General features: G+C 39.2%; 3 protein-coding genes across 6 annotated transcripts; all 3 read right to left on the bottom strand.

The window, feature by feature from the left end:
- Nucleotides 1–11,187: 11,187 nt before the first annotated feature.
- On the bottom strand, nt 11,188–12,560 carry LOC112846664 (lymphocyte antigen 75-like). The gene is made up of 3 exons (XM_025906551.1): nt 12,275–12,560; nt 11,634–11,917; nt 11,188–11,546 (listed from the first exon to the last, which is right to left on the bottom strand). The coding sequence occupies exons 1-3, from the start codon at nt 12,552–12,554 to the stop codon at nt 11,358–11,360; spliced, it is 753 nt and encodes a 250-aa protein (XP_025762336.1). The 5' UTR covers nt 12,555–12,560; the 3' UTR covers nt 11,188–11,357.
- Nucleotides 12,561–17,296: 4,736 nt separating this feature from the next.
- LOC100694946 (beta-1,4 N-acetylgalactosaminyltransferase 2) lies at nt 17,297–60,703 on the bottom strand. Of its 2 annotated transcripts, XM_025906700.1 has the most exons (13): nt 60,593–60,703; nt 56,664–56,776; nt 54,831–54,974; nt 40,664–40,770; nt 40,332–40,369; nt 39,332–39,398; nt 38,891–39,004; nt 38,711–38,797; nt 34,339–34,520; nt 33,334–33,477; nt 30,788–31,016; nt 19,708–20,015; nt 17,297–17,559 (listed from the first exon to the last, which is right to left on the bottom strand). In XM_025906700.1, the coding sequence occupies exons 1-12, from the start codon at nt 60,608–60,610 to the stop codon at nt 19,834–19,836; spliced, it is 1,425 nt and encodes a 474-aa protein (XP_025762485.1). In that variant the 5' UTR covers nt 60,611–60,703; the 3' UTR covers nt 17,297–17,559; nt 19,708–19,833. The 2 variants fall into 2 exon arrangements, with proteins under 2 accessions (XP_025762485.1, XP_019213825.1); XM_019358280.2 differs by lacking the exons at nt 17,297–17,559; nt 19,708–20,015 and adding an exon at nt 29,865–30,662.
- Nucleotides 45,885–52,798, bottom strand: LOC106098316 (uncharacterized). 3 transcript variants are annotated; one of them, XM_019358276.2, is made up of 7 exons: nt 51,817–52,798; nt 51,017–51,076; nt 50,144–50,276; nt 48,687–48,922; nt 47,505–48,581; nt 47,222–47,390; nt 45,885–46,721 (listed from the first exon to the last, which is right to left on the bottom strand). In XM_019358276.2, the coding sequence occupies exons 4-7, from the start codon at nt 48,895–48,897 to the stop codon at nt 46,589–46,591; spliced, it is 1,590 nt and encodes a 529-aa protein (XP_019213821.1). In that variant the 5' UTR covers nt 48,898–48,922; nt 50,144–50,276; nt 51,017–51,076; nt 51,817–52,798; the 3' UTR covers nt 45,885–46,588. The 3 variants fall into 3 exon arrangements, with proteins under 3 accessions (XP_019213821.1, XP_025762484.1, XP_025762483.1); XM_025906699.1 differs by having other exon boundaries at nt 47,505–47,814; nt 47,944–48,581; nt 51,017–52,798; XM_025906698.1 differs by having other exon boundaries at nt 51,017–52,798.
- Nucleotides 60,704–64,341: the final 3,638 nt, after the last annotated feature.

Below are 64,341 nucleotides of genomic sequence, written 5' to 3' on the forward strand. Positions count from 1 at the left end.
TTTGCTCACCACTTCTCTCTGACGGGTAACTCCGCAGATATCTGTAGAGTAACCTCACCCTCTTGTATGTGGGTCATTCCATCTCAAATCAGGTATTTTTATGCTCACCTATTTCAAATTTGCATAAAAATTAATATATATTGAAAATATGTATTGAATGATATGATTTTTTCCCACTGTGAACAACCATCTTTGAAGAGAGGCTGTCTGCCATCTATATTCCAGTTATGAAATCCCTTCCCATTAGTGGTGTGCGATACTGCATATTTTGGTATCGATCCGATACCAAGTAAATATGGGCCGGTATCACCAATACGAATACCGATACCGATACTTTTTGATAAATAAGGTGGATGCGTCATTGAATTGCTAAATCTCAATTAATTTTCATGTCCTTAAGTGTTTTTGTGATGTTTCCTTTTTTATCATTAAATAGTTAAAACTATGCTTTATTATTGTGACGGGGCATGGTCTGCCGGTGAGATGGACTCACGGGCATCTAAAATCATGCCTTGCCGGCTTAAAACCTGTGCTCTGCTTGTGCTGTTGTTGTTTTTGGTTGTGATGTGCACGGCTGACAGCGGGAGAGCTGCAGCCATTGAATGTACTGTTACAGCAACCGTGTGATTACTGTAAGGGTGGACAGCGGATCGGGGTGAGCCGGAGGCTGGCGCGGGCGCTGGAGGTGCGGGCGGGCCCCTGAACCACCTTGTCACTGGTGCTGCTAGATGCACGGGTGACCGCCAGAGTGGACACTTGATCATCGCTGGGCCAGGGCGATGGCACCGATGGGCCGGGCCGATTCCCTCGCCTGCTCGCGGGGTGGGGAATAGGTTCGGCCGGATGGCTCCTGAGGTGGGCGATGCAGGTGGTGGTGTTGATGTGTACGGCTGGCAGCGGGAGAGCTGCAGCAGTTGAATGTACTGTTACAGCAACCATGTCATTATTGTAAGAATAAATGATGCTGCGAAGCATGGTTAAGATGGTTATGGTGGTTATCTTTTTTTTCTTGTTTGAAAAATCTTAAGTGCACGAAAACCAGTAAACAATTTAAAACAAATACTGTTGCGAAACTATAATACAAAAATTACAATTAAACTTCTCAACAACAAAAACAACGGGTCAAAATATAATTAATATGTAAACGTGGTGGTAATGGACAAGTTAACTGGGTTTTTTGATCTTGCATGAGTTGCTGTTTTTTATTATTTTTAATATTTTAATATTGTACAGTGTTTTATTCTTATTTTATTGTGTTCTTTGTGCGAAATAAATTATATTTTTAAAAACATAATTTCAACATTTCCTATTGTTTCTGGCTCTGCTACTGCTCTTCCCGTTTAAGAAGGGTTCTCCTTAAAGTAGAACCTGTACTAAACCGTGCTTTTTTTTTTTTTTACATAAACAACTTAACAACCCCCAAAGTGTCTAAATCACGTCACGTGACAGCGCAACACAGAAACACAAGGAGGGGGGTGCTCTGCTCTGCTCTGCTCTGCGCTGACCTGGCTGTTTCGTCTATGCTGAATCACAGCATTGCAAACGAGCAGAACTTAAAGTAAAGAATCGATCTCACTAGGCTAGTATCGATTCGATACCGATGCCGACTTGGTATCGATACAATCGATATTTGGATCGATCCGCCCACCATCCGCCCATCTTAAATCTGGGACTCTCCACCATTTGACCTTAGAACTGAAGAAGCTTCTCGCATGACAGGTGAAGCATCTTCAAGCAACTTAAACAAGTCCAGACGCTTTTCTTTCCAAGCTCCTTAGACTTTCTCTTAAACCTTCTCTGATTTGACTAAAATTTTTATGATTCAATATTTGGACATATATAATGATTGCTATGAAATTTTAGCTTTATATATCAAAATACCTTATATCTATATCAAATACCTTTCAAGAACAGTCTCCACTGGCGTGCCTTCCTTCTGTAGAGTATTGTGGTGCCAGTTGTTCTCCAGGAAAGTGATGCCCACTTGGGCATGTGATGCAAAAGAAACATAATTCATCAGACCTAAACACCTTCTTCTACTGCCCCGTGGTCCAGTTCTTGTTCTTACGTGCTCATTTTTAGCACTTTTGGTGGTGGACATAGCATATGTACCCAAATGGTCTGCAGCTATGCAGCCTCATATGAAACTTATGCTATATTCTGACACCTTTCTGTCATACCCAGTATTAATTTCTTTGACAATTTGAGCTACAGTAACTTTTGTGTTGGATCAGACCACACAGGTCAGCGTTCGCTAGGTGCATCAATTAGGCTTGGCTCCCGTGACCGTGTCACTGGTTCACCACCGTTATTTCCTTAGAACACTTTTGACAGATACTGACCACTCCAGAAAGGAAGTACCTCACAAGAGACCCAGCCTATTTGGACCTCACTCAAATCCTTATTGTTGCCCATTTCACTATCCCTGCTTGGCTGTACTTGAATCCAAGGTTTCGGCATCAGACTGAATTGAAATTGAAAAAAAAATTGGATTTCTGTATTCCTAGTATAGACCCTCCTGTTTTTAAAAGTCCAAGCCTGTAGTACAGTGGTTGAGGCTGTTGTCTTTTTGATGTGCTGCAGTGTTATGTTCCTGGATAGTCCCAAAACTATAGGTTTTTATGTGTATTATCCATTTGAAGCAGTCCATTAAGCTAAGCTTTGGACTGCTTTGCCTTACAATCAAACAATTATAAGTTAATGGTGCTAGTTTCAGTCATTATACAAATGTACTGTTCATATGTCAGCTGAGAGAAGAAGTCGTTTAAGAGGATGAAAAACTGTTCTTCTAGATTATGTCCAGATGAACAGAATCAACTTTCCAGAATTTCCTTTCATGGACGCATGTATCAAGGATAAGGAAAACCGCTTAATGTGTTCATCATACAATCACACAACAATTAGGACATCGCAGCCAGACTTACAGATCAAATCTTGCAAGAAACACAAATTTGACGCAACAATACAGGAACTAAACATCAAACCAGAATAGCATGCAGCTCTGTAACATCGAATATTATTATTTCATTCTTATTAGAATTTTGCGACACATTTTCTTTAAAAGCCAATGTTCTTTCCACAATACAGACACACAATACTAAAAAGGTTGTAACAGTTACAGTTTTTGAGAGAGTCATTTCTGAATATTGCCTCCAACTTCAGTGTGTCCTGCAACTGTGTCATTTGAACTTTTCACAATAAATGTTTTATGCAAATCTCACAGCTTGCATAAAGATAGAGAAGCAAGAAATATTAAAAAAATTGGTAATATGTAGCGCTTTTCTATTTTACCTAAGCACTTTATACAACATGCCTCATTGTACGCAAGCTGGAACAATGAATCTTTTAATTGTTCATCAGGCTCAGTAGCTAGAATCCCTGATAAGCATAAGCGAAAGAGAATCGATGGTTGGATGTTCCGGCTCGTTACTTGTCTCTTACCAAACATTTTCTTAATAAATCCATCGACCACAGGTTCTGGTAACGTTGCTAACTTGTCATAGGCAACTATAGCTCTTTCGTTAAGAGACAGAATGTGCTGCACACACTTTATACAGTAGTATCAACAGAACTACAAAGGAGATTCAATTCCAGAAGCTGCTCCAGCTAGTGCTCACATCCAGCCACCAGCTGGAAAAGGAAAAACAGAATGGCATTGTCATAGTAGCTCATCAAGAAAGTTTAAAAATTTTTACTCTTTCTGGTTGGCTGCATTGCACAAAGAAATGAGGATTAAAATCCACTAAGAAGTCAAGGAGGATTGGAGAGATATCAGGGAAAAATAAATATTTAGCTGTGCAGAAACCTAGGCTGCTCCTGTTCTGGAGGACCTGTGTGTAAAATTTGTGATGTTGCTATATTAGTGATACTAGTGTGCCTTTATTGGCAAGATTTAATTGCATAAAATTGCACTTAAATACTACTTTTAATATTTTAGGCACAGAAACAGAGCATAGTGAATAGGAGCAATAGTAAGTATTCCTGAAGGCTACTTGCAGAAACTATAAGAAAGCTTGACAAACAGAGCTCGGGTTGTTTTTGAAGATAAAAAATAAAAACTAAAAATAATTTTTAGGTTTGAAAGAAGTGTACAAACTCTTTTTTGTCTTCTATACTGAATTTCCTGATTTTTTTGCACAGTTCAGGAAATTGCTGCATCTATTCCCCTTTTCATGCAAATTATAAAGAAAGAGGGGTGACATTTAAAAACAACAAATAGCCCCGTGAGTCAACAGACGTACAAATTTAAGACATAATACTAATATAGCAATTTAATTAGAAATATTGTCACTCCAATGTGCAGTGGTACAATACACAGTGAAATGAGACAAAGTTCCTCCAAGACCATGGTGCGACATGTAACATATAACAGACAATCAACACAGGACTACATAAAGTTATTAAACAAAATAGCGATTTCAAAAAGTGACTCCTTACTTCCAGATATGGTTTTGCTTCCTCAAATTAACTTTCATGATTCACTTGTGCAGCAGCTCTTACGTTTGTCAGTGGTAGGCAGTGTTGGGGAGTAACGGAATACATGTACCGCCGTTACGTATTCAGAATACAAAATATGAGTAACTGTATTCCGTTACAGTTACCGTTTAAAAAGGTGGTATTCAGAATACAGTTACTTTGGTGAAATAAATGGAATACACGGCGGTACTTCCCTGTTTCATATTGTCGCGGGTCAGGATTGTTTGGGTTTGTTTGACAGCTACGTTCTGTTGTTCCAGGCGGCAGCGTTACGGTTGCCATGGTTACAGGGTGACGCTCTCTCTCTGCGTGTTTCCTGGGTGAGAGAGCGCCTTTGTGTTGTTGTTGTTGTGCTAAGCTAATAGGCAGACTGCTACAGGCATAGCTCTAAAGAATGTAGCATCATGGGCAGTGTAGTCCGTGCTGCAGGGAGAATGGACTGCCATACACGTTATGTGTCTGTGAGCGAGGGAGGGAGAGAAAGGAAAAGTCCGAGCTGTCACGGAGCAAAAACGGGAGCTGGAAGCATGTAAATATAATAATAACCACAGCAGCCAAGAAGAGAGCCTGAGGAGCCCATTTGTAAGTAAGCTATTAAGACTCAACTGTACACTGTGTTCGTGTTTTCCTCCGGGAAAAATAAGTTCCGTTGGAGCAGCCTTTCAACGCCTCTCTCTGTCTCCCGCAAGCAAAGTTGACCCAGACAACAAAGTAAAGCTAGTTTTCGGCTACCAGCCCGACACGAACCCGACGTATTAGCCCGAGGTCCCTTTACTACGTTTCGGACCTTCAGTAACAGTAATAAATCACAGCAATAGTACATTCACGTAGTTGTAAACAGCATGATAATATATTAAGTATTCCAAAGTATTCAGAATACGTTACTGTCATTGAGTAACGTAACGGAATACGTTACAGAATACATTTTGGGGCATGTATTCAGTATTCTGTAGTGGAATACATTTTAAAAGTAACCTTCCCAACACTGGTGGTAGGGAACCTTCAAAACTCTGGAGAGGTGATGATACTTCTCTGTCAAATCTGTAAACTAACCATGTAAAACCTCTCCATTGGTATCATTTACTGAACTTGTGGATAGTTGTGCTCTTTACCCCGACATGATTTAAATGTTTCCAAAGGAAGCACCAGCATTCAAATTTAATTTTCAGATATCAGAGTCTCAGTGTTTGTGTGCATCATCATCAGAAATAATACGCCCCATGACCCAAATGCACCATTGCAAATAAGTATTTGCATTCAGTAAACCTGACAACAGAACCATGCCACTGCAAACACTGGGCATCTATGCTGGGTAAAGAAAAAAAAATTTAGGCTGTGTTTACTTTTTTGAGTGAGAAAATCACATAAATTTGTTTATCCAAGTCAACATTTAAGATCTAAAAACTGGACTGACTCTCTCTCTCTGTGTTGTTAATCGAAAAATCATTAAAGTTATACAACACTCTTTACAGTAAGGAGCACAATAATTGTAATAATAATAGTAAATTTTATTTATAGGCACCTTTAAAGGCCCTCGATGTCACCTTACATTAGTACAACAAAATAAAGACATAAGAAAAACAAATTTACAAACAATTATAAAAGCTAATGAAGGTAAAAACAGACTAAGACTGAGTCATGATGAAGAATATCCAATTCTGAATGGATGGGTTTTAACACCTGATATACCTGAAGTAGAGAGAGAGTTTGTAGTTTGAAGATCTGGTTGAAGTGGATTCCAAAGTCTTGGGGCAGAACAACTACAGGCTCTGAGTCTCATGGTAGTCAGGTGAGCAGGTGGAACAGACAGAAGGGAAGCTGAAGAAGAACAAAGTGTACGAGGGGGTAAGTACGTATGGAGAGGATCAGATAAATATGGAGGAGCAAGGTTATGAAGGGCTTTGAAAGTAAGAAGTCGGACCTTGAAATGAACACATAGGTGAACTGGAAACCAATGGAGCTGTTTAAGAACAGGAGTTATATGCTCAGTGGATCTAATACTGGATAAAATACGAACAGCTGTATTTTGAACTAACTGCAGTTTATGGAGAGATTTAAGATCTGTCTTTCTCTCAGCCCTTGTTGTAGCTCCTCTGTTATCCTAAGCACAGTTAGAATCAGTTAGAATCAAGTACACCATATATGTGAAGTATGAATGTGTGTGAATTGTAGATAGACACCACTTAGATCAGAAAAGCATATGAAAAAGTGCTTGAGTGAATGGGTGAATGAGCCAAGTTTTGTAAAGCACTTTGAGTACTTAAATAGAGAACCATTTACCATTTACATATGTGTTCCCAAGATAAGAGGGGAATTAGGCATGTTAAATCAATTCAGGACTGAGTTCTCTGGTAGAGTAGAAAACCATATAACCATATATATAGTAGATAGCTATATAACAACAAGTCCATTTACCATTTAGTCTGCTTTAATGCTCAGGGACATTACCTTGCTGTAGTAAAGCGATCCCTCTGCAGTATGCAATAAGTATGGATTTTGTACATAGCAAAATGTTTACAGTTTTCTTTCTGTGATCATAAGGAGAAAAAGATATTTCTGAAAAGTTATGTGCAACACATAATACAGACAACAAAAAAATTTAACTGTGAAAAATGTCCTATGCTGTATACACAAGGGAGAGCAAGTGGTAAATTACACTAAACCACTAAGGGAAAGATGACGGAGAGGGCTGGCTCCCAATTTAAAGTCAGTGAGGCTTAACCACCAGAAAAAATGGAATATTTCAGAAAAGATACGAAATTTTGACCATCTGAAAATAATGTTCGCTCTCTCACTCTCCCTCTCATGTGCTCGCTCTTGCAGATTCTCTCTAGAGCATCAGTACTGGTCGCTAGAGTGGGAGCAGCTAAGCAACAATGGCTAGCCTAGCCTTTTAGAGCAACCAAGCAACCGCAGCATACACCTGTCCCAGAGGACCTGCAGCCTGAACCTGCACCTGTGGGGCCCAGGGGGGCTTTTCTTTACTTTGCATTGTCTTCTTTCCTTTTTGGTTTTTTACTGTGTTGTCACTTTTATTCTCTATTATTTGGTTTCAGTGATAACAAAGCAAGCCTTTCAAAACATTTCTTCAAAATATTCAAATTCTTTTATACAACCATTCGCATTTATACAACATCACAGATTCTTATTATGGGGTCCAGGGCCACATTATGGACGGGTCTGGATTCTACTCATCGGTTCAAAGCAGTTTTATCCTTCTGTAGCAAAGAGGTCATTCATAGGCTGCTGCAGGCAGATATTGTTAAAGAAAGATGTTAAAGCTTTACTTACTTAGATTACTATGTCAGTATAAAAAAAAATGTATCCTCTTGTAAACCTATCCATATCATATCCCATCCATCCATTATCAAGGGTGAGGTCAAAAACCCGTCAACTGGGCAGAGAGTAGTGCCAGCCAAGGAAGCAGTAAAAACTTCTTGTTACATTGCTAAAATAATTTATTTACAGAAACAGATGTAAAATCATATATAGAAAATTCAGCAGTGGGTTGACAAAACAGGCATAAATCCTTATAAGCCCATAACCCACTTTTATTAGATTTTTAGCAACACTAAAAATCTAATAAAAGTGTACTTAAAAGTTGCAGGAGAAGCTAGATTCACACTTGAAGCGACGTTCTTTTACACCCTCAGGACGCTGATCTTCTAAAGTGGGGTGTATAGTCCTGTAAATGCGTCCCTCTGCTTTGGTCAGGAAAAGGGGAGTGAGGGGATTTCATTCACACAAGCCATGCTGAAAGCGGATGATGTATGCAACTGTTGACTGTTGATTGGTTGACAAGGGGGCCATAGATGATTATAGTGGTATAATCATTACCTTGTCCTGATCCCTTCCACTAGAGCCACCTAGTGGACTTTGGTAAGGCTAACCCTGATTGGTTATTGGTGGAGTCTTTTAGGGGCATGAACTAATGCAGGGGTAAATAATTTTACCGTCAGGATGTGCTGTCCATTGGAAAAAACTAAAAACACAAGTCTTACGATAAAAAATATGCAATATAGCACAACTACAAAAGACTAAAAACCATAAAAGATTAACAAACCGCCCACTACCAGGATGGCATACAGTGGTGTGAAAAAGTGTTTGCTCTCTTCCTGATTTCCTGTTTTTTTTTCTATGTTTGTCACACTTAAATGTTTCAGATCATCAAACAAATTGGTAACACCTTTATAACACAACCCGCGAATAAGGCACAATTACCCTGTACTTATGTCCATTTTGAGGGCAACAAGTCAGGTTTTTGCAAGAAACAATGAAACATGTACACTGTACATACCCTGTATTTTCTGGAGCACGGGTCATGTTATGGAGTAACTAAGGTGCAAGTACCCTACTTGCAGTTTGCAGGCAACAAGTCAGTTTTTTGCAAGAAACAGTAAAACAAGTACACTGGACTTTCTGGAATGTGAGTGATATTATAGAGTCACCTGCAAGATCCGCAAAACAATAAAACAATAACACTGCAGCACCCATGAATAAGGCACAAATAGTGTGTAATTACGTGTAATTTCATGTACCAAGTCGGGTTTTTGCAGAAAACACTAAAACATTAAAATAATTACACAGTTAGTACCCTGTAATTACATGTAATTATGTGTAACAAGTTTTGTACAGGAAACAAACTCAGTATGTGTAAGTTACTTTGCTCACAAAGTAAAAGACATTTTCCAAACTGAAAAATTCCATGGTGGTTCTGAGTGTAAGAATTGTTTTGTATGGTAATGTATTGTTAGAGCTATTTTTTAAGAGTTTCATGTTTCATGTTTTTCTTTTTTAAAGTTTAATGAAAATAGCTGCTTTCCAGTTAATGCAAATGCTTGACTGCAGTTGTTGCTGCTAAGGGTGGCCCAACCACTTATTAGGTTTAGTGGGTCTTTTTTTAGTGTCCCTTTCAGGGTTTTGCCGGTTCAGTGTGCCTTCAATTTTGAATAAATCAATCAAATCTCTTTGACTGAGAGACTAAATTCTCTTTCACATTTTACATTCTGTTAAATGTATAAATCATGTTTGTAGTGACTGTCCTGAGAGGACTACATATTTATAAAAAAATCAGTTGTTCGTAAGCGCAGAAGCAAAGGCCTACATATTGACTTTTTTACACAGTATCTTAAAATATTAAAAATAAAAACCAGCTGAAGTAAAAGGCTTGATCAGTGTATGACATGGTTAACTGTCACTAGCTACAAGGAGAATTAAAATGTAAATGAAAAAATGAAGGGCGAGTGTTGACAAAATAACTCGTTGAACTTACTGTTTACAGACATTCTCACAGATCCTAATCTGAAAGTGCTTTTGAGCTTGCACCTGAACAGTTTGCCTTATTTATGGAGATGGTCAGAGCTCCCATCCCCTCTTACAACTCTCCTTGCTAATGTATTAAATGAATTCTGAACAATTTTGAACAAACACCATCTTCTCTACATCACATTGTTAGTCAAGGTGGTTAGCAAGAGGGAACTCATCTCTTACGATGCAAAATCACTGAAGCTTGGTTATTTACTGATGTATTTCCATATGAACCACAGGTCATAATTGAGCCTAAAACAGTAAAAGCAAGCCAGCAGTTACTTGCCTTGCACGTTCAAGTTTACATCAGTTTACAGTCAAAGACCTGTGATTTATCCACAAATCGCCGGCACACATCGCCAGAAAAAAGGTGCTGGACTGCTGGCTCCAGTAAGTGTTAGTCAGTAAGTGACCTCGGACCTCAGGCAAAAGACATACTTGTTTTTGAGTTTGCATTGTGTGCATCTTTATGGTTTTATCTTTAAACACACTGTAGAGTTATAAGACTAGGGAGTAAAGCTTTAACTGAAGTTGCAAATTTGCAGGTGTGCCTGGGGCAACTGTGCCGTTCTGCATGACCCAGTTTCAGCCTACCTTTAGCTGTCTGACAGATGGCATTAACATTTGCCTCTAGAATATTTCGGTATACAGAAGAGTTCATAGCTGACTCAAAATCTTTTATGGAGGTTGTTACATTTACTGATTAGTGTGCTTTTGAGGCTTTACCCTCCTAATTCCTGCGGCAGTAGTAATGGTGTAGTTAGTTTTTCACAAGGGTATATAGAGTTATGTGAAAACATTATTTACACAAGGCATACAAGACTGAGAGCCCCTATTTTAGGATGTGGAAAACCTCATAGCACCCTCTGGTGGCCGCAAAGTTACCATGTGGTTCAGGTAGAGCTGCTCATAAAGACAGAAATAACTGCAAAGTAATCTTTATTCAGTGATATCTTTGTTGCATTTGAACTATTTCACCTATTCATAGTCCAGCATTTACTTCATATATCATAAGATCACACAACTAATAACACAGTAGACACTATGCGATTATTTTTTATATGAGATTCTACTTGCTTACATTTGTATGTAAGAATAAAACCTAACACCACAAACACATCCATCACCATTTCTTGACTAGTAGTGTGCAGTATGTGTCATTTCCTCATTGTCTTTCTGTTTTTCTCATTTTGTTTGATTGGAGTTCTTCGATTTTGTGAACTTCCTGGCCTTCCCCAGTGTTCTCATTAGATTTAGGAAAGTTACTGTGCATATATGTATATGTTGGCTGGTGTGTTTCTTTTTTCCTTTTTCAGTAATAGCTATCTTGTGTCTGGGTCTATGTCCCTCTTTTCTCTTATTGTCTGATTCTGTTTACCTGTGTTTCATTTGTTTCCCCTTCCCCTGATGTCTATGTTTGTGCATAGATAGCTTCTGTCATGGCATCTTTCATCCCCATCTTTTCCTTGCCTGTGTTTGGATTATTGTAGATTTAATTTGCCTTTTTTTGCCTGTCTGTGAAGTCTGCTTTGGTAATAATATTTATTTTAAGTACAATACTTAATTAAATGTGTTTAAGGGCTTCTGTAACAGAGAAAGTTCCTTTTCTGCTGGCAGTTTCTTATGCCGAAGGATGCGGTACCGTTCTTCTCGAGGACACCACAGAAGCCGTCAGTCGGGCAGTTTGGGAGGTCCTCATACTGCACTTGTTCTCCACCCACCCACAGCCACTGACCAGCCAGATTACACAGGCCTGTCCACACCTGCCAACCGTAAAAAAAGAGATACATATAATTACAGTATAAATACAGTCTCTCACCAACACAAATGTGTGCATGAAACTGTCCAACCTCATCAGTGGTAGCCTCTTGTGCGCTCTTTTGTCCAGCGGTGTGGTCATCTGGAGTGATGAGGGAGGCCAGGTCATAGCTGTGGTTCCAGTATGAAGAGGGTGGATCATCTGTGTCCATTGCATCCAGAGACCTACAGTGTTCTAATGCCTCCTCCCAAGTCTTATTCTCCTTCACCAGAATCAGCTTTTCATCGTAGCATAGGAAAGCACGATTATCATCACAATTCTTGTTTCCCCATTTTCCATTGTTTGTGTACACACAGTTTCCATTTTGATCTGGTTCTGCAAGAAGTAAGAGAAGGAAACAGAGAAAAAAAGACTGGGATGGATTTCAGGGAAATGTTAAAGGTAAATAAAACTAGATTCAGTGTCAAATCATTTAGCCAGTACAGTGTTTATGTGTCTAACAAAAAACCTCTTTGCTGAAGTTGCAGCTGGTTTGGGCCATTATGAAACTCTAGTATAGTCAACACTGTGGTGAAAAATACTGCTGCATACCGTAAATCTGACCCTCTGTCAGCACTAATGTCTCTAATGGATTTCAGGTCAAAGTGCAAAAGAGATTTGCATAATAATAAGTCTGATCTTGTAACATCTAAGGAGTCAAAAATATAGTGTCAGACTTTCACTATATGTTACCATTGTGATCCCACATGGTGAAGATGGCTATTTCACCTCCTCTGGACCATTTCCATGGACTTGATGCATCCTCTCGGTACAAACCAATCCATCCAGAGAATTCAAAAACTTCACTCTCTTCTGCATTTCTGATTTGGACCAAGTCAGTGTGGTGCTCCCTGCAGAACTCTTGTGCACTTGCCCAGTTTCTCTTGTAAGGGTCATTATAAAAAGTGACGTCTAGCAGATGTCCACACACAGGGAAAAGAATGAGCAGGAGAGCAACGTTCTTCTTCCTCATTGTGTTTTTCACAAGAGAAAACTGGAACAAAAAGCCTGCACAGCCAGGACACAGAGGACAAACTTTATAGTGAGAAAGAGCACGGTCACTGAGTCCACATAATGCTCTACTGATAAATGCTGAGAGCAATTTAGGTCAATAAACTCTTCAGTAGATACAATTAGAGTGCACAGATTTTGTGTCTGTTTATAGAAATCAATACAACATTTATAATTTCAGAAACATAACTTAAATTATACAAATAAAATGTTTTAATATTTAAAACAGAAAAAAGAAAAGAAGACAAATAGAAATGCTAATTTAAATGAATCGTTGTAATGACATTTACAAAAAACACAGTTCCAGTGAGATAACTTTTCTTTTTTGGGGAAGCAGCTATTTCCATTCATTCACTTCTGCTTATCCTTTTTCAGGGTCGCGGGGGGCACTGGAGCCTATCCCAGCGAGAAGCAGGGTACACCCTGGACAGGTCGCCAGTCTGTCGTAGGACTAACACATAGACAGAGACAGAGACAACCATTCACACTCACATTCATTCCCACATTCACACCTATGGCCAATTTAGTGTTTCCAGTTGACATATCCTCACTAACTGCATATCTTTGGACTGTGGGAGGAAGCCGGAGTAGCCGGAGAGAACTCACCCAAACATGGGGAGAACATGCAAACTCCACACAGAAAGACCCAGGAGTGACGGTGAAATTGAAGTCAGGACCTTCTTACAGTGCTAACCACTGTGCTGCCTCCTCTGTAAACCGCTGTTTGAAAAATCTAGATTTAAGAACTTCAGCAATCAAGCCGTTTCAGAGACTACAGCGACTGTGGTCCAGTTTATGCAGGAATACTTTGTTAATGAGCTACCTTTTTTAAATCTATTTCTTTCCTATATCTATGTGGCAGTTTAATTAATCATAGTTTTCAATCACTGATATGAAAACAGGAGTTAATCCAGTTCATCTCTGTCACTTGAGCTGTGTTTATTATCACTAACTGGTTGTTACATATTTTCCTCAAGGCATCTTCAGCTATATATCTTACTACTGCTAGCTGTGGGTTAGTGCAAAGCATTACAACAGCATAAAATGTTAAAAACAAACAAACAAACAAAGAAAAACATTTATATCACTGGATTAAAAAAAATGTAAACAACCTGCCTTTTCAAAAGGTTTGAATATCTGTATCTGCCATGAGAGACTTGACTGTTTATATTGCTTGTACAGTTTGAGGTAGAACAGGGGAAGCAGTGTGGACTTCGTCTTCGTACAGAAGATTCCACTGAAACATTTTGCTGAGCGTTCCACAGCAGCAGAAGGGAAATGTTACTGTAAATTACAGTGATTTACAGTAACATTATCAAAGTACTTTTTTAGTCGATGCGATGGCAAACCATTGCTCAATATTTTAAACAAGTAAGAAGTATACTTACCCCACAATAATCATTTCAAGAAAGTGCTGTTAATGACTAAAAAAATTAAGAGAATGACTGGTAGATGCATACATGCTAGTCTCAGAAGGTTAAGCTGTTTTTAATACACAGTTTCAGCAGATTTAAACTGTAATCAGCCAAACTGATAAAGACTTATGTGGCGATCACACAGTGTCTTCCTCTGTTTGACTCATCAGACCTGTTTGTACAGCAGCACTTACCTTGGCAGATATAAGCGGAGAAATTCACTCTGGTTATGATCCCTCTAAATCAAATCCAAAAAGAGGCCAGTGGTGATTCAGAAGTCCATGCAAAACCTGCCACCGATGTCCTTAATGAAATTGATTGATAGCTCTGACGTGCTATCCCAGAAGTCATTTAAATTGTTCTGCAATTCGATCAGGATACAAAGCAGCAGCATTCAAATGTGTCGTTTTGAGGTACTGGATCATCTTTCATAAGAATTCATTCAGTTGAATGTTCTGGATATTTACTTAGTCCCTTCCTATAACCTTCAGGGATCATGTGCTGCAGACTGTCACTCCTTACTGACAGAAAATTATCAAAAGTCGGTCTTTTTATGTTTGATTGATGTTAAAACAATAAGGTCAACTTTTTATTTTTTAATCTCCACCACCTCCTGTTAGCAATATTTTTGCTTTAATGATAGCAGATGATTACATGTTATCAACTATGTCTGCTTTAAAAATCTAAAAACAACTTTAAAAACAGCTACAGGACAGACGTCTAAAAATTGAAGTGAAACTCACTCTATGTTTTTTAGTTGTGATTCATTTATTGCCATTAATTTATTTCATTCTTATTGTGGAAATATAAATAATTATTATTATCTTCAAATAAAGGTTAACAAAGAGGCCTCTGGGGCCTGGATCTCCTCCATGCCTGCTTCATGTCCTGGGGGGCAGGGCTATGGCTCCCCACACCTACTATTAGACAGCTACATGGAGAAACCTTGTGAATACAAGTGCACTTACACACACACAGGCGATCACACCTGAGTACCTGTTTGTACACACCTATGTATGAACAGATACTCACAGACACACAGTATCCTGGTTGGCTGCTGCCTCTGAATATATCGTGTTGTCGGTCTTGTGTGCTGCTCAGTAAAATTCAATATTTAATATTTACTGTAATTTGTGCTTATGTTGGTTGTTGCTTTCTTTTTGCTTGATTTTTTTCTAGCAGGTGATCAAACAGATTTAGCGTCTTTTCTCTCCTCCTATTTATTACTCTCTTCTCCTGTTTTTCTTTCCCGCTCCTTCTGTTGAGTTTCTTCCCAACTTCTATTTTCTTCGTCTTTCTCTCTCCTGTCCCCAGTCCTGTGTGTTCTGACTGTAATAACTTAAAAGTAGATGGAACAAACTATGACTATCAAATTGACCAGTATGGAAAAAGCTGTAATGATGCATTTGGGAAAATAAATCTGCAGGCATTTTTCTTGTCCTTCAGACAATAATTCTGATTGCTACAGTGCCGAATTTATCAGTTACAAAATGACTCAAAACCTGTGGAATCTGACTGGTATTTATCATAGAATACCAAAATCGGCAGGTCCACCACTGGCACCAGGTGCTTTTTACAGATGAGAGCAGGTTTAATTTGACCCTACCCTGGCGCATTTGGCTGCATGTGGAGAAAGTATGCAGGCAGTTTCACTGACAAACCTCCACGCCCGGCTGACCCAAATCCAGTACAACTTTTCAGGCCCTTCATCAGGTTGCACCTCAAACTGTCCAGGGATCCCCTCGTCCAGATCTGGGAGTAGATTCCCCAAGACACCACCTGTGCCGTGACGTTGTCAGGCAGGCATACAAGCAGATGGGGGCCATACAAACTACTAAGTAACATTTTTTGGCAAAATAGATGAACCTGCGGCATAATTTGTTTCACTTTGATTTTTGGGGTGTCTTTGAATTCAACCATCTGTAGGTTGATCATTTCCATCAAATGATCCTTTTTGTTCCTAACACATTATACCCAGTCAATATCAGTATAGAGATCCAGCATGAGTCACTAGTGAGATCTGACATCTTTGTGGGGGGGTTTTGAGCAGTGTATTTTTAAACATCATGATGCCTATAAGCCAGTTTGAATGTTAAGTTTCCATGATTCAAATCCTTCCATGCCTCATTGTCATTGTATTTGATAAACAGATATATTATGATTCCATTAACCTTGGTTTGTTATTCACCATAGTGAGTTTATTTCCATTCGTGTGTGTATGATGGAGTTCAAACCCTCATCCCTCAGTCCACTCACACACAGAAACTATACAGTCCAAGTCCTTTGCAACCTTTCCTTTTAATGTGTGCCTTGCTCTTGTTTGTTATTTATTCCTGTTATCTTACCAATTGTGTTTCCTGCACAGTTTTATTGTACATGGACAATGACAAAAAAGAGCAATTTTATTCTATTCTAAAGGTAGTCCTGCACACTCCTCAATTATGGGATGTGCTTAAGTTTTTCAAAGGACTGCACTGAGTCACATGACTGTATAATTCAAGTATGGGGCATGTGATGAGCAGATCAGCTGTCCTAAACCCAGAGCACTTTGTCCTAGATTTTTAGGAAACCTGAATGAATGAGCTTACAACACATGGCGACAGAAATCGAGTTCACATTAGGCTATGCATACACAAATGGCATACAGCTCATATTTCTTACAGTGCAGTCATGAACATTTAGATATTTTGCTGACATCAGCAGGGTTGCTTGCAAACCGAATACAGGTAGCTATGCCTACAACAAATTTGTGGAAGATGCTTGTTGACTGAGCTATGGGCTTTAATTTTCATACACAAAACTGGGATCTTACATAAATATATTGGGGTGGCTGTGGCTGAGGCAGCACAAGTCACTTGCTAATCAGAAGGTTGGTAGTTTAATCCCTGGCTGCTCCAGTCTGCACGCCAAATATTGGGTAAGATACTAATCCCAAATTGCCCTTAGATGCATCCACCAGAATATGAATGTTTGTGAATGTTTGATAGAAAGCATTTAAGTATAGAAAAAAGTGCTTGTGCGAATGATTCACTTTGCTCAGGTAGAGCAGAAAAGTGCTATGTACGAACCAGTCCATTTACCATATCTGTATAATTTTAAGAAAACATTGATCATTTTTCTCTTGAAAATTGAATTCTTTAGATTTCCTGGGCAACTTTCTACTGTTCTATGTCACTGATATACGATAACTATAATGCTATAATCTGGACTACATAAATGGGCATCAGTGTTTTTTCCTCATAGCACCTTAAGGCTTACAGTAATACAGAAAACTGATCAGAAATATATATTAATGATTATATATACTTTTATTTCTTTCCAAACAGAAAAGGAACCAGAAACATTGTAACGTCCGTGTATGAGCCGTGATCCCTCCAGCATCCACGTGTAAACTTCTCCACCTGTATTAAGGGGCCAGAAAGCCCAGTCCAGGCGAGCTCCTGTGTCAGGAGTTGGCACCAGTCCGTGGCCCTCTGATGATGTGGATCCGAGCTTCCTCATCCAGTTCCTCCACAATTCTCTCCTGTTTCACAGACAGGATGGTGTAGCTAACTGGAAAACTGCAGGTTAAAGGAAACACATTAAAAGAGCCATGTGTGTAGTTTAACTCATGTTTTAACTGGAAACCCTCAAACCCAAAGCATCGTCATTTTAGACTGCTTTGCTGGCTGAACAGTTAGCAACCTTTAAGGTGCATTACAGTTAGGTTTAGGGGCTCAAACCTATTTTTGTTGTAGAGCCCCAAACCTATTTGGGGCTCTACAACAAAAACCACAGTCGATTTTAAATAAAAAATAAAATAAAATTGATCTACATACAGTGTCACAGCCAAGTGAGACATGTTCTCTCATTATTCCAAATCAACCATTATTTCTTGGTTTATTTTCCTGTAAAGTTTATATTATAATTATATATATTTTTTCCATTAACTGCACCTACTGGACTGGAGGAAGTAATTAGAACAGGTATGTCCAAGCCATTTTACATGATGGGCCAGAAACAGCCCACTTTGATTTTAAGTGTGCTGGACCAGTGAAAGTCCTCTTTCTGTCAGTGTAAAGAAGCCTAAATACACTTGTAATCCTTAAAATCTTAATAAAGAAATGCTGCTGTAGTAAATGAAATAAATCTGTCAGCATGATTTTCCGGACTTAAATTATAAGAAATAAATATGAACAGTTCCAGACTGTCCTGTAAATATAAAACAAAAAGTATCATAGGTTTTTTTAATTTATTGACAGAAAACATTTTTTTTCTCCTTTCTATAGTTTTTATATTTCTATAGCGGATAGTAGAAAAAACATAAACGTTCCCATCATTCTTTTGTTAAACATATTACACTGATGTAGCTAAAACAGCTAAAGGTTTATCAGTAAACATAAAGTTGTGAAACTACAGTTAAAAGTTCAAAATCTATGCCCTCCTTTTCCAAAACTCTCCAATGGAGCCAGAGTGGCTGTGGCTCAGGTGGTAGAGCAGATCAGCTACAAGGTTGGTGGTTCGATCCTTGGCTTCCCCAGTCTGCATGCCAAATATCCTTGGGCAAGATACTAACCCAAAGTTGCCCTCCGATGCGTTCATCAGTGTGTGAATGTTTGTTAATTTTCACTTGAGTTTAGAAGTGCTTGTATGAATAAGGGTGAAGGAGGCATGTTGTATACAGCACTTTGAGTACTCCGGGAGAGTAGGCAAGCGCTATATAAGAATCAGTCCATTTACCATTAAATTCTTTACCAGGCCAGTTTTGGCCCCTGCGCCTTATGTTTGATACCCCTGAATTGGAACATTAAAGGTTAATAGATTACTGAACCTTTTATTAAAATGTAACTAAAAATGTTTTACTTATTTATTAAGATGTACTGCAGGGGGCTTGCACCAGGACTGACATAGCTACATTTTTTTTGTGTGTTATCATAACACAAAAACACAACACTGCCTCACCTGCCCTTTAACACGAAGAGGGCAAGACTCGCATCATGTCACGTGTTTAGGGCAGGATGATTTTGTTCATGACTACCTACACTTTGCCGTTAAGACGTTGTGGACAGCTGTCAGGTTATCCGTCTGATCCCCTGAACTACGACATTTCACATGTATCACTAGAAATCTGAAGCTTTAAAACAACGTTCGGTGATTTCTCATCAGTAGCAAAAGTCATTGTGTCCAGTTAGAGATTTAATATTTTCATACTGTGTTCCTTTCTCGTGCATAAATCAAAGTACAACATTGTTTGTTTTTTAACAGGTTAAAAAGAAATAAAAACAGAATGTGGTGACTTATCCTTAAATTAAATGTATTCACAGAATATAAAATGTTGCCCCATGTGAACTCTTTTAAAGGATCAGTTTCAATAACAAATAACATTTGTTATGCTGTCTGTACATTATTTATAGTTATGTTGTACTGGGTTATAAATAAATAATAAAGTGCACTCAGTTTCTTTAACAAGTCTGATGATCAACTCTGCTAAACAGACTGTATGTTTAATAAAGTGTAATATTTACATTTTTTAAGCTGAATTTGCAGTCCCACGCATTAATGACTTACTGTGAACTTCCCATCACGGGGTCTGTAAACAAGTGTTCTTGTTTAACCTCACCTCTCTCCTTTCTCTAAGGAGTGCAGAACACATGGACTGTTCTTAGTCTAAACACCCAAACACTCCTGCCATTCATTCTTTAAGCGACCTGTGAAGGATACAGATGCCGACCACAAAAGCTCCTATAGACAAGCCTGTCAGCAGGTTGCGGGTTCGGATCCGGGCTGCATTTTTCTTCCAGAAGTCGAGGTTCTTTCGGTGGCGGAGGAGTTGTTCCTCCGCCGCTGTTAGTCTGGGTTTAGCAGCTCCTTCTGCTCCTTCCTTAGACATGACTTCTTTGGATCGTCTGCTGCTCGAGAGGAGTGTCCAGTGAACCGGAACGGCTCTAATTCTTCCTTGTATTGTTCATTTGCGGTTGGCAAACAGCAAAATGGTGCATTACCGCCACCAACTGGTGTGGAGTGTGGACCTTAATGACAGAAAAAAAAAAAACAAAACAACAAAAAACATTCAAATCCTCCCAAACAAATGAGTCTGCTTTAAAAACCAAAATATGATCTGATAACTTTCACTTCTCAAGCTCTTACGAAATAAGTCAACCAAGTCCAATTTCACTTTCTTATTGCCAAGCTTTTTGATCAGTTATCTTCTTTCAGCATCATATTTCTGACAATGCAATAAAACATGTTCTGTTTCCTGTTCTCTACTGCAGTCACACTCCCCTGTACGGTGTTTCCCCATTAAAAACAACGTGTTATTCAAACTGGTGTGTCCAAATCTAAGTGGCGATATAACCGTTTCCTCTTTCCTGTTTGTTCCTGTGCTTCTAATTTCTTCTATTTTCCTTTGGATTCTGTAAAAGCATCGCCCTTTCCTCTCTTCCTCCCATTGCTTTTGGCACCTTTCTTTCATTTTGTGCCATATTCTACTTTTGATCTCTGTCCCACTGATATCCATATCCACCATCGGTCTCTTTGTTGCTTCCTTTGCTGTTCTGTCTGCCATAAGCCCCATCATAGTAATTGTGGATAATGTTTGGTGGATCTCTATCAGAATGTCAGCTCTGCAGTCTGAGTGACTGTCTTGCAAACTAGCCAGTAATAAACTTGAGTCTGAACATATCACAGATCTTAGTGGTGTTGCATCTTGAATCCACCGGACAGCTAACAGTATTGAAACCATTTCTCAGTGTACACTGATAAATCATCACTGATCCTTTTCCTTACTTTGATATTAAATTCAGGAACAATAAATGCTGTGTATATTTTGACATAACTCTAAGACTGATTAATATATTCCTGCACTGTATGTGAATTTAAGATAAAAACCCTATCCTTGTTTATTTTTTTCTCAATAGTGTGAAATCTACTACTGCATCAGGGAGTATCCAAGGTGGTATTGTAGGCAACGTAACTGTCTGACTCATGTTGATCTTATCCAGAGTAAGTTCAACCGCTTTCTGTCCCACTGTCCACCCAAAGATCTTCAATTATCTTTTCTTTTTTTCCCAGCAGGGGTGGAAAATAGTTTTTGTTGGATGATCTTTACCATGTCCTTGTAAACTTGCCCAGTAATTCAATGCTAGTTGCTCTCTCCTTATTTTTAATGGCATTTCTCCCACTTCTACCTTTACTGCTGCGGTTGAGGCTGTTTTGAATGCACCTGTGCAGTCTTGGATACTATCTAACTTATGAAGACTTGTTCTGCCCCCCCCATTTAGTTCCCACTAAGCACCTCATTATATTTAACACTTTCTTGTATTTGTCTATTAATTTCTGAATATGTACTGTCGATGTTACCCTTTCATCAAACCATAACCCCAGAAATTTAAAATGTTTTACCCTTTCTCATTCTTGTTCATATAATCTGACTTTGATTTCATCCCCAACTCTTTTCCTTGTAAAAACCATTGCTTTGCTGGCTGAACAGTTAGCAGCCTAGTCTTATCTACTGAGAATTTAAACCCCCACTTATATGACCACTGTTCTACTTCTGTGATTACCCCCTGTACCTTACTCTTCTTAAAAACCAGACAGTATTTCATACCGCCACCTGCTGGATCGGAGTGGGGTTTGTCAATCGCAATATATATGGTAAATGGCCTGTATTTATACAGCGCTTTTATGGTCCCTAAGGACCCCAAAGCGCTTTACATATCCAGTCATTCACCCATTCACACACACATTCATACACTGGTGATGGCAAGCTACGTTGTAGCCACAGCCACCCTGGGGCGCACTGACAGAGGCGAGGCTGCCGGACACTGGCCCCACCGGGCCCTCTGACCACCACCAGTAGGCAACGGGTGAAGTGTCTTGCCCAAGGACACAACGACCGAGACTGTCCGAGCCGGGGCTCGAACCGGTAACCTTCCGATTACAAGGCGAACTCCCAACTCTTGAGCCACGATCGCCCCGTTATACAATACCCCAAAGAACCACTAGATGTCAGTAGCAGCAATGCTGGTGACGTGTGTATAGCATCGCTGTCTTCTGTTTTATCCAGAAGTGCTGCTACTGCATAAAAGAACACTAATACTAATTTGTAGTGTTTTTTTTTTTTTTTAATAAATAGAATCGTTGCAATGGTTTCAATTATTCAAAGTAGACTAAAGAGATTCAAATAAAAATATTAGAATGAAACTTGTATAAAAATAACAACACAGCACAACACAACTTGATTTCTATTTTATTTCACCTTCTTTTTAACTTTTCAACAAATTAGTTGAAAATAGCATCCGCAATACAACAAGCTCAAAAAATTTCAGAGAAAAAAAATCACCAGTGTTGAAAATGGATAACAAAATAAATGCATAGATAAAACTTAGATATATAGTAAACAACATTTTACAACCAAGGTTAGACCTTCATTAGACACATATCTAGTTTGCCAGTTTGGTTTGATTAGGAAGAAGCAGTGTATCTAGTGGTGTTGACATCCTAGATTGACTAGCTTGCTTGAGGATTTCTGTAAAGTTGCATAAAAATGTAAAAGCATAAAATAAAGGTTTGTGACTGAATTTTTGCCATCAACATGCATTGTACCATTTTGGGTCCTGTCTGTTAATAGGACTTCACAATATTTGAAAGCTTTGTGCAAGGAAAGAGACAATAAAGGAGAGGCAGAGAAAGCAATGGTGTGGCACCTAGGTAAGACAAACCTTCATTCATTAAATATCAGTTTGAATATATACGTTTTGATTTGTATAAGTTTTCATAAATTCAACATTTTGTGCATTTTACTTCTCACAGTTTTATTTTAAAAATATACGGGAGTTAGGATTAAGAAAAAAAAACACACACACTATCATGTCCTGTGTCATGGCCCAGCTTTTAAGATCTGATTTTAAGTTTTGTTATTTAACCGCTGTGTTGTCCTCGGGTCAAAAATTACTCCACGTGCATGGCAAACAAGTGTTTGGGAATCCCGAGGACATTACAAGGGTTAAATATTCTATCTGATTTGGGGGTTGTTTAGTCTTTATATTCTTTTCTGTATTTTCTCCCTCACTGTATTTATCCTTGAGCTTAGTTTCAAGTGGTTTAAGAGTTTGAAGAACCTTTGGGGGAAGATTTTTTCTTTGTCTTGTGTTTTTGTGACTAATCACAAATACACTTCAATACATAAAACTGACTTTCTATTTACAAAAATCTGGTTGGGCAAGTACAGATTATTTTTAAAAATGTAAAAAGAAAAGATGTTGATCCTGAAGCATTTATTGATAGTTCTGAGCTGCTCGTTTAACTTCTCCATAAGTTCTCTGCTAGAGTTGGCCTTCAGATTGTGAATTTAGCATATCCTACTAAATAAAAGGTTTTTATTTAAGTTTGTTACAACTGTATCTTGAAAGAAATTAAGATTCTTTACTAAGTGGCAGACATTGCATTCCATTGGCTCTATGGTGTGACGGATCAATGTGATAGAAAGAGTTTCCTTCTGTTGTAGCTGATGAATCACACAGAGTATCCACAGCCTCATTTACAAATTCAGGTTGACAATGGGCTCTTCGGTGAAATTGTTCTTTGCTTGTCTGACACAAACAAGGGTTAACTTATAAAGTTCTACAGCTGTGTACACCACCAATAATAAAATAAAACCATAAAAAATTCCAATGTACACCTAGGGAATTTCCAGAGAAGATTTTAGCACTTACTGGATGATGTAGTGGTGTGTTTACATAAGTAGCTGTCTCTGTTTAAAATGGATACATAAGCAACAAGTTTTTGATCAACTCAGAAGATCCTCATCTTTTCTAAATTTTGAGGTTTCACTTGCTAATTGCTTCTTTTACTGAGCATATCAAGAGAGCAAAGATGAGGGGTTCAGCAGACAGATCAGATGTTGAAACTAAATGTGGTCGAACATTTAACCAAGAGGGCTCCTATCTGAGTGAAAAGACCAGGAGGTATCTGGGCTGCAGCCATAATAAAAGCCACTTGTATTTATTACTAGATTACTATGCTAGAGATAAAGAGGTTATTCAACCCTTGCTTATTACCTCCTTTATCAAAGAATACACTAAACCGTCCTTTATGAAAGGAAAGAAGATAATGTCACCCCACAAGTCAACGGACTATTGGACCATCATTAGTAAGATGAAGTTAATAGATTGTGTAAGTGTTAATTATCAACATGTTTCTTTCATGGTCCTGGGCTTTGACCCAGTGTTTTAAGTTTGTTTTGTATTATGTGTTTTGCATCGTTTGGTCTTGTTTACTCTTTGGGGAATTATGTGATTCTTATGTTGTGTTTTCAGAGCCCTGATGCAAGTTGTTATTGCAGAGTTTTGTCCCCTTTCCTGTCCTATTTCTTTTGGTCTTGCCTCTGTGTGTCAAGTCTCTGTCTTGTCTCCATGTCGCTCTCGCTCTCCCTCTGTCCCTCACTCTCTGTATTTAGTCTCACTGAGTGTTTCGCTGTTTCCTCTTTTAATGTGATATTCTCTTGTCCTCTGTGAATTATGTTTACTTCTACTTCCCCTGTCTCGTCAGTCAGACTTCAGCCGTGTTCCCCAGGTGTTTCCTCTCTGCCCCGATTTCCCTTTTGTGTAAACATTGTCTGTGTCTCCTCCTGTCTGCTGTCGATCGCCATCATTCTTCCAGCTGTGTGTTCTATCAGTTTAGTGTTTCCCAGTTTAATTTCCTTGTGCCTTCATTGTTTTGTTATGTCAATCTGTGAGTCCTGCAATAATGCTGCCTTTGAATCCTGCATTTTTTGGTCCAATCCTGCCTCACCTCACACAGCTTTCATGACAGTTTCCTGTGTGTGAACCTTTATGAAAAGCTGAGAGAAACCCAATATATGAACTATACAGGGAGTGCAGAATTATTAGGCAAATGAGTATTTTGTCCACATCATCCTCTTCATGCATGTTGTCTTACTCCAAGCTGTATAGGCTCGAAAGCCTACTACTAACTACTAGTTTTTCTTCTTTTATACCCTTTCTTGCCAGCCACGCTGTGGAGTACTTGGACGCGTGTGATGGAGCATTGTCCTGCATGAAAATCATGTTTTTCTTGAAGGATGCAGACTTCTTCCTGTACCACTGCTTGAAGAAGGTGTCTTCCAGAAACTGGCAGTAGGACTGGGAGTTGAGCTTGACTCCATCCTCAACCCGAAAAGGCCCCACAAGCTCATCTTTGATGATACCAGCCCAAACCAGTACTCCACCTCCACCTTGCTGGCGTCTGAGTCGGACTGGAGCTCTCTGCCCTTTACCAATCCAGCCACGGACCCATCCATCTGGCCCATCAAGACTCACTCTCATTTCATCAGTCCATAAAACCTTAGAAAAATCAGTCTTGAGATATTTCTTGGCCCAGTCTTGACGTTTCAGCTTGTGTGTCTTGTTCAGTGGTGGTCGTCTTTCAGCCTTTCTTACCTTGGCCATGTCTCTGAGTATTGCACACCTTGTGCTTTTGGGCACTCCAGTGATGTTGCAGCTCTGAAATATGGCCAAACCGGTGGCAAGTGGCATCATGGCAGCTGCACGCTTGACTTTTCTCAGTTCATGGGCAGTTATTTTGCGCCTTGGTTTTTCCACACGCTTCTTGCGACCCTGTTGACTATTTTGAATGAAACGCTTGATTGTTCGATGATCACGCTTCAGAAGCTTTGCAATTTTAAGACTGCTGCATCCCTCTGCAAGATATCTCACTATTTTTGACTTTTCTGAGCCTGTCAAGTCCTTCTTTTGACCCATTTTGCCAAAGGAAAGGAAGTTGCCTAATAATTATGCACACCTGATATAGGGTGTTGATGTCATTAGACCACACCCCTTCTCATTACAAAGATGCACATCACCTAATATGCTTAATTGGTAGTAGGCTTTCGAGCCTATACAGCTTGGAGTAAGGCAACATGCATGAAGAGGATGATGTGGACAAAATACTCATTTGCCTAATAATTCTGCACTCCCTGTACATTTTTGCAAATAGTTACTGTATTTTCACGACCATAAGACGCACCGTACTAAAAGGCGCAGTCTCAGTTATGTGTGCCATTACTGTATTTAACACACACACATAAGGCGCACCTGATTATAGGGCGCATACAAGGATGCGCATTTAAAAATAAAGCGGGAGCAAAACTGAGTTTGGTACTCACATTTTTATTACCGGTAATCGTCATCAATCAAACCTATCGAAGTCCTCATCCTCTGTGTCTGAATTGAACAGCTGTGCTAAATCGCCATCAAACATTCTAGGTTCACTTTCTTCACTGTCAGAGTCACTTTCCGTGCCGTGCGGCTCCTCGGAAATGATGCCGGCTTTTGCGAAAGCTCGAACAACAGTGCCAGCAGACATGTTAGCCCAAGCATCTACAATCCATTCGCAAATTGTGGCGTAACTCGCCCGGCGCTGCCTAGCACTCTTAGTGAAACTGTGGTCTCCATCGGTCATCCATCGCTCCCACGCCGCTCGCAGCCTTACTTTGAACAGCCGGTTCACACCGATGTCCAGCGGCTGGAGTTCCTTTGTCAGGCCTCCCGGAATGACAGCAAGCTCACAGTTCATTTGTTTCACTTGTTTTTTCACATCGGCTGTGAGATGGGCACGCATAGAGTCACAGATCAACAGCGATGGTGATGCGTGGAAAAAAACACCTGGTCTCCTTACATACACCTCCCTCAGCCACTCTTTCATCATTTCCTCATCCATCCAGCCCTTTTCATTTGCCTTAATGATGATTCCTGCTGGAAACTTCTCTTTAGGCAAAGTCTTTCTCTTAAAAATCACCATAGGCGGCAGTTTCTGTCCATTAGCATGGCAGCCAAGCACAACAGTAAAAGAAGACTTTTCGTGCCCCGTTGTGCGTATCGCTACCGTGCTGGTCCCCTTCTTCTCCACAGTGTGACTCACCGGGATGTCGAAAGTGAGCGGCACCTCGTCCATGTTAGTGATGTGGCTGGGCTGGATGTGTTTGTCGGCGATGTGTTTGCTGCAGTAGGAGCGGAAGATGGCCAGTTTTTCATTATAATCCGCTGGAAGTTGCTGCGCTACCGTAGTCCTGGTCCGGATGGAAAAATGGCACCGTTTCATGAAACGAAAGCACCAAGACGGGCCTCCTTGGAAATGTTCAATTTCCATTTCTTCTGCTAGCGAAACCGCTTGTAGCCGAATGGTGACCGTCGAAACGCTTCTCCCGCTCGTTCTTTGCTCGATGATCCACCGCTCGAGTCTTTCCTCCAACTCGAGCCACCTCGCCTTATGTCCGCGGAAACTCAGCTGCGTTTTCTTGACCTGCCGGAGCTTGTTTTCCAGCTTCCTTCACTTGCGAACCATCGATTCATTAATCTTAAATTCTCTCGCGGCTGCTCGATTTCCATGTTCCTCTGCGTAGCTGATGGCCTTCAGTTTAAACTGTGCTTCATAAGCGTGTCTCTGCCATTTTCAGGGTTGTTAAAACGACGATGTTCTGCATAACGCACATACCTGTTCTTTTATACAGGTATTGTGGGATAAGAAGGGGTATTTTACTGTTATTTTATCATCAGCATTATCATTGCATCAGAATCATATCACAAGCATTGCATTAAAGCATTTATTGAAGCTATTGACATTACATTAAAGTTTGTATTACAGTGATTGTTATAACCTCAAGTTAATCTTCTATTTACAGGTGTCAGCATAATCATATAATCTTTCATTGCAGGGGTAACTGTGATCATCTTTATACATATTGCAGTTTTGTGCTTATTATAGAGTTGTGCTCAAGTTAGTAAGGGTTAAAAGCTACAGTCAGCGGGATGTCTGGCTGATCTATTGAGGGGAGTGACTTCGAGCATAGAAGGCCGCACGCGCTTACAAAACACTGATATCATGTTAGTTTTTGTGATCTTTTATTCAGTTATATCTTTTGTTAAGTTTTAAGTAGTGGCAGTTGATTAAACAACATTCATTTAATATTACATACCTGATTCAGATTATTACACACGAGCTAAGAGGTAAAAGAGGGTGCAATTTGAGGTTAGGACACACACACACAGTTAGTGAGTTCAGGGTTAGGTAAGAGACCAACTAACAATCTGCAAAAACCTTGTAGCTGCAATGTTGTGTCTCCATAAGGGACAGTTGGCTTCAGGAGATAAGTGGGAGTCAGTGCCTGCCCTCGAGACGGAGAGAATGTTCCCTTGTTGTGTCAAGAGTTGTCAACATTGCTTGTACTGCACCTGCTTTACGCATGAGGGGGCGTTCTAATACCCTGATTTCATAAAACTATTGTTGTGTGGTTTTTTGACCAGAGATCTTATGCTGTCTGCGTACAGTGTTCATCTCCCACACGTGTGTTCATTAAAATCATCGTTTGACTCAACTCGGCCGGACCAGTGTTGTTATTGTGGTTTTCCTCTTGTATCCATCTCCAATACTTTTGAACCCGTAACAGTATGTATGTGCGATTGTATATACAGTCAACGCCAGTGTTGGGCAAGTTACTTGAAAAAAATAATCAGTAACTAATTACTGATTACTTCCCCCAAAAAGTAATCCCGTTACTTTACTGATTACTTATTTTCAAAAGTAATTAATTACTTAGTTACTTAGTTACTTTTTAAAAACACAATTTACAACCTGAATAGGTGATAAAGCGATAGATCTTTCAGCCCAATTCTACTTTTTCTGCATAATCCATCATACAAAATGTAATCAAATGGAAATGTCTCTTTTTAAAACTTGTTTTATTAGTTTTAATCTTTTAACTTTATGCATCAAGCAAAAATTAAATTATATGCAACATTCTCTGACTGGAAGAAATTTGTTTAACATTTAAACCTATTTTCTGCACATTCCAGCACATAAAATAAAATATGTTTTTGTGTTTACACTCACTCTTTCAAATAGATGCAAGTAAAACACAGCAGAAAATAAATAAAGTCAAAGGCTAGTTGCTCTATTTTCACCTGTAAAGCAGGACGGGGGTAGGCGGAGGTTTACCCTGGTGCAGGTGTGCCGCAGCGGTCAGTGGAAGACTCCGCGAATTTCTCTGTGTGTTTGCCATTACAGTCGTAGCGCACTCGGCGCTTGCTTGGAAGTTAAGGGGGTTTTTTTCGCTGTAAAAAGAAGTTTTCTTCCCACGCACAACGGACGCTAATGTTTTTGTCACTTTTTATGGAATCAAACTCAAAATAAGGTCAGTACTTCCACACTTTAAACGCTGCACGCTCATACTCTCTCCCGTACTTGATATATTATCCATTGTTGATCTGCAGACAGCTGTTGTCACGAACGTCGCACTCGCTTACGTCACTATCATGAGACATTCTCGCAAAAAACTCACGGTTTTAGTAACGCAGTAACGCAGCGTTCCTACGGGAAAGTAACGGTAATCTAATTACCGTTTTTGCAATAGTAATCCCTTACATTACTCGTTACTTGAAAAATGTAATCGGATTACAGTAACGCGTTACAAGTAACGCGTTACTGCCCATCTCTGGTCAACGCCCACACTTCACCCTTTAGCGTTCTCATGGTGTTCTCTACTACGTCCTCCTTACAACACACACAGGGCGCACTGCACTATAGCGCGCCGCACTTTTTGAAGAAAATCTAAGACTTTTATATGCGCCTTATAGTCGTGAAAATACGGTAGCTGTTATTAGTTTTATTTATTAGATTTTTTTACGCTTTAAAAAAATTCTAACAGGATATGAATGTCCTTAAAGAGTAAGAGAAGTTTGGAATCTGTAAAACTGAAACTTTTCAAGGACTTAGGGAGGTTGTGCAATTTTTTGAAAAAAAACCCCCAAAACAATCAAAAGTGAAGAATTATACACATACAAAAACTTCATTTAGAAATCTCGCTGGCAGAATATTCAGTGCACACAAAAAGGGCTGCATTTTATTAATCTCCACTGTTAGATTCCCCAAAGATACACTATGAGGGCCTGTAAGCTGGAACACATTCATAATGTGAAAATACATTTTGCATGGCATTGTTTAATATTATTTAATTGTCTAAGTTAAATGTAAAAGTTACTGTACAAAAACAGTTGAGATGCACAGATTTTTCACTAAAAACTTGTGAAAATTAATTATAGCCCCTAATTTTCTTTTCTATGACAATGTTTTCACCTTTGCTGAAAGTGACCAGTGACTTTATAACAATAACTTCTCAAAAACTATAACTCAATATAACTATAACTTAATGAGTAACCAATAACTTATTCTAGCATAAATGCTATTGTGACTTCCAAACTTAAAAGTCCTTCTTTCATCAACAACATAACATTTATTTAATTTGGTTTGATTCTGAATTTTTGGAAACATCTGGCTTGAGTTCTTCTTATTATAGCCTACAATAGTAGTAGCAGTAGAATGGACTATGAGAAACATTAACGATTACAGGCAAAGCAATAACTATGAAAACATTGCTCTAAGTAAAATAGAGTGCAATATGTAACTACAACCAGTTCACTGATGTTCTCTTAAGGTCATCTATCCATATTTGATGCACTTAAGGTGGTTTTTGAAGAAATGAAGCTGCAGTTTGAATTCAGAGTCATCCTTTCTAGGATTTCTGAACTTGCTATAGCGAGCACTTCTGGCTACATGTTGATGGCCAATGGATACATCACCACAAGTGGCAACCAGTAAATAGCCCAGTCCATCCATAAAGAACTCTAGATTTACAAAAAAAAAAAAAAAAAAGAGTACTTCAAAATAAAACATTTTGTTATCATAGCTAAGGAAAACTGGAAACTTGCTACTTTTGTCACTTGTAAACCAAACTGAAATCTGGACCTACCTGAATGTGCTATCCGCTGTAGCTTAGGGTCAAATCCCACCCTCTGTACAGCATCTGTACGGGCCAGGAAGAAGTTGACCACTCCACTGGCCAAAAAGCATTGTGGGTAACCAGGAACTGAATGGAATTTCTTATTAGACTTCCTGTATAAGCAGCCACCTTCAGTTTCTTCTCCTTCTTCATAGATAAGAGAGAAATAAAACTGATTCTCTTTTACTGACCCACCAACCTAAAAAAAAGAGAAACCGAAGATCAAGCTTTAAATATTGTCATGAACAGAGATGGGCAGTAACGTGTTGCTCTAATCCGATTACTTTTTTCAAGAAAGAGTAAAGTAAGGGATTACTATTGCAAACAAAGTCATTAGCACGTTATTGTGTTACTAAACCATGATTTTGTTTGTGAGAGTGGCTCATGACAATGACGTAAGAGCGTGCAATGTCCGTGGCAGCAACAGACATGTGTAGATCAACAATGAACAATATGGAGTGCGGGAGAGAGTACGACCATGCAGCATTTAATGCTGCATTGCCCACCTGCACATTGGTCACTCAATATAATATATGTGACTGTGGCTTATATGTTACATGCTGTACAGAAGCTTGGAAGAATTTTATCTTATTCCTGTTCCCGTAAAAGTGCAAGATTTATGTTCAGTCTTATGAAAAGGGAATGAGCCTTGGTGGTGATGGTGGAACGGGCGCATTAGGTCACACTTAGAATGCTATAATCAGTTACATCTGATTTACCTAAAGAAGAAAACAAGTGACAAAATCACAGAGGATTCTCCAATTGATTTAGTGTAGCAGGAACCTACAGTCGTGGCCAAAAGTTTTGAGAATTACATAAATATTGGAAATTGGAAAAGTTGCTGCCTAAGTTTGTATAATAGCAATTTGCATATACTCCAGAATGTTAGGAAGAGTGATCAGATGAATTGCATAGTCCTTCTTAGCCATGAAAATTAACTTAATCCCAAAAAAACCTTTCCACTGCATTTCACTGCTGTCATTAAAGGACCTGCTGAGATCATTTCAGTAATCGTCTTGTTAACTCAGGTGAGAATGTTGACGAGCACAAGGCTGGAGATCATTATGTCAGGCTGATTGGGTTAGAATGGCAGACCTGACATGTTAAAAGGAGGGTGATGCTTGAAATCATTGTGCTTCCATTGTTAACCATGGTGACCTGCAAAGAAACACGTGCAGCCATCATTGCGTTGCATAAAAATGGCTTCACAGGCAAGGTTATTGTGGCTACTAAGACTGCACCTAAATCAACAATTCATAGGATCATCAAGAACTTCAAGGAAAGAGGTTCAATTCTTGTTAAGTAGGCTTCAGGGTGTCCAAGAAAGTCCAGCAAGCACCAGGATCGTCTCCTAAAAAGGTTTCAGCGGCAGGATCGGAGTGCCACCAGTGCAGAGCTTGCTCAGGAATGGCAGCAGGCAGGTGTGAGCGCATCTGCATGCACAGTGAGGCGAAGACTGTTGGAAGATGGCCTGGTGTCAAGAAGGGCAGCAAAGAAAACACTTCTCTCCAAAAAAAGAAAATCAGGGACAGATTAATCGTCTGCAGAAAGTATGGTGAATGGACTGCTGAGGACTGGGGCAAAGTGATATTCTCCGATGAAGCCTCTTTCCGATTGTTTGGGATATCTGGAAAAAGGCTTGTCCGGAGAAGAAAAGGTGAGCGCTACCATCAGTCCTGTGTCATGCCAACAGTGAAGCATCCTGAGACCATTCATGTGTGGGGTTGCTTCTCATCCAAGGGAGTGGACTCACTCACAATTTTCCCCAAAAACACAGCCATGAATAAAGAATGGTACCAAAACACCCTCCAACAGCAACTTCTTCCAACAAACCAACAACAGTTTGGTGAAGAACAATGCATTTTCCAGCACAATGGAGCACTGTTCCATAAGGCGAAAGTGATAACTAAGTGGCTCGGGGAACAAAACGTTGAAATTCTGGGTCCATGCCCTGGAAACTCCCCATATCTTAATCCCATTGAGAACTTCTGGTCAATCCTCAAGAGGCGGGTGGACAAACAAAAACCCCACTAATTCTGACAAACTCCAAGAAGTGATTATGAAGGAATGGGTTGCTGTCAGTCAGGATTTGGCCCAGAAGTTGATTGAGAGCATGCCCAGTCGAATTGCAGAGGTCCTGAAAAAGAAGAGCCAACAATGCAAATGCTGACTCTTTGCATAAATGTCATGTAATTGTCGATAAAAGCCTTTGAAAAGTATGAAGTGCTTGTTAATATATTTCAGTACATCACAGAAACAACTGAGACAAAGATCTGAAAGCAGTTTAGCAGCCAACTTTGTGAAAACTAATATTTGTCTCATTCTCAAAACTTTTGGCCACGACTGTAGATCACATTAGTGATGCAAATGATCAGCAGACTGGGGAAAAACAAAACCTTACATCTGTTAACAGAAATAACTATATAATTTATCTACATAGTTCAGTTTATTTTACTTTTAGTGTTCTATTTAAAGAAGAAAACACAATCATGTAACATGAGCCATTTCATTCTCACCACATCCAGTTCAGGGACCGCCTCCATCACCTCCACAAGCTTCTCTATCTTTGTCTTTTCTGTAAACAAAAAGTCATCATCCACCCACAGGAAGTACTTGGTGGTTACCTGGGAAACAGCCAGATTTCTGCCTGCAAACCAGCCCTGAGGATGAAAAAACATCTTTTACAGTCTGTTGTAATGGTCCTTTGACCCCCTAAGGTGTAAGTAGTCACTTGTGACATTCATTACTTCTAGATTTGACTATTGTAATTCATAACTATCAGATTGTTCAGAAAGTTCCTAAAAACACTAATGCAAAACACTGGAGACTGATATTAAAAGCTACAATCTTTTGTTTTTTACCCAAAAGCTTACAGGTAGGGCTGGATCAGGTCACACTTGACTATCCTCAGACTGCGGAAGGATTTCATGCGATGCACTGAGCATTTCCTCTCCACTCTTCTTCTTCTTCCCATTTAATTCCTCACCTTTGTATACCACTGGAGCATGTGATTACATTTTTTTCTTCTCTGTCCCTTATTCTGTGTTTTGTCCTGTCTGTCAGTGATCTCTTTTTCAATTCACTTCTCTTTATCTTCTCTTTCCACAGCTGGTTATGGCAGATGAGTGTCCCTCACCATGGCTGGCTCTGTTTGAGCTGTCTTCACGTTAAAAGGGAGTTTTTCATTTTTATCATTGCAAAATGCTGACTGTTGGGATTTCTTCACAATACAATTTCTTTCTTTTTTATTTATATTTCTAAATTGTTCTGCATTAATCCCATTAATCTGAGTTTCAAGTGAGAATAATAGATAACTTGCAAACAAATTAAGTTTATATTTAGGGGAAAAAGAAAAAAAGAAAAAGAAAGAAAGAAAGAAAAAAAGCATAGAATTTTATATTTTACTATTTGAATAAATCTTTCAATAATTATACTGCTATGTCTTAGACGTCTGATAAAACTCAGTATTAATTTAAAAAAAAAAACAACCACAACCTTAAGTTCTAAATGTCTATGCATACCTGTGCTGGAGGCATGATGTAATGCTGGATGTTTTCTCCGGTAATGTGTTCTGGTTCAAAGCTGTCATCTGCAACAATGACTTTTATGTTGCTATAGAATTTTCGGATGCTGTCCAACAAGACCTTCAGCTGTTCGTACCGCAGGAAGGTCTTTGTGGCGATGGTAACTTGAGAGCTAATATCTGACAGACAGAAGCCAAGAAACGTTTCAAGAAAATAAGACAGATCATCTGCTACAGAGTAGAATGAGTTATTGGCTTCATATAGCAGTGAATGAATGTAGAACATTTTCAAACCCAATGAATTCTGGTGTTCTGGTCACACCTATTATCTCCGACTGGGGATTTAGCTTTTGTTGAGTCAGCTAAGGCAAATAAAGCCTGACTTCATAGTACACCTCTCTGTTCTGCTGTATTTGGTCCAACTTGCTTTTGTTAGAGGAAGCTTGATAGTAGTTCTCTCCCACTAAACATTGTACGTCAGATAGACGTGCAGAACATGTCGATAATGAGTCCATCATTTCATGACGAATGCTGGACAGCTATACAACGTGAACTTGGTCCACAATTTGGACGTCAATATGAAGTTCAACATATGAACTTTACACTGGGTAATTTTTTTGGAAGTCATGTGGATGTCTATGACAGGTGGAGGAAATTTACAAAGACGCCGCCTGGTAACATTGGGTCAGAACGACCCATGTTCAGCACTTCCATTGCTGAAGCCACTGCACTGAGATGCGGCAGCAAGGTGGTTGTTGCCTTTTGTTGTGGTAACCCCCGAACCAATTGGTGGACACCAGAGGTGAAGGGAGCCACCAGGCTGAAGAATGAGTCCTATCGGGTTTGGTTAGTCTGTGGGGACTCCGGAGTCTGTGGGGCAGTGGAAAGAATACTTTGGAAGGAATACTCCTAGGACCACTTTAATCCCACTGGCACGTCTTCCGTGAAGGAAGTAGAGTCTAGGGACGAGGGGGACGACTCACCTATCTCGGGGGGGCGATGTCACTGAAGCAGTTAAACAGCTCCTTGGTGGCAGAGCCCCTGGGGTGGATGAGGTTAGCTGGAAAGGAGAGTCTTTCTGTTAGTCGAACCTCGGATACAAGAGTAACAATGGGGTTTTCGCCCTGTTCGTGGAACACTGTACCAGCTCTTTACCCTCTCAAGGATACTTGAGGATGCATGGGAGTTTGCCCAACCAGTCTACACGTGTTTTGTGGACCCGGAGAAGGTATTCAGCCGTGTCCCTCGAAGTGTCCTGTGGGAGGTGCTTCAGGAGCATGGGGTGTCTGGCCCATTGCCACGGTCCATTCGATCCCTATACAGCTGTTTCAAGAACTGGGTCCATAGTAGTCGGACTTGTTCCTGGTGGGTGATGGGCTCCACCAGGGTTGCACTTTGTCACCGATTCTGTTCGTAATTTTTATGTACACAGTTTCTAGGTGTAGCCAAGAGGTGGAAGGCTTTCGCTTGGGTGGTCTCGGAATCTCATCTCTGCTTTTTGCAGATGATGTGGTTCTTTTGGCTTCATCGGGTGATGGCCTCCAGCTCGCGCTGAAACAGTTTGCGGCCGCTGTACCGATCGTGGTGAAGAGAGCCAAGTGTAAAACAGAAGCTTTCAATTTACCAGTCGATCTCCAGACCCTTTCCAAAAAATTACAATATCATGGAAAAGTTTATTTATTTACATAATTCCATTCAAAACGTTAAACTTTCATAGATTATAGATTCAGGCCCCACAACTTAAATGATTACAAGTACTTAGTTGTTTATTTGTACATAATTTGGGCTTCCAGCTCATAAAACCCATGAAAACAGGATTTCAAAAAATTAGAATACTGTGACGACATCACCATTTACTTCTCAGTTTTTGCAGGAAAAAAAATAGAAATTAGGATCACATCAAATCAATCAAATGTGGTACTTTCAAAATGATACGTCAATCTTCAGTACTTGGTTGGGAATCCCTTCACCTTATTCAATGCCTCGATGCGCCATGGCATTGAGGCAATCAGCCTGTGGCATTGCCTGGTAGTTATGGAAGCCCAGATTTCCTTGATGCTTTCTGTCAGCTCTTCTTTGTTTTTGGGTCTGGTGGACCTCATTTTCCTCTTGATACCCCATAGATTCTCAATGGGGTTTAGGTCCGGCGACTTGACTGGCCAGTCAAGTACTGTGATGGCATGGCAATCAAACCAGGTTTTGGTGCTTCTGGCGGTATGGGCGGGGGCCAGGTCCTGCTGGAAGATGAAATCTGCATCTCCATATAGATCCTCAGCAGAAGGAATCATGAAGCTCTCTAAAACATTCTGGTAGACTGTTGCGGTGACCTTTGATTTCAGAAAGCAGTTTACCAACACCTGCACCAGACATTGCACCTCAAATCATGATTGACTGTGGATATTTCACACTGGACCTCAAGCAACTTGGGTTCTGTTCCTCACCCATCTTCCTCCAAACACTTGGACCTTGATTCCCGAATGAAAGGCACACTTTCATCGGAAAAGGGGACCTTTGACCACTGGCCAACAGTCCAGTCCATCTTCTCCTTGGCCCAGTTGAGTTGCTTCTGACGCTGGCTCAGGCTCACAAGTGGTTTTGAAGCTTTGACTCCTGCCTCATTCCACTCTTTCTGGATCTCTGCCAGATTCTTGAATCTTCTGTCTGATAATCTGCTGAAGGCCACAGTCATCTCTTCTTATGGTGCATCTTCTCCTGCCACATTTTGCCCTTCCACTAGACTTTCCATTGATATGCTTGGATACAGCACTCTGTGAACAGCCATCCTCCTTAGCTATGAACTTTTGTGGCTTACCCATCTTATGGAGGGTACCAGTGATGCTCTTCTGGCCAGTTGTCAAGTCTGCAGTCTTCCCCATATTGAACCTAACTGAGAAAATTGGATCAAAGTGAAGCAATTTAATGACACCTGGGAAAACCTGTGCAGGTGCTTTGAGTTTAGTAGATGAGTTATGTGTGACACTCAGTTTAAAACATTCATGCCCTGTAAAATTTGGGCTGATGCCTTCATAGTATTCTAATTTTTTGAAATCGTGTTTTTGTGGATTTCATGAGCTGGAAGCACAAATTATGTACAAATAAACAACTAAGTACTTGTAATCATTTAAGTTGTGGGCCCTGAATCTATAATCTATAGAAGTTTTATGTTTTGAATGGAATTATGGAAATAAATAAACTTTTCCATGATATTCAAATTTTTTGGTAAGGGTCTGTACGTTACTAACCTCACCTATGATCACGAACTGTGTATAGCAACTGAAAGAACGAGATGCGCAACATCTCTAAAATTAGAAATATCCTGTCTCAGAGTGATGCTGAAAAACTAGTTCACACATTTATTACTTCCAGGCTGGACTACTGTAATTCATTATTATCAGGATGTCCTAAAAACTCGCTGAAAAGTCTTCAAGAGTACTGCTGCAGCAAGAGTACTGACAGTACCTTCATTGGCTTCCTGTTAAATCCAGAATTGAATTCAAAATCCTGCTCCTCACATACAAGGTCTTAAATAATCAGGCCCCATCTTATCTTAACGACCTTGTAGTACCATATCACCCTATTAGAGCACTTCGCTCTCACACTGCTGGCTTACTTGTTGTTCCTAGAGTATTTAAAAGTAGAATGGGAGGGAGAGCCTTCAGTTTTCAGGCCCCTCTTCTGTGGAACCAGCTTCCAGTTTGCATTCAGGAGACAGACACTATCTCTACTTTCAAGATTAGGCTTAAAACTTTCCTTTTTGCTAAAGCATATAGTTAGGGCTGGACCAGGTGACCCTGAATCCTCCCTTAGTTATGCTGCAATAGACATAGGCTGCCGGGGGATTCCCATGATGCATTGAGTTTTTCCTTTCCAGTCACCTTTCTCACTCACTATGTGTTAATAGACCTCTCTGCATCGAATCATATCTGTTATTAACCTCTGTCTCTCTTCCACAGCATGTCTTTCATCCTGTTTTCCTTCTTTCACCCCAACCGATCGCAGCAGATGGCCCGGCCCCTCCCTGAGCCTGGTTCTGCCGGAGGTTTCTTCCTGTTAAAAGGGAGTTTTTCCTTCCCACTGTCGCCAAAGTGCTTGCTCATAGGGGGTCATATGATTGTTGGGTTTTTCTCTGTATTTATTATTGTACGATCTACTGTACAATATAAAGCGCCTTGAGATGACTGCTGTTGTGATTAGAAATGACATTTCATATTTTACAATATATTATTCCCGCTAATTTGTAGTAAGATACAAAATAAAACCAAAGAAATAATTGGTACTGCGAAAGAACCTTCATAAAATTCAAGGTTTTACTGCATTGCTCTCTCTCTCTCTCTTTCTTTTTTAACCCTTGTTGAAAAGTAGACTCCTACCTGTCCCCATGTCATACAGGACTGGTATATGAGGCTGCTTGATGGCAATAGGGAACACAGCTTCATGGTTTTCAAACTGGAAAGTTACTAAAAACAGAAAAATAAAACATACTTATTGTACACTAAAAAGAAGATTCTTGGCTTAAAAGACAAGGCTCTGAGTTCCCAGACAATGCTGACCAAGGTCTCCAGTGTTGATATGGTACACTGTGCTAGTATAGGACACTTTGACCAGCACGTCGTTGAGCAGCTCCAAGCTCCTGGACTTGATTATCAATTCTTTCTCACGAAAACCTGTGAATTACAATTTCACAACATTTCATTCAAGTGTCTTCTTTAGATTGAAGTTTGATTGTGAAGGTCATAACATGTCAAACCCATCATAACCCTCCATCCCCTATTCATATTTTCAGGACATAAATGTGCTACCATAGAATACAGTTAATGACTCAGAACATATTTGTTCCTGATTTGCAGTGACCCATCATTTGAAGGGATATATCAGACACAAATCAAGCCAACAAATTTACCTCCACAACATAACAGATTTGTTTAGTATAGGAGTTATAGCTTTTATTTGTCACCAATTTATATATAAACTGATGAGAAGTGGAATCTCACCTTTGACTGTGACCTCTGCTGGTGGAATATCTGTGGTAAGGATACCTTTAGAGACTTTTAAGACCACCTAGAATAGAAAAATCTGAATAAACAAAAAAAGTACTCAGAGTATTCATACTTACACAGACATCTGTGACATCATTCATTTTAATCACATTGATAATAAACTCTGGATATAAACTTACATACAATCATTTTTAATTTCCCTAAATGCTTGTGGTATTTGATTTAGATGTATTATCTTACATTTGAAAGCTGGCCCCAGACCACAACCACAAAACCAGACCCAGTGTCATGGCCTGATGTTACTGCAGGGCTTTATGTATGCAGCTAGCAAAATGCTAAAGAGAGCCTAGGGGCCATCCACATGGGAAGGACATGACATCCAGAGACCAAAAAAAGTTAATAATGTAAATAAGTGACTTCAAGTGTCAATGAATGAAATAAAGCACTGGCGGGGCAACTGGATAGTTCCTGAGTTAGACTTTATACATTATAGTAAACATATTATTTGAAAAAAAGCTTTGGTTTAATAATCTTTTAACAAATTATAGAATTCATATTACTAACGTTCTGACTTTCAATATCAAAATCATATTCAGCAAAGTACCTAGGGCCTGACAATTTTGTTTACAGTATAGTTTCTGTCTTTAACTCAACACCAAAATGGCTGCATTTGCAAATGACAAAGAATTATTCCTAGAACATAAAGAATGCAAATTCAGCATCCTTGTTTCTTTAAAATCTCTATGATAATAGTATTAAAATTAAAGTTACCAAGCGCTTCTAAGGTCATCACAATTAGTGTAAGGAAATTTAAAGTTTCACCAAGTAGAAACAATACAGTGGCAGCCTTGAAGTTCACTGTTTTTTAAATAAAACATACAGGCCTACCTTTGGAGTCTAGAAATATTTGATACCCATCTTGCACCTCTATTATTCTAACAGTTAGACTTTGGTGAGATTTCCCTATCAAGCTGAACTGTTTTATGACACTAACCTTGTAGCTGCTTCTTTTTCCTGCATGCAGCTGTAAACCTAAAATTAAAATGAACACACTGTGACAGCATCCCATGATGGAAAGAAATACATTCATCAGTGGGTATATTGACCTTATAACAAAGAAACTTAAAAAGGCAAATGATCAAGGAAGTGACTGAACATGTGAAAATCGAGATCCACCTTCCTTTCTGTAACCATGGTAACTGTACCCTGAAATTGTGTTTGATAATATATGTCATGCTGCAGTGCCTTTTTTGTGTATCTTATTTGTGTATGTATTTGCGTGATCTCTTTTATTACTCATTACCTCTGTATTTCTTCATGTCTCACCTGGTATGACAAAGGAGGACAAGGGCTGCACTGTATAACCCTGGATTGGATACTGCAGAGGAGAGTTGGGCAAAGCAAACAGCAGCTTGGATAGGACAGAAGTTGTCCTGTGGAAGAAATGAGGTGTATGCAAACACAGATCATTTTGACTAATCTGACTTCAGGTACAAGTCTCAGTCATGCCATCTGCAGAAATTCTCTGATGACTCTGCCATCGTGGGCTGTATCAGGGATGGACAGGAGGAGGAGTACAGGAGTTTGGTGGACAGCTTTGTCGAGTGGTGTGAGCTAATCCACCTACAACTTAACATCACAAAGACAAAGGAACTGATTATGGACTTTAGGAAGCAGGCTCCTCCTCCTACCCCTGTCACCATTAGTGGGGCTGATGTGGAGATCGTTGAGGACTACCGGTACCTGGGGGTACACTTGGACTGTAAACTGGACTGGACCAAGAACACCAATGCTATCTTCAAAAAAGGGCAGAGTCGGCTTTTCCTACTGAGGCGGCTCAGGTCCTTCAATGTTGGTAGGAAAATGCTGACCATGTTCTATCACTCGGTGTTGGAGAGCGTCGTGTTCTTTGCAGCTGTGTGCTGGGGAAGTGGGGTGAAGACAGCTGATGCCAACAGGCTGAACAAACTGATTAGAAAGGCTGGTTCTGTCCTGGGTGTCAGACTTGAGAACCCGGAGGAGGTGTCTGAGAGAAGAATGCTAAAAAAGCTTCTTTCTATCATGGACAACCCCTCCCACCCCATGCACGCCCCCATGATGGACCATCGGAGCAAACGCAGCAAAAGACTCATTGCCCCGAAATGCAGAACTGACCGCCACAGTAAATTCTTTGTACCGGTGGCAATAAGACTGTATAACTTGTTAGAGTGAATTGTTAAATGGTTGTCATTTTTATGCTTACCATCCATTTCTACATTGTTTAACTGTAGGTTGAAAGGATTCCACTGTCCCCCTCCCCAGATTCTTGAGGTTCTGGGTGAGGGGCTGTAGTCCTTTATTACAGGCAACATCCTTGTGAAGGTCTTTTTGATGTAAGCTTCCTGCCCAGCAGGAGGTCTCAGCACACACACACACACACACATTCCTACTTACATATAGAAGTTCACACATATACATACAATGCCTTAGAACCATGTGGGCGTTGCTTGCTGTGTTTTGTGTGAACTGTCTCTCAATAAAAGGCAGCGAGAGGAGGCCATCGTTGGGGTCATTCGTGATGAGCTAAGATACCAACGAGGCCTCCCTTGCGCAAGTAATCGATCAATCGACTGTCTTGTTTTCTTTCATGATGAACAAGTCTCTAGAACTAGCGGGGTTTGTGGGAACAGACCCAACATAACTCTTCCTCACTCTGTAGGTGATTCTCCTGAGACTATTACCTATGTTATTCTGTTCCCTCCCAGACCGTGCAATATTACCCAAGAGTACTTATTGAATATTTGTTCTCATCCCCCCATCATACGCTGCTACTCCCTTTATTCTATTGCACAATACTTTGTCACTTTCTAGAACCGCCTGCACTGATAGTTAAGTTATTTATTCACCAGGATATAGTTATATGTATTACTTTGTTAGTGCAGGACATAGTATCGGATAACTGTATCCTACTGTATATTACTGTATACTATTCTTATTGTATATATTGTATATCTTATATCTATTTCATCTGTTTCTCTGTCTCTCCTGCTGCTTTGAGCATGTACATGACAAAAGAATTTCCCTCGGGATAAATAAAGTTGTTCTTATTCTTATTCTTATTCTTAATCAAGTATAATGGCTACAAAGCAACAAATAAGTACTATGAGGCCAAAGGTCAATCTAAGTAGTGACATTATTGGATAAGCCATACATTCATCCATATGGGAAATAAAGCATGTAATCATGTTTTCAACAGACATGGAATCATTTCAGTGTGCCCCCCCCCCAAAAAAAATGCAAATAGTTAAATGCCTCTTGAGATTTGGTTTTTTTTTAGCTTTTGAGATTCACTAATATTAGATTGGTTCCGCCCCAACTGCTGGTCCTTTGCCTTGGATGCCTTCCATTTAGATGGTAGCGTAGGTTGAAGTGCTTCTATGGTATGCGAACTCCTTTTTGCAGTTTGCACAAAATCATGCATTTATCAAGGCTTCCATCAGAGAGTCTTTTGAAATGAAATTTGCCTGCGATCAGTCCTAACAACATCCTTTCTTCTGATTCTTCCATTTCTGTAGCTGTGTGCATCAGTGTAATCGGTATACCAGGAAATCGTGTATTGACAAAAGTTCCCCTTTGCTTGGAATGCAAGTGCGATTAAATGGGTTAATTTTTTTTTTTTTTTTTACTCGTTAGCCTTAAGCCAGCAGGTTGGCTGCTGCCTTAAGCCTGGTCAAGATGGCGCCGGGTGTCATGGCATGCCGTCTCTCAGTTTTGAAATGTTTATGTATTGTGTTCATAGTGGCATTCCTGCTAGCTTTAAAAACGCGCTCCTTGTTGGTGTATGAGCGACAGATGCTTCTAAATATCTGTGACTCACTGCTGATGCTTCCCTGCGTTAGCGAGCAATTTGGAGGAGTCCTGATCCAGATCCAGATCTTGGATGCGGCGGGTCCTTGCCATCAGCGATCATGACTGTTTAGAACTTTTTTTTGCCGTCAAACAGCGCTGCCTTCTTCCTGTTTACCCGATGTCATCGGAGCATGCTCACCTGATGCAGTTTTATTGGTCGCCATGCCAACGGGATAGGAGGGGAAGTAATAAGCTGGACGTCATGTTCCTAACTGAGACATAGTTTCGTGCTGGTAAGCGGCACCTTTGCTGGAACTTTGTCCAGGTTGTCTGGGAGGGGAGGTGGTATAGCCTCTATCATCAAAGACTGCTTTAAATGCAAACAGATACAAAGTCCTGGTGTTTTTACCCCATTTGACTCCCAGGTCCTGACTTTAAGCTGTCCTGTGGTTCTAATTATAGTCATCTATCATTCACCTAAATATAATGAATTGTTCATTTCAGAATTCTCAGACTTCTTGACATTTTTTATTGCTCATTACGAAAGGATTCTCATAGTGAGCGATATAAAACAACATAGACTTTAATATTCATCTATGTTGTGAGGATAAACCCCTGGTCAAAGATTTCTTGAATATAATTGAGTCCCTAAATTTGACACAATTTGTGTCTGGGCCAATATGTAAGGGACTGAATGTATCTATGACTGAAACCTGTGTTTTACCTATTTTAGAACATTCAGCAATTTTATTTGATATTTTAATTCTTACATCTCCAGCTTCTGAGAGGGAAAAATTGCCTCTCAGGTCATCTTGTCACATTAGCCCTGAAGCATTGCTTAGAGTTAATTTACCTGACGAGTTGGATCCCATTTTTATACATGAAGTATATGTGGACACTTTGACTGTGAACTTTAATAATGCACTTCTTGAACCGTTGCTCCTGTAAAGAAGTTAAAATGTTATAGCAGGAACCCTATGCCCTGGCTAAATGAGGAACTGAAGAAGTTGAGAAGAAAATGTAGAAAAGCTGAGCGTCTTTGGCGATGTTCCAGATTAGAAGTATTTCTACAGGATTGGAAAGACACTTTCTTTTTTCAAATCATTGATGTCTGCACCAAAAGCAAATTACTATTCAAATCTCATTATGATTTGAGCATAACTCAAAACTTCTATTTAACATGGTGTCTCAACTTACAGAAAGTAAGTCAGCTAGCTGCTGTTCAAATTCGACAGCTCACGACTTTATATTTTTTTAGAGACAGGGCTGAAAGACTAGAAATCAGATTACTCCCTCCTCGGGCAGTTCGTTAGACTACTTAGCTGCTTTGCCTTTGATGTTGATCAGTTGTTCTCTGGCTTCAAGGCTATTTCCCTGTCTAGATTAACCAAGGTTGTAAACACAGCTTGATGTACAACCTGTTCTTTGGATCCTCTACCAGCTTGGGCTATAAAGTAACTGTGATCAGTTTTAGAACCTTACATTCTGTTTCTTTTAAATACTTCATTGACGACCGGAGTTCTCCCTGCCTGTTTTAAATCAGCTGTGGTAATACCGATTTTGAAAACACCTGGACTGGATGTTAACATGGTTGCAAGCTATAGACCCATCTCACATCTATCTTTTTTGTCTAAGGTCTTTGAAAAAGTCATTTTTATGCAGCTCACTGACCATCTGTCAACCAACAACCTGTATGAGCCATTTCAGTCTGCTTTTAGACCAAACCACTCCACAGAAACAGCTTTAATCAAAGTGGTAAACGATCTGTTGGTAAATGCAGACAATGATCGCACCTCATTTTTTATTACTGCCAAATCTAAGTACTGCCTTTGACACTGTGGAGCACTGTATTTTATTGGATAGGCTAGAACATTTTATAAGAGCTGTGGTAGGGGTGGGCGGTAGAAACGATATAAATTTGGCCAACAGTAGAGATTTTGATTATACCGATGGTGGTGTCATCAAGCTGCGCCTGTTTTGGTCGCAAGCAAAATCATCTGCAAATTATGCCGGGTGACAGTAACAGCAAAGAGACGAATCACTTTTGGAATATGGGGAAAGCCAAAAACTGCGCTTCCTCCACTTCCCTGCCATTGATTCATTAATGCTGAATTCCCTAACAACTGCTCTATTCCCATAGCAGAGCTGTACATTTTCAGGACTGAGAGATTCAGGAATATCTCAGTCAGAACATGCTATATCATGTTTAGGTAACTAGCGAAACTAGCGAGCTAACTTCCACTAACTTCCTGCTAACTTCTAACTCCGTTAAATGTAATAAATTCTATTTTCATGGATGCCTGGACGTTAAACTTAATTGTTACACCTGGTAAAGCAGCAACGCTGATCATTTTATTAAAGAAAGTCGTACTAAAACATTTTTGACAGATTTTTGAGCGCCGTGTGCTACATAAAATCGGTTCGAGGTCAGTAAGCACACACTGCAAAAAAAAAAGTGCTGTTTTTACAGGAAAACGCTGGCAGCTGGGGTTACCAGGGACTTCCTGTAAAAAATACAGCAGCACAGTATGTCGCTTTACATATGCAATATGTAAATTGATTTACAGTGAATGAAACTCACATTAAAACTGTTAAATCTACAGAAAAAAGAAGTTAATTTCACAAATTGATGTTATATATAAATAGACTATTTCCTGTATCTTTTACAAATAATAAATGCTTATTGTGGATCCATAAATTGTAAAATTAACAGGAAAATATCGAACAAAAAACCAATTTAAAATGGTAGAACAACGGTGAAACTGTGCATAATATACATAAAAATCTATTATGTTGTATTTTTATGTTTTAATGTAAATTTTTAACCATACACCAGCAAATTTATTACTGCTAAGCCTACACCCAAACATGCAAAAATACATCTTGAGAAAACACAAGAGAGGAAAATTTCACTTTTGGGAAATTTATTTTGCAGCCAGGTTAGCCAAATGACAGCAATTGGATGCATTTTTTCCAACTAACAATATGCAGGGCACACAGCAACTACACAATTCAATCAAAATATAAGCTATAAAAGCTGTGGAACATTCCTGCAAAGCAAGAACCATGTTCATGAAACAAGCATTTGTTAGACCCTCTACCAGAAAAAGTTAAATAACCTGTTAAGACTTTAAAACAAAAATCACATTATGATCATTTTTGGCACAATCACCATGCAACGCAACACGCACCCTGCTGTCACCACAACCATGACCTTGGTCAGAAAACACATCCGAAAACCACGTGGTGAAACAAAACTACACTGCAGTAGCAGCATGTTTTTTTTTTTTTATAAAGAACATTCCTTCAAAGCAAGAAAATCTTCATGAATTGGCTTCATGCATTCGACCAGTAAAAGGTTTCAGTACACATTGTGGAACACAATTAACAAAGTAAAACTAAGAGTCCACAGAGAGTCAAGATTTAGGCTTGGCGCCACTCGTGGTCGGCGAGATCCTGAATCAGGGTGAGGACTCGAGGGTTCACACTGAGACGACGCTTTGAGTTTTTGTTCTCTACTTTGGTTCCTTTTTCTGGGTTTATGGAGAAGAAACACCTGTAGAATAAAATCATAAAAGTTTATTAAGCATTTTATAATTGATCAGTTAAAATACAAGTACAAAGTAAGTAGAAATTAAGTATATACACATATATACACAGTCATGGCCAAACTGCAACAACAATTGGTTTCACCACGTTCAAGACAAAGTATAACCAAAATGCTGTGGGGAATTGAACAATGCATGGTCAAAAGTATTGGCACCCTTCACAAGTGTCTTTTGCAGTGATATACCACACTAGCATTTTTAAAATCCAAAGCAAAGGTTATAGGTAGTCAGACGTCAGCTAACCTTTGGTCTAGCCCTGAGTCTCGGCCAGACTTGGACCCGGATTCAGACTGATATTTTATTAAAACAAACAAACAAACACACACACTGAATCTGGCTCCAAACCCGACCGAGACTCAGAGCCAGACCTGGACTCCAACCACAACAAAGCGAGACTCCAGATCACAGAGTCTCAGTTATGAGAAATAACAAAGCCATATTTGCTCACCTCTGAAGAAACTCTAGAGTGGAAGCCAGCTCAGATGGATAATGGATGTTAAAATTGTAGTAGCTCCCGAACATGAGGCACAGTGCAGAAATGAAGGAGGATATGTTTGTGCTGACGAGGTTCCGATCAATACTCAGCATGTATCTTCTTGACGAATAGCAGGACTGTCCTGTGAACAAATTATTTAACAGGGTATATCAATAAGCACGGCAGTCACATGACATTCTATAAAAAGTGCACTTAAAAAAAAAAAAAGAGAGAGAGAGCTATGAAACAGACTTACCACACACAATAATAGTGGGTGTCAGAGGCACTTGCTCCAGTTGTACCTCATCTGCCAGACATGTATCTTCAACACAGAAAAGCATGGACTCCTCCTTCTCTTCAAAGTAGCTGAGCAGAAGCAGGACCATCTCTTTCACATCATCTGAGCAGCCACCCTGCGGTCCCCGCATCCTCTGAAGCCTTGCATAAGTCTGAAGGAACGCCTTGCTTTTGCTGACAGCAACTGTGGTCATGTAGTCCAGAAGCCTTTTCCCCTTCAAATCCAAATTTCGTGTGAATGTCTCTTTGAGGTCAATCCCAGTAAGTTCCTTGAAGTGGACAGACATGCCAAGTTCATCAAACCAAAACGGCCACTCCTCTCTAAGGCATTTGATACTTTTCCCCTGATTGACATGCTGACGTTGTGTGTAATAAGTGGACTTCATTAGACTTTTTACCTCATCTGGATTGGCATCAGCTTGCTGGAACATCACCTTGAGTTTTTCCATCTTTTGCTGTTGGCTCTCTGGAGTTTCTTCAAGAGGCAGAAATTCTACATTCCATTTAATGCACCCGTATGTATCCTGCATTGCTGCTCTTTCTTCCAAAGGGATCTCGTCTGTGTGGTCTGAGTCAGTCTGATGTTTTCTTTTTCTTATTTTGGGTGTTGAAGTGCGCCTTACATTTTCAATTCTGTTCTGCAACTGTTTGACAAGGGAAAGGTAGCCTGCGCCAACAATATCACCCTCTATTACATCTTGCAGAGAATTGGGATATTTTGCCACCATTTTTTTTGCAACGTCAACTGAATGTTTTCTACCTACATGAGGGCATTTTTCCATCATCTCAGTCACAACAATCCGGACCATTTGCCTTCTCAGTTTTGGGCAAGGCCTTTTCCCCCTCTCCAGAAAATGCACCACTTCTGCAGGAAGTTTACTCCATGGAATTTCAAAGTTGTCATCCCAATGTGTGTCACATCCTGGGCTGCTGGAGGAGGTCGACGATAGACTTTGGGGTGAAACAGAGAGCAATGACAGCGACTGGGTGGATGAGGCTTCCACAGATGACAGTGAGCTGTTCTCTGGAGTTTGGTCTTTAAATTACAAAAAACAAAAATACAATTACGATTCACACTGTATGTCTGTCCATGACCATCTCTACTTTTTATTTTGAAGAGTTGTCTGTTGTTTTTACTTACATTTCTGTTTCCAAGCAGAAAGAAGCTTTCTTGCTTGTACAGGTCTTAATACTGTCATCAAATCTGCCTCCGTTACGAAGAGTAGATCATCACTTGTCTCAACTCCAATGGACTGCAAGTGCTCTTCCAGGATGCTTTTGTTCACCGCTTGAAGTTCTGGTAGGACTTCCGTGATGGCGACATCTAGGAAGGTTCGCTCTGAGTCACTCATACTTGCACTGAAGAAGAAATGCCACCTCCAAACAAAATAGAAAATCACATACAGTTCATACACTTAATGGAGCAGGGTATGGATCAGGTAACACTTATATTAATGTTAAACTATTTACAGTGAGAAGTGAGCTATTAGTTGGACATTATTTTGCCACAATACTGTGCTTTAGTGGAATGACTCGGTATCCTTCAAGAATGTATGATACCAAAGGATAGAAATCAGGCAGGTCATTAATGTTGATACACTGTAACCCAAGACTGTCCTTTGTCACAGAATACAGATGGTATTCTGAGAGGAAGATGCCTTTGTGGATATCCATTAGAACATACACAGATGTGTCATTTTGAATCAAGATGAGTAGAAGTTCACCAAACTCCATACACTCGTCATTTCTGTACACGAGAAACTGTCCCTTTTTATATGCAGTGCCCTTGTACTGAATGTCTGTGGTAACTGTGGTATTGCTTTCTGAAAAAGCTAACTCCCTGACTGCATGCTGAATAGTGTGACTGTAGAGGTTGGGATAAAACACACAGCTCTCCTTCACTTGCAGCAGTTCACGGCATTCTTGCCCAGCTAAAAGATAAGCCTGATACATCTGATGACGTGTTGACAAAGTTTGACAAATATTTTTGAAGCTCTTCAAGTGTCTGGCACATCTTTTAAAGTAACTGTGTTTACATTCAAACCTAAGCGTCCATAACCTCATCAATGGACCAAATTTCAACAACAGTGCTGAATAATGGCGCAAATAGTGGTGCTTGGGTTTAAGTTGAATTCCAGGAAACAACATCTTTCTCATCTCCAAATATTCTTGGATCAAGATGTCAGCAAATGCTATCTGGGACAAGGAAATGCTCTGAGCACAAATAAGATCCACAATGTCTTTCAACTGGAGAGCTAACTGCCATACTTCATCCTCAGGGTTTTGTACTTTGTCACCAATCAAAACTGGCAGCAATCTCAAAAGGTTCCAGTTTTGAACGGCTTGCCCTGATAATTTGGATCCGTCAGGTTTGACAGTACATGGCTTTGTAAGTGCTTCGGATCCTTTATATTTAAACTGTTTAATGCGTCTGTTTAAAAGGGAGTATGTGAACCATTTTTTATTTTTTATAATGTTCTTCAGGTACAGTGCTAGATCATATGACACAACTCCTTCAAAGAGGTCATGACCCAGACAAGGTGGGAGACCAGGCTGGGATACGTGAAAAGACTGAAGGGTATTGAAGATTGAGTTTACCTTTATTCCTCTGACGTCTTGGATAGTTTCAGACTGGAGATCAGCAACAGCCGCGTCATATGTCTCTGGAGTGCGTGGAGGACCACAGGCATTCGGATCAGCATAAAACTCACTTCGTGTTACTTCACAGTACCTGCAAAAATATTGAGAGCAGCTAAAGTTTTCTGTAAACCCTCCTATGCAATGAGAACCCAAGTTGTCCCCAGCAATACAGTAAAGACCCCCTTTTACTGTTTCTCCATCTACATCTATTCCATCTGTCTCCAAGGATTTCAGATCTGCCAACAACTCTGAAAGAACTTTGGTCATTCCAAAACGCTTGAAGTCATTCTCAACACACAACAAGACTAAAAACATATTATCTGTATTTGAACGCAAATGAATGGGTAAATTTGCTAATGACAGATAGACTGCAAGAAGTTTGTGCGTCTTTTTAGCAGAACCCAGGGGATTCACCACCTCAAATGAATCTTGGTACAAAATCAGTTTGAGGCTTTCAGGGTTTTCATTAAAGAACTGGTGACATTTGAAATTTTTTCCATCATATAAATCCTTAAAAATCTCTACATCAGGACCCCCAAACTGTTGTGACTGTGTATCCCTCCATAACTGTGACTCTAAAAAGCTCTTCAGAGTTTCTCCCACTGGTATGTAGTAAGCAAATTTTTCTGTCATGTTTTCATCCATTCCCAATGGCACCTTCTTGGGTTCTGTGTATTTAAACATTTTCTTGAATGTTTGATTTCTGGTGTGTGTTGTTCCTAGTTGTCCCTGATGGCAAGCAGAGAACAAATCTGACTCTTTAATGCAGTCACAGATTTTAGTGACTGCTTCATCTGATAGGTTCATTTCATTTTTTAGTAAACAACTTACCTTATTTATTTTGTAGGCTTGACCCAATTCGTGCACATTCTGCATTTCCTCAGCAATAGTCTGTATAGTAGAGGCAGGAATTAGCAGCTGTCCTTGCAGTTTAAGGTAAAACAGACACATGTTTCTGAGATAAGACTGACTATCGTTCTCTGGCATATCACTGGCTGAACTAGCAGATGGCATGGCTTCATGTGTGTTTTCCGAATGTTCTGTACTGTCATTTAGGGGCTGAGGTTGAGATTCCTTGTACATGTCATCAATACCATCTGGGGAACATGCTTTATGCTTCCTACACATGTGAGAAGTAAATGATGACTTTTTTGTAAACACATGCTTACAAACACTTACTGGACATGACACAGACCTGCCCTCTGCAATATGATCATTTAAGTGAGACACTAGCTCTTTCACTGTTTGAAAATGGCGGGCACATAATGAAACCGCACATTTTAAATCTGCAACAAGAGCTTTAGGAGCAGCTTGAAGTGCAGGTGCATTGTGCACACGATAAAAATGCCCCTTGAAAGCAGAGTACGTGGTGAATGTTTGACTGCAATTGGCGCCAACACATTTAAAAAGACAACAAGGCTCATTCTTATGCACTCTGCAATGTAGTACATAGCCTCTTAATGTGACCAATACCTTTTTACAAAAGACGCAGATGATCATTTTTAGTACTTCAAATGTTTGCCCGTGCTTTTCAGCTGAACTAGCATGCTAGCGCTAGGTTATGGCGCATTGGTCTAAATATCAACTGGTGCTTTTATCTCGAAAAAAAGTCGCCAAGATATAAAACTTACCGTGCAAACTTTCTGACGAACAAACTCAGATCCTCAAAAAACCACTTGAAATCGTATGTTTGTAATTTGTCCTACAAACTTAGTTGCTAAAAGTTCGACGTTTTCTGCTCCCGTCTTCTCTCTCCACTCAGCAAATGGTGCTGCTGGCTCGTTAGCGATAGTCATGAACTAGGCGCTCTTCTCCTCCCGCCCTCACGTCATTATCCAATCAGAGACGAGCTTCAGATGCACATTCAAAATTAGGCGCGCTAAGTGCAACAGAGAGTAGCCTACAGTAGCTTACAGCTCCGTGGAGAAGAGTAACCATAGAAATAATGAGACATTGCTAACCTAACCCAAAACAGTAGTCTAGTCTAAGTATCACATTGCAATTAAAAGAAACATAAAGAATCCAAGCATTATGACTGAACAGAAGCATTGCTTAAATAATTTAAATAATAATAATTTCTTATAGGTTACTCTACAATAGGCTGCAAATAGCCCGAATGATTTTTTTTTTTTTAAACATAATGTAAACAATTTTAATTGTATATTTTTATATAACCTATAAATAGAGAGGCAACCTCTCAGGTTCACAATGACATCTTCTGTGAAAACATTTTTATTAGTCCTATCCCTGAATTTGCATCATTTCATGAATCATGTTAAAAGTAGGCCCAGTATATCCATGCAGTTGTAAAGTGACTTACATATAATTCTTGTATTTTTAAAAACAACTGACTAAAACTATAATTTTTACAATATTTGCATGTCAAATTAACATAATTGTTTTGTTATGAGTATTAAGGTATTTCAATGTTTTTATTCAAAGTATTTGTAGCTTTAACCAAAAAAATTGATTATAATCACAGATTGATGTTGTAAATATAACAAAAACATTATATTTAATAGTTTACAAAAGTCCACTGTGACTGAAGCAGGAAAATTGTGTTTTTGAGTTTACTATACTTTTCTGTAGGGATTTTACATGGTTTTTATGTCAAATTCACTGCCATTTTTTACAGTGCAACCAGAATTCATACATATGGTACACTGTCGATTTTTTTAAAAATTAAAGGATTTTAAGTGGGCCTTATAGTGTGTAAAATACGTTATACAGAAGAAAAGAATATATCGCGATATATATCGTTACCGCACATGCTTCAAATTATACCGTGATATGGATTTTAGGCCATATCGCCCAGCCCTAAGTTGCGGGAAATGTTTTATCATGGCTGAGATCCTACCTGTCTGGGAGATATCAGACTGTTAGTTTTAAAAATGACCTCTCTGAGACCTGTGCAGTGAGGCACAGGGTCCTTCAGGGTTCTGTACTTGGCCCATTGCTGTTTTCTGCTGCCTTTTGGTGTTCTTGTATGTTCTTTTAATGTAACCTATGTTACTGACCTGCAGCTTTATGTTCCTTTAACCATTGGAAACTGCATTGACTTGTCTAAATTAGAAGCTTGTCTATCTGCCATTAGTAGCTGGTTATCTGATAATTTCCTGCTTCTTAATACTGATAAGACAGATTTGATGGTCACTGGACCACAAAATTTTAAGTACTTGTCCCAAAATTTCTCCTTGAAAATTGATGACTATGTCATAAATTGCGGGGACAAGGTAAGGTGTGTGGTTTGACACAGTGCTCTCCTTCGAGTCCCATTTGAAAGAGACAACAACGACTGCCTTTTACCACCTAAAGAACATCAGCTAAAACAACAACAGCTAAAATCAGGCATGTTTTATCATTGGACACTGCAGAGGTACTTGTCCATGCATTTGTGTCTTTGCACATTGATTATTGTAAAGCTCTTCTTTCTGGGTTACTGAAGGAAAGTTTTAGAGGTTTGTAAATGGTACAAAATGCAGCTGCTCGCATTTTAACCAAAACTGGGAAATTTGAGCACATTACCGCAGTATTGAAATCTCTTCACTGGTTGCCCTGTCAGTTTCGAGCAGATTTTAAGGTCCTGTTGTTCACCTACAAGGCTTTAAATGGTTTGGCGCCTTCATATCTTTCTGACCTTTTGCACCTCTATGTTCTTTCCCATGCTCTCCGATCTCAGGATACTGGCCTTCTAAAAGTTCCTAAAGCCAGAAAAAAAAGACTATTGGGGACCGTGCTTTTTCTTTTCATGCTCCATTTTTGTGGAACAACCTCCCTGTTTTTTCTGTACTGGTTTTATTTTATTTATCTTTTTATCTTCTAATAACTGTTCAGCTCTTTGTTTGAAAGTACTTTATTTATAAAGTTATTAATATTATTCAAATTAATTAATCGCAATTAACATGTTAATTTCCCACCTCTAATTTTTACATTACTCCTAAATCCATTTTTAAAAGTATGCAGTCATGAGTATGTTACTAAAACTGTTGTTAATATTTCTGCAAACTTTGTGATTTACAACCAAGTGTAACTTAAAAATATGCAGAAGTAATTTCTACTTGATGGAATGATCTGACAAGGCAGAATGCATCATGAAATTACTTGTTTGTTTGCTCGCATTCCCAAAGACCTAGCCCAGCATCCATAAAATGCAGCTTAAACAACTGATACGAGTTGCACACCCACCACATCTCTCAAGTTAACACTGGTCTAACACATTTTCTATGGTTGAAAGGTTAAAAAACATTCTCTTTCAACCATAGAAGAACTGGACTGAAAATGATTTAAAAAGCATTCAATGTTCAAAGAACAATACTGAATAGCCTTTATAAAGCCCAGTGAGCACTTAAAGAAAGAAAAACTAAAAAAAGAAAAAACAAAGTCTGGCTGCTCTTATGCAAAATATAGAGAAATTATGGTTGGCTCAAAATGTTTGCACAATATAACAGTTTAAAGACGTGATAGTTCTTGTGTGCAAGAACATTCTACTTCTGTAAATTGTATCTACTTATTAGATTAGATTAGATTGAAATGGATAAATGAAGAACTGTTTGCTGGAAATAGTTTTGGTGTCTGAATGTCTAAAATTCATAGTTTATCAAGATACTCCTTTATATTAACAGTTTAGTGAGCTCCATCCATCTACCTGGCTTTGTACTGCTGGAATTCCTTAGTTCGCCGTTGCACCAACTCCTTATATTGATCCTTGGGGAGGTGTTCTTTAAGAAGGCTTGAGCCAGCAGGACAGGTGCATGGGCCAGATGAGGGACGATGCGTGGGGAGAGATGAACTGGAAGGGTAGAAGGGTGAGGGTATATTAGATGTCTTTAAAGCCTAACATTCATTTCTATGCCACACAATTGTATAACTATAATTAGTACAGAGATTATTATTATACTTCATTTGGTTTGCAGATGTATTTTCATGGACTGATATTTTTAGTTTAACAGTAAAAAACCTTGCTTTATGAAACAAAATTACGTCCAAAGTGATGATAGAAATAGGCTATAATTGCTTTTATTATTTGTGTTTTCAGTAAAAAAGCATGCCATATTCCAGAGTCTTGTGGCTATTCGTAAAAAAATCTACAAAATTTCTTTGTTTCTTTATATTACCTTTATTTAAAAAGTACAACTGGGTTCTTTACAAGCGAGACCTGGCCATGATAACAGCAATGCGAAAAAATACAATAAATACAGCTTAAATCTGCAGATCATGTAATAAACAAACCCATAACCTGAAACACTAGTGCTCGCTCAAGGAAAACATTTACTTCTCTCTTAATCGGTTTTAAGTTCACAGAACAGATATAGATGTGTTTAAGTTTAGATCTAATGATAATAATACACTGTTCTTTAGATCTATCACAATTCTAGGCACATCAGAAAGCAGCATTTTGGAGGAGAGTACCTGGTAACAAGTGGCACTGGACAGTAAAAAGGAAAGAGGTAAACTGAAAGTTTGCCTAGTATTGCTCTGTAGAGAAACATATCCCCGTGCTGTTCTAAGCAAGTGGTCCATGATGGCCAAATCATAAAGAATCTAAATGTGATTCAGAAATTTTGAATTTGAAATGAAACTTGGAGATGCATGGTACAAAAGACTCTACACATTAATTAATCACATTAATCAGTCACCGGCAGAAAATCTTCCACAATTTTTTGCTGGAATAAAAACTTAAGCAAGAAATTTTGCTAAAAAGAATCTTCATAGAGCTTCCTAACAAGACACAATTTCCCATTAAAGCAGGATTACACTGCAGGTCCGTCAGCAAGAAAAGAGCAAAATTGTAACGTACCTATACATATAAGAGCTGATGTGAAACAGAGTGTTAAAAGCAACGAACATTGTCCAATGAAGCCACTGTATGTGCTTTTCATGCTGTATTTTTTTTTATCTTTGAAGTCCCTTCCCCCTTCTCTATTTCGACCCACTTGTCAACCAGTGAACATTGGGCAGACAATTATGTCATCCACATCCAGCAATCCGCAGTCAGGACCTTGGGTGACTGCGTGGGAAAGCATCTGGGCAGGTGAAAACTCCTCTCCCCTTTCTGTCCGACCAGAATTGTGTACATGTACGGAGACATTTGCACAACTATAAAAACAGACAACACCTATGGGCAAAAAATAAAAAAAATAAAAAATTACTCAAACTCCACTAACTGCACATATTTGGACTGTGGGAGGTAACCGGAGAACCACAAGAGGACCCACGAAAACACGAGGAGAACATGCAAACTCTACACAGAAAGGTCCTGGCCATAGGATGGATTTAAATACCAGGCTCTGGATTGCTGTGAAATTCTTGCTGTGAGGCAAGAAGTGCTAACCACCATGCTACTCTGCTGCACTGCTTTGAATTTCAGCAGGAAGGAACCAGGAATGAACAATTTAGTAGAAATACTGATTTAAAAGTTGCTAAAATGCATAAGGAGCATACTGTATCTACAAGCACATCAAGGGAGGTTGAGTTTTACCTCAGTTTTGGTGTAGTGGTAACATCTTTCGGCAGAATAAAATAGGATGTCGTCACGATGATCACACACACAGCAGCAACCACCTGGAGCTTCCATCTGTCAAATACAGACATCTGTAGAGGTGCACAGACACAGGCACATCCATTATAATCTGGAAGAACATTTTAAAAATCTATAACTGTAAATAAATAAACAAGAGCCGTAGAGAAAGAGCACAGTAACAATTCATAAAGATTTGAAGTTAGATCAGGATATCTATATGGTACTGTGCAAAAGTCTTCATCCATCCCTCATTCTTTAATATTTTGCTGTTAAGCATCCAGTAAGTGATGCCAGATGTTCTTGTCATTTTAAAGTGATCTTAAGCAATAGTTTGCCAGACATTTCCAAGGTCTTTCCATTTTGGACAATGGCTGCTTTTCCGCTCATTTTCAGTCCAGATCTCGACCTGACCATTTTCAGAGGATTTTTTTGTTGGATTGTTTATTTGTTAAAAATAACACTAACCTGTGAATCATCCAAGAATTAAAAAAAAGCTCAAAGGATGAACCAGTGCCGTGTCTACACAGAACAGACAACTTAGCAAAGAAACCACTTTAAAGTGTATCTTTAGGCCCTTTGTTACTACGTTTGTGTAGTAACAAAGTGCTATGTTTGTGGAAGGAATAAACATCGGAACAAGTTGGACAGTTCTATAGTTTAATCAGCATCCTAAAAGAAAATCCTGGGCAAACACAAAATGTTGCCAGTTAATTGACACAGCGTGTAGCGTTAAAAATATTAAGTTAACACAACCTTTCACTTTTAAGTTAGTTCGACTTATTTACTTTTCTCCAAGTAGACGTTTTTTTCCAATTCTTGGTTCCACTCATTATTTTTCCTACTGCAAGTTCTCATTACATAATATTACTAATGACAGCAAACAAATATCACCCACAAAATGTGCTGAACAATAAAACAAGCCTCAAAGCATGTAACAAGTCACACTTTCATTTTTTCTACAGAGGACAGGATAAACAGAGCAAAATAAATCACCAAATGAAGGTTCCACAAACAGTCTGATATTCCTGTCAGACAATGAATGTTATCCAGACCATGTTGAAACTGACAAATCACATTTTTGTGACATTACGTGACACTTTGTGACTCAGGAAAGAAGGACTGGAAAAATGGTGAACCCAAACTTAAAGGGGACATTAAAATTCTACATATATAAAGGCTAATTTACACCATTGAGCACTGCTCTCAAAAACTGACAAAGCTGTAACTCTGTCTGTGAAGCTGGATTTAAAAAAATAAGTCCTTGAAGTTTTAAAATCATATTTAACGCCATCTTCTGCCAGTACAGACCGTGACATCATGCGGTTGGTGGCTAATAGACTTTAGACCTCAACTTAGAGGAAATCAGTTTAACAGGATCCCTTTAGTGTTGTCCCTGGCTGCAACAATGAGTTTTATGCTAAGAAACAGAGATATCCTCTTCTGTATCCTCTGTTGTCCTCGTTCACTGGCTGTCTCTTAGCGGCAATTCGCCGCTCGCTGTTTGGCTAGCTGCACTACAACGGGAAAATCCAGCAGGTAGTTGCAATGTTCGAGTTTGTAAAGCACTCTATAGATGAGGACTTTGTGGAGGGGACACAGTTTGAGTCACAAGACCGACAAAGTGTAGTCCGACACGCAAGCTTCTTCGGGCTGGGTGTACCAAGCCATTGAAGTTACTGCCTTTCGGCTGTAGACAGTGGCGGTCCTAGCCTGTTTGGCGCCCCGGGCGAGCACTCCCTCTATTTTTTCTAAACTGAGCACATGATGGCTTTGAAAGTTTCTTGTCCATCTTCTATTGGTTTTAATTTTGCACTCCAGTACGAACACAAATCCCCCAACCCAAGGATCACCACAACACAACCTAACAGACCTACATCTTAGTTCACAGATTCACTTTGTCTAAGGTGTATTTCTGATATTTCACACAACCCAGGATTCAAATCATGAATACATAATGGGCTTGGATTGACATCATTATGAATGAAATGCGCTCTATTTGGAAGCAGCCGACCCCCTCCCCTTTCGACAGGTTGTGTGTGGGACTTTAAATCATCAAACTGTAAATTATAAATTTTAAATTGTTATTGATCCCTTTGTCCCTGATCCTTATTTTCTTACTCTTCTCATATTTATTGTTTGTTTACTTGCACTGCTGTAACTGGAGCCTCGTCCTCTCGTCTCTCTATATACTGGACTGTATGTAGCGGAGATGACAAAGTTTACTTTGACTTCAGCAGAGAGCAGGCGCACTGAGGGCTCTCGCGCTCACTTTTCGCGTATAGAATTTTGAAAAAACATCGGTGCAAATTATAAGTCTGTATCATAATGTCTCGTGTTTATTGGTTTGTTTTTATTTTGTTTTATTTTGCGAGTTGGTTATTAGATGCTGCTCCAGCCAGCGAGTGAATCCCCCGCCGCCCCGCCCTCTCCTCCCTGTGCCGCAAACAGCAGGCGCACCTCACTAACGCCTTTACTCCCAGCAAATGGGCGATAGAAAACCGATCGGTGCCTATGCCATTCCCAATATGGCATCATGTCGGGGCAGCATGAATATGAGTAATTTTTTTTTTTGCCGATGCCCGTGATGCCGCCGCCCACCACGATGCCGCCCCGGGCAACCGCCCGTGTCGCCTGTATCAAAAACCGCTACTGAGAGAGACGGAGTGGCTGCGTCCGAGGCGGGTGCCAAAAAAACGCAGATTATTTCCAAAATAAAAGGACACTAAGCATATCCCGTGTGTGTGTGGGTCCTGTGTCACATACCCCTAGTCCTAAAGTGTATATTTATTTTCTTACTCTTCTTATATTGCTGTAACTGGAGCCTCGTCGTCTCGTCTCTCTATATACTGGACTGTATGTAGCGGAGATGACAAAGTTTACTTTGACTTCAGCCGCGAGCAGGCAGACCGAGGGCTCTCGCGCTCACTTTTCGCTTATAGAATTTCGAAAAAACATCGGTGCAAATTATAAGTCGGTATCATGATGTCTGGTGTTTTCGTGTTTGTTGGTTTGTTTTTATTTTGTTTTATTTTGCGAGTTGGTTATTAGATGCTGCTCCAGCCAGCCGGAGAATCCCCCGCCGCCCCGCCCTCTCCTCCCTGTGCCGCAAGCAGCAGGCACACCTCGCAAACGAAGGGCGCCCTTACTCCCAGCAAATGGGCGATAGAAAACCGATCGGTGCCTATGTCATTCCCAATATGCGCTGGCTGATGTCTGGGCAGCATGAGTACGAGCATTTTTCATTTTTTTATTTTTGCCGATGCCCGTGATGCCGCCCCGGGGAACCGCCCGTATCAAAAACCGCTACTGGCTAGAAATTATATTGGTCCAGTATGACCAAGTTTATTAAAAAGACGCATGGACTTTTTTGAGTTTGCTTAACTTCATTAAAATATAGTGATGGTGAACGTGAAGGTCAGAAAATGTTTCGGTGTGTTCCCCCTAAAATTTAAGTGGACATCAAGCATGTCTGTGTTATTCCCTGGATTAATTAGCTTAATTTGCTTTTTAAGCTAACAAGCAAGTTAAACTAATTAATGTACCATCTATGTGTACCACATTTGAAATGGCCCGTTTTCTACCTGCTTACAAACCGTACAACTTATATTATGCGACAGTAAAATTAGACCTGTAATTTAAAGGTTTTCGGGTATTTTTTTTTTTTTTTTTCTTTCTAATGGGGGGCTCAGCATTGTTACTGGCTAGCAAGTAAATCAAAGCCTGCTCTGAATGTAAAATTTGAACTAGCTAAGCTTGGCTCCCTGTCATAGTTTTCATATAGTAAAGACCACATCACATATATATTATAACTTAAGTGAATTCAAGAAATGAAGGGACATTACACCGACTGTTTTTTGTTTTTTTTTCAGAAAGTATACATCCCTTACCTTAAGAGTGCCTCCCATTTTCTGCCAGCTGTTACAGTGAAGTTTGATTGGACCAATTTAGAGAGGGGCGGGTTTGCGGTGCTGTTGCCAGGCAAAGTGCAAAGGTCAAAGGGAAGGAAAATATTTAATGAAAATGACAGAAGGTAGTGTTGGAAAAAAAAAAAAAATTGTAATTCATTCCACTCTCTAGCTTTCAATGCCCATGATCCTGTGTTAAATTAATTTGGAATTTTTTTCTTTTTCAGGCTGTCTGTTAATCTGATAATTTCTATAAACCTAACTAAAACTAACTATGTTTTTATTTTAAAAAAATGGTGCTTGTATTATTAAAGAAAATGGGTTGTAGTATCTACTTATGAAAGGCAGAGTACAAAAACATCTGAAAAATGTTGGGAAATAATTGACTCAACTTACTTGCCGTCTCATTTAATAAGTTAAAATATTAGATGAACTAATTCAATGCAACATTTTCAGATAGCTTTTATGACAGCAGGCTGAAAAATGGCAAGATTAAACAAGAGGGAGAGTGGGAGAACCCATAGCTAAAGATAAATGCACTGTAAAAAAATGCTGCAAACCTTTAAAAATACAACTAATGACCCACACAGTGAAACAAAGTTGAAGAGTATTTCAAAAAGTTTAGGGACTTTAATTTTGTGGGAGCTGTAACTCAACTAGATGCTGTGTACATGTTAGACAGGCCATGAGTCCATTGCAGTGCTGATATGAAGAGACAGTCAACCATGCTTATGTTCCCACTAAAACCCATTAGCCAATCTAGAATTACCAGTTAATGTAACATGCATGTCTTGAGACTGGGAAGTGGAACACAGAGTACCTGGAGGAAACCCAGACACTAAGAGAACACACAAACTCTAAACTGAAAGGTTTCAGTGGAATCAAACCCAGGACCTTATTGTTGTAAGGAGAGTTCTATTTCTCATAGTTTAAATAAATAAATTTAAAACAGATAATTGTGCCATTACATATGCGGCCACTTCTTGATTGAGTGTAAAAATATGACAGCAAGTTTTTTATCCATGTTTGGGTGGATGCTTCATTGCACTTTAATTCAGGAATCAGCATGCACTCCCATTTATTATCATTTTCTTTCTTTTGTTCATTTTTATGTAGCATTTAAAAACCTAACAATAAATATAATAAATAAGATAAGAGGCACTTTAAAAAAACAAAAACAATAAAAAAATCACTTCAAGCTATTTCTATAGCAGTTCAGAAATAATATAGCACTTATTGAGTTTTTGGTCTTGTGTGTTCTTTTCTGTTTATGAGTTTTAAACAGTCATGTTCATGCAAAAGATACATGTGTTTTAGGGGCTTGAGGAGTTGCACCAACAACCACAGCAATCAAATGCTACAATCTCTAATGTGATGTGTTTAATCTTAGCCAACATTACCCTGTCAAAATGAATGAGTTATGTTAATTAGTGCAGCATGGAAGCTACTACAGTGAAGTGAACTAACAGAAGTATCAAATTTAAATGAGCTGTGCGCCATTGCTGGCACTGTCATCCAATGTAAGGGCCACTTTAGTGTTCAAGTAGTTCAAGAAACCCCACAAACAAACAAGAAAACAGCAACAAATATTTCCAAAAATGTAGTGTGTATGAAGCCTTTAACTGAAATACAAAATAAACAAATTGGTACTCTCTTTCTGACCAGATACATGGCAGCACTTCTGCTATAATTTTGTTCATATTTAACGGAAAAAAAATTGCAGCCATAAGTGCACATATTAGCTTTTGACTGCTAGTGAAAAATGTTTTCTTTACAAATAACTCTCTCCCTGAACTAACACACCAATCCGTCCACATGTTTGTACTCTCTGCTCATATTGGCTTCAAATTAAGTAAATTTTTTGCTTTTTAAAGAACTTAAACACTCAAATGCTTCTGTGGACCAACATTCAGTTACATTCACCTTGAACATGTCAGAACTTACTCTGAGCAACCTGCCATGTGTTCTGCAGAGATGTGCAGAGAGAACTGCCTCAAACAGCTACGCAATGAAGACTTGTACCTCTTGAACTCTGAGCTCAAATGAACCAGGGATTGAAAAAAACAATTTTCAAATTGAGCAAAACTGAAGAACCAAGTGCAATTTTTTCATACTGACAATAAGTCTTTATAACCTGCTTGATTTTATTCTTGTTTTGTTTATTAGCTTGTCTAAGCGCAGTTTTTGATCATTATGTAAAAGATTCACATTAGGCAATCTGATTTTATGAAAGCACACACCTTGTTAAACATTCACTAAAGTGAATGCTAACCGTTTATATTACCCACCATGAAATAGTCATCTTGGAAGACAAAGTTGTTGTCTTTTTGTTACCACGGAAGTAATGGTGAATTCAGAATTTAGTCTAAATACCATTATCTAATTACATTTAATTTAAATTTTAGTAAAAAACATTAGATTTGCTACATTTTCAACTGTAATTCTTATATTTGAATGAGAAAAACCAATTGATATAGCAATATTAGTAGGGGGAACAAATCAAATAGCTTCTTAAGAATCTCTAAGTTAATTTACAATAAAATTTTCCAAAACAATAGAATACTACTTTCCTTGAACAACAGTGGAGAGGGGAAAAAAAACTAAAATACAAATAGCACCAAGATGTCTTGAATTCTTGAAGGATACAACAAAATGTAGCCGTCAAGGAATAATTAGAATCCAAACCTAGGCTGTAAAAATATGACTTTTTAAGCTGCTTTCTTTTACACAAACTTCTGGACAAGAAATGTGGAATAGTTTTAGTATTATAAGAAATTATAAAAAAATGTTTACTAGAAAACGTAGAATTTTCGGCTGCTCTGCTTCTTGTAAAGTGCCAATTTGTAATACATAGAAACTGAAGTTAGAGAATGCACTGAGAAAAAAATATAATAGCAATAGTATAGAAATGTCTTCTTACTGTTTCCACTTTTTAAGTTTCGCTCATCAGCAGCAATCACTGGAACCTCTGAAATCCTGTGGAAACTGTTTAAGAGGTCATCCACCATCGACACTGTATACAGGAAAGAGGGCTGTCTTTTTTCCTCCAGTAATCACACACCGCGGCAAACCTTTGGCTTGGACAAAACAGTGAGTCCACACTAAGCTGTCATTGGGCAAAAGGCTGTGTGTGTGTGTGTGTGTGTGTGTGTGTGTGTGTGTGTCTCTCTCTCTCTCTCGCTATACATATATATATATATATATATATATATCTCTCTCTCTATATATATATATATATATATATATATATCTATATCTATATCTATGTTGGGATTCAGAGATTCTTTTATTGCTACGATATAATCTGCCTTATGATGAATGCATTAATAACATGGTTTACAGTATTATTTTATCAGTAATATTCCTTACAGGGTTCATATTGCATTGAATATGTTAGTCATCACATTGACCTTTCTATTCACAGGTAGAGTTCATTTTATACACAATGCATAACTGTGCTTGTTTAGAGTTGATGTTCCATCCAAGAGGGTTTTAAGCTTCACTGGTGAGAGTGTCCAGGTGATACATGTTGAGGGAAGATGAGAACATAGCAGGTTAATTGCATGCATGCTTACAATACACATATTAATCTAGTAGCAGGCCTGAGCGAAGGCCCAAGTGTCTTCTGCTTCTTTTTGAGACCTGCGCCAATCCTGTCTACTTAGTGATTGATGACGAGGGTCCATTATTAGCTCTCAGAGACTCTGAAGCTTGAAGTTTATTACCTTAAA

The sequence above is a fragment of the Oreochromis niloticus genome, linkage group LG4 (assembly GCF_001858045.2).
Source record: "Oreochromis niloticus isolate F11D_XX linkage group LG4, O_niloticus_UMD_NMBU, whole genome shotgun sequence".
Taxonomy (NCBI): domain Eukaryota; kingdom Metazoa; phylum Chordata; class Actinopteri; order Cichliformes; family Cichlidae; genus Oreochromis; species Oreochromis niloticus.

What these genes read in the sequence shown, in the direction of transcription:
- LOC112846664 (XM_025906551.1), bottom strand. Translation starts at nt 12,554, where the DNA reads ATGAGGAAGAAGAACGTTGCTCTCCTGCTCATTCTTTTCCCTGTGTGT. An exon ending in CACCATGTGGGATCACAATG is followed by an intron (nt 11,918 to 12,274) that starts GTAACATATAGT and finishes TACTTCTTGCAG; the next exon opens with AACCAGATCAAAATGGAAAC. An exon ending in AAGAGGCTACCACTGATGAG is followed by an intron (nt 11,547 to 11,633) that starts GTTGGACAGTTT and finishes TACGGTTGGCAG; the next exon opens with GTGTGGACAGGCCTGTGTAA.
- LOC106098316 (XM_019358276.2), bottom strand. Translation starts at nt 48,897, where the DNA reads ATGAGTGACTCAGAGCGAACCTTCCTAGATGTCGCCATCACGGAAGTC. An exon ending in TTCTGCTTGGAAACAGAAAT is followed by an intron (nt 48,582 to 48,686) that starts GTAAGTAAAAAC and finishes TGTAATTTAAAG; the next exon opens with ACCAAACTCCAGAGAACAGC. An exon ending in ACTCTAGAGTTTCTTCAGAG is followed by an intron (nt 46,722 to 47,221) that starts GTGAGCAAATAT and finishes TTTATTCTACAG; the next exon opens with GTGTTTCTTCTCCATAAACC.
- LOC100694946 (XM_019358280.2), bottom strand. An exon ending in TTCCAGCAGTACAAAGCCAG is followed by an intron (nt 40,771 to 54,830) that starts GTAGATGGATGG and finishes TTTCTTCCACAG; the next exon opens with GACAACTTCTGTCCTATCCA. An exon ending in TATCAACACTGGAGACCTTG is followed by an intron (nt 38,798 to 38,890) that starts GTCAGCATTGTC and finishes TTCTGTTTTTAG; the next exon opens with TAACTTTCCAGTTTGAAAAC.